Below are 72089 nucleotides of genomic sequence, written 5' to 3' on the forward strand. Positions count from 1 at the left end.
GCAAAAAACAAAGTAGGGAAGTTCCTGTGGGAGAATTTCAGCTGACAGTTAAGCTTGAAATGTGTCTCTTGGATGGATAAAACATTTACTTTGCTGTTGCATAGTTCGGTCCACAGAGAGAACCGCTTGGCTGGGTGGTTCAAACCATTCACATTCAGGGAGAGAAATTTGATGGTCATGGTGTCTTGAGAGGGTGAAGACGTATCAACTGAACGTACAGTGCAGGTAGCATAGACACAGGACGAGTGCGGCAGTCAACAGGTAACAGTAGACAACGTAGGTGAACGCTGGAGCAAAGAGGAGGAGGGGATAACAGGCCAAAACTGGCACAGAGCGCCTGACAAGGAGTAAAAAAAAGTCCAGGGGCAGGTACAACCTGCAACAAAAAGTGAGGGGCCATATAGGGCAAAAGACACTGCCTAGGCTGGGGACTAAGGTGGAGCAGACAAAGGTAAGTGCTCACCTCCAGGAGAGGACTTTTTGGAGTTGGACCTCTTGCGTGAGACGACTTGCCAATCGCCAGAAAGATTTTGCGGAGGCGAAGCATCCAAGGATGGGGATGGTCGGTCCGGGATGATCCCCCATCTGTGGAGCAGGGACATGCCTTCCTCCAATGTGGATATGGTCACCATAGTGCCCTGGTGTGTGATTGTCAGGAGGGCCGGATGCTTCCACTTGTGTGGGATTTGGTGGTTCCTGAGGGCTTTAGTGATGGTGGCAAGGTTCCTACGCTTTTGAAGCGTATGTCGAGATAGGTCCGGGAGAATTTGGATTTGGGGGAATTCCCCAGGCATGGCTTGGAGTTGTCTGGAGCCAGAAGCACTCTGTCTTTCACCTGAAAAAAGTGCACACGGAGTAGAACATCCCGAGGAAGGTCTTGGGCTATAAAGCCTGGTTTTGAGATCCTGTGGATCCGATCTATCTCTAGCTCAGAAGCCGATAGGGAGGGAACCAGGGCGGAGAAGAGATCAGTTGCCACTTTTCTCAGATGTTGAGACTGGACCGATTCCGGGACCCCCCTTAATTTCAAATTGTTCCTTCACGATCTGTCCTCAAGATCAGCCAGTTTATCTTTTATCCAGGCTATATCCTCAGAGTGACCATTATGTGCTGTAATCAGGGTGTTAAATGAGAGGGTGCATTTTTCCAAAGAGGACTCCACACTATCTACTCTTTCCTCGAAGTGCTGAACATCCTGCTTTGTTTGAGCCAGGCCCTGCACAACATCAGTGTGGATGGGGGACCAAAGGGGGTGAAGCATGTCCTTGAGTAATGAGGCAAAGACCGGGTGGTCCCCAGCAGGGAACGCTGCAAAGGGGTCTGTGGGCGGAATGGCTGGCGCCCTGCGAGGGGGAGAGGAGACTGCCGTTTGATCCATCATGTGGGAATGTGCGGAATCTGGAGGAGGGGATCCCCATCGGGGCTTCTGCTTTGCCGGGCTTCTAGCGGAGGGCGAGGGGGGGGTAGAGGAACTGGACGAGTTCCTGCTGTCCGGGTTGGCTACCTGTCTGGTGGATGTATCGCGGCCCTCCCGCCCGCCCACACTACCTTGTGGCTGTTTCTGCAGCCTACCGGCACCGTGTTGCCGGAGCCCGGCGGCGGTAGAAAAGGAGGAATCTGTCCAACCTGGTGGTCTGTGAGGCTCTTTTCTTGCCCCGCATGTCTCCAGGAGGCGGTAGGGGTCTGATGGAGGCGTCTAAGCCCGATGTGAGAGCTGCTGGTGGCTGATGTCCCGGATGGCCGAGCAGAGCTGAGGAGCATAATATGATTATCAATCATAGAGAAAAATGTATTATTGATCTTAAGAATATAACACGCACCCCATAGAATAGAGCTTTATGCCTGGTTGGAATGGCAGATGTTGATGAAAGTGAAATGACTATTCCACACAATGCTATACCCAAAACATAGCATTATCTCCAATACAGGAAAGAACCATCCACTGAATAGCCTCTAAAGTTTGAGAAAAACTCAAGCTTTAATTACATTTTTCCTATAATTCATATCCAACTTGCATTGTATTTTCAACCTATATAAACAAAGTAAGGGCTGGTTTTTGACAAATTTTGGGTTTCCCGCATTTTTTCTAGTACTTGTGGCAGACTTTAAAAATCTTCACAGATTACATAAAAATAATGTACAGTCTGGTGTTACCCTATGACTATGGAGATACCATATTTTAACCCAGATATACATATAGAAAAAAACATGTTTATAATGTTGACCTGTAACCTGCAGTACTGCATTTTATTTTACAATAGAATAATCAATGGGCTATTTTTTTGAAAAATTCTAGTTGAGCAGATCATTGTTTTTGTCAACTGTTTACCTAATGGAATGTATTCACATCATAAAGAACCCAACAGTCATTTAAAATGTTTAGGTATTCATTGAAAAGCATCTTACATGTAATAAGGCAAGTCTTAACTATTTTAGGGATTGGAACCAGTTTCATGCGTGTTTATGTATTGGCCCTTGAATACTCCATCATTGAATCTAAATTCTATTTGTCAAATTTAATTTTATTTCTGCCTCCCATAGTCTAAAATCTTTCTCTGTGTCATCTGGCCTAAACGACATTGATCCATAAGCCACCATTATATTGCATGCAAAATGCCAGAACATCCATAATACCCAATAATATCTTTATATTATTTTTAGTCAGTCTAGTGCAAATTGCATTCTTTAATGTAGAAGTTTAACCGGCTTCTTTGAATTGCATAGCTTGCTATTTTGTACCATATTATTAAGCTCATGCAGTCAGGCCACTGATTTTGGTTGGACTTAGGATAGCTAAAAGAAAAGAGAAATATCTCTGTTTCATCTAAAATCAGCATATAAAAGCTTTGGGAAATGTATTTGGATATCTAATAAGACAGCAAAATAAGTCCTTCATATTCAAAGGAAGGCAAAAAGTGCAGATAAGAAGGTCAGTGAACTTCTAAATGAATAATTCCAAGAAGATAACGGCAACAAAATGAAAACATTGTGGGAAGTTTCACAGAGGTTGATTCTGAGTGTTCAATCAACACAATTATCACAAAGACAAAGATGGAAATTGAAGTTCATGCCTCAAATGACTGCAATTTTCTGACTTTAAAGCAGTTTGGGTTCTATGTCCTTATCATAATAATTAAAATAATTTATTAAATATTGACAGTGGTAACCTTTTAATATATTGCCATTAAGATTGAACTACTAATTCTAGACCATTTCAAATTACAAGGTTGGATTAATGTTTAATCATATTTTTTTTGCAATTTTCTATTGTGACACAGTTGTTTCAATGTTTAGCCCCTGCCTTTTCGTAATAAAATTAGCAAAAAACAAAAACATAATAGGACTTTAAAAGAATCATGAGCCATTTGTTACATAAACCACAGTTTATTTTATATTCATTGTGCTATTCATTTGTTTTAATAAAAAAGGTTACAAAAAGACTGTTATAAGAAGCTTAGTAGTATGAACAGACTTTTGACAAAAATACAAATAAATATTTATATTAAATAATGAAACTGTGAACTTTTCATAGCCTTAAAGCAAATCTGTTCCAATCCCAGACAACAAAAACATCAACTTCTACCCCAGAGGTGCAACTAGAAGCGTCAGGGCTCCGGTGCAAGAAACCATGAAGGGCCCTCCAGACCCCTGTCCAGGGCCCTTCCCTTCAAGCCTGGGCCTCTTGCCACTGATCCTTGGGCCCTTTACTCTCATTGCGGGGCCCTTTATTAAGGTCTCACAGCGGGACCCTTTCACAAGTTCTGCAGTAGGCCCGCTTTCTGCCATCTTGGGGCCTCTCCATGGTGGTGGAATGCCAGGGCTGGTTGCAAGTGTGACCTTTGCGATCCTGGAAGTTCACCCACTGGAGTCAGTTTTTATTTTTTTGTATTTTAATTGTACTATCTTTTATCATTTTATTTTATATGTTTACAAAGTCACTGACTATGACTCTGTCCTTTCAGAAAAAGAAGGAGCTGGTAAATTTACTGACCCCTTCCTGGTTCTCTATTGTGACACATCCCCTGCATCAACCGGCAGGAGAGGGAGCACAGTTGTGGGGGGGGGGCAGGGGAGCACACAGGGGCCCAGAGAAAGCAGAACACAAGTAAACTGGATAGGAGGAGTGGAGGGGACAGCATACAGAGGAACCAATCTCCTCCATTTTCCTCCTGCAGCTACAGGAGGAAAAAAGAGGACAGTGATTTCTCTACATGCTGTCCCCACCACCCCTCCTATCCATAGTTACATAGTTACATAGTAGATGAGGTTGAATAAAGACAATAGTCCATCCAGTTCAACCTGTGTAGGTGTGTGGCTGTAATCATCTCACACAGCCCTGAATGTTCTGATCCTTGAGATGTACGTCTAAGAGTCTTTTGAAAGCCACCATACTTCCCGCAGAAACCACCTCTTGTGGTAGAGAATTCCACAATCTTGTAGCCCTCACAGTAAAGAACCCCCCATGTTGCCTGAGGTTAAAACGCTTCTCCTCTAATCGCATTGTATGCCCTCGAGTCCTCGTGCAATCCCTTTGACTGAACAGCTTTTTTTCTAAGCTGAGATCCCCATTGAGATATTTGTAAATTGCTATCATGTCCCCCCTCAGGCGTCTCTTCTCCAGGGAGAATAAATCAAGCGATTGCAGACGCTCTTCATAATTAAGGTCCTCCAATCCTATAATCAGTTTAGTTGCCCTTCTCTGGACTCTCTCCAGCTCCAACACATCCCTCCTGAGGACTGGCGACCAGAACTGGACAGAATACTCCAGATGCGGTCGGACCAGAGTTTTATAAAGTGGAAGGATTATAGTCTTATCTCTGGAATACATCCCCTTCTTTATGCATGCTAATATTCTGCTGGCTTTGGCAGCTGCCGCTTGACATTGCATGCTATTGCCTAATCTATCATCAACCAAGACTCCCAGATCTTTCTCCATTTTTGATTCCCCCAAGGGTTCCCCTCCTAACGTGTATTGTGATTTTATGTTTTTAGTCCCCAAGTGCAAAACCTTACACTTCTCCACATTAAACCTCATTTGCCATGTCATTGCCCACTCCGTTATTTTGTCCAGGTCATTCTGTAGAATATCTGCTTCATGCTGTGAAGTTATTGCCCTGGCCAATTTTGTGTCATCTGCAAAAACTGATATCGAACTACTGACCCCGACCTCAATGCTGTTTATGAATAAATTGAACAAGGTTGGTCCCAGGACTGAGCCTTGGGGGACCCCGCTTACTACCTCAGACCAGTCTGAGTATGCGCTGTTTATTACCATCCTTTGGACACGCCCTTTTAGCCAGTTCCGTATCCAAGAGCAAACCCTGCTGTCGATACCTGCAGACCTTATTTTATAAATTAAGCGCTTGTGGGGAACTGTATCAAATGCCTTTGCGAAATCCAGGTACACCACATCCACTGGTCTGCCTCTATCTAGCTCACAGCTCACCTCCTCGTAGAATGTTAAGAGATTGGTTTGACAAGAACACCCATTTGTAAACCCATGCTGATTACTGCTGATGATGTTGTTGTCTTTAGCAAACTGTACGATATAGTCCCTTATCATCCCCTCCAGAAGTTTACATACTATTGATGTCAAACTGACAGGCCTAAAATTTCCCGGGATATGCCTCTGCCCCTTTTTGAATATCGGAATCACGTTGGCTTTCCTCCAATCCCCTGGTACATCTCCTGTCCTAATACTGTCAGCAAAGATCAGGAACAGTGGTCTAGATATAACCTTACTGAGTTCCTTGAGTACTCTCGGATGTACGCCATCCGGGCCTGGTGATTTTTTTGTGTTAAGTTTATCCAGCCTTTCCCTGATTACACCCACTGTAAGCCATAGTGACAAGTCCTGTGTATTACTACTAACCATACAGTCATGGTCAGTGTACCCCTCCTTTTCCTGTGTAAAGACTGACGAGAAAAAAGCATTCAGTACCTTTGCTTTTTCAGTGTCCTCTGTAACCATCCTCCCATCATCGTTGATTATGTGTGCAATATGCTCTGCCCTAGTTTTTTTGCTGTTGATATATTTAAAGAATTTTTTGGGTTTTTTTTTTACTATCCTCCGCTATTTGTCTCTCAAAGTTGATTTTAGCCATCTTGATTTCGTGTTTACTTTTCTTATTTGCCTCCTTGTATTGTATGAAAGCCGATACTGTGCCCTTTCTTATATTTCTTGAAGGCCAATTTTTTTCCCCTAATTAGTTTTTTAACGCTAGGGTTTAGCCAGCCAGGTTTGGCTTTGTCTCTTCTAAATTTATTTCCCATAGGAATGCACTGCAAGATGCATTTGCTTAATGTGGTCCTAAAGCATTCCCATTTTTCCTCTGTGGTCAGGGATCCCAGGGTTTGGTCCCAGTTTACCCTTTCCATCAATGAGTACAATTTTGGAAAGTTTGCCCTTCTGAAGTTTAGGGTTCTTATGTTCCCCACTTGCCTTGTTATATTGTTATTTACACTAAATGTGATCATCCTGTGATCGCTAGAGCCCAGGTTGTCCTGGACTCCTACCTCCGAGATTAGGTCTGGGTCATTAGTGATCAATAGATCCAGGATTGCTTTTTCTCTAGTCGGAGAATCCACCAACTGAGACATGTAATTATCCTGTAAGGTTTCCGTGAATAGACGGGCCTTCTGTGAGTGTGTAGTCCCCTCTTCCCAGTCAATGTCGGGATAATTGAAGTCTCCCAATATGATGACTGATCCCAGTTTTGCCACTTTACCCATTAGTGCTAAAAATTCCAGCTCTACCTCCTCCCCTTGTTTAGGTGGCCTATAGCAAACCCCCACAATTACTTTTCCCTTTTCTCCTTCCCTATGGAGTTCTACCCACACAGATTCTAACTCCATACTCATCCCTTCCGTAATGTCACTCCTCTCTATCACCTTTATATTGTTCTTGACATATCCAGGTGTACAGGGGAGCCACATGGGGCCCGGTTGCAATTGCAACCCCTCCAACCCCTGTAGTTACGTCCCTGTTCTACCCCTATTATTGGAATAAAATCCCTAATGATAGTAGCTATTGCTCAAAAAGTTTTTCTTTTGGGGCTCTGCAGAGGGCTGTTCCAGCACTGTGGCACCACCATCTTGGAACCAAGGATGGGTGATAAATGTTAACGTCTGTTAGATCTGGGTTTGAATTGCAGTCTGTTTCGTGAATCATGCTCAAAATTTGTAAAAATAAAATGTTATCTTAAACACCAATAAAGCACCGTGACACACTGACAGTATAGTTGTTGTGAGCTCACTCATTTTTAGTAAAGGTAACGGGCTAATCAATCTTTCAGAATTTTGGATCTTGTGACTATGGGTTGTTTTTTTCTGGTGTGAACTTCATACTTATTGACCAATAGTTAAGGATTTGGCACACTTGAACCTTATCCCCAACCACTGTTCACACGCTTTAGATTGTGTCCCTATATTTTTAATGGTTCCCCTAAGAAGGTACGTTATGTGGTGATGTGATCTCCCTGTAGCACTTGTCATTGAACTTGCATATGAGTACATTTTTAATAACAAAAAATATAACTGCGCTAAACACTAAAAAACTATATGAAAAGCTGCAGCTAGAAGTGGGAAAACACCAAAAATACAGATACAATAATAAAGCTGCCCTACTGATGATCTATGCTTAGTGAAACATAAGAATATTGTGTGATATAAATATAGTGTCAATACACAACGTGTAAAATATGCTCACAACCTTGAAGGAGATGTACAGTAAACCATGTAAATATTATGTGATATAAATAAAGTATCAGTGACAATGTGCAAAAATATATGCTCACAACCTTGAGGGAGATGTTGTGTGCAAACAAACAAAGGGGAAAGAAAGTCCCAAAAAAATCTAAAAAAGGGAATAATTGGATGTCAAAAGAAAAGTTGAAGTCCTCCACCACAATTAAGTATAATCTTCCTCCGCAGTGTCTCTGTGTCAAAGACAAACTAATGCGCTTACCAGATGGGGTAAGAATTAAAGCCTTTCAAGATAATCCCTGTAGGGTCAAGATATCAAGCCAGCTCAGATGGATATAACTCGAATCTCCACACTGTGCCAAGAAAGCACTAGATACCGTGGCTTTCAAGGATAGCTCAGATGGTACAGCAATATCCCCCGCAGTATCACCATATAAGAAAAGGAGCCGCCATAGTGAAGTACGTAACAAACATTTTATTTAAAAAACAAAGTAGAACACTCACATTTAAAATGAAGGAACAGCGCTGTAAAAAACGATAAAAGACACAGCCGCCCGACTTCCGGGTATCACGTGGGATAGGCGTGCTGATGTTTACTGTACATCTCCTTCAAGGTTGTGAGCATATTTTGCACGTTGTGTATTGACACTATATTTATATCACACAATATTCTTATGTTTCACTAAACATAGATCATCAGTAGCGCAGCTTTATTATTATATATGAGTACATTTGTTGAACTATATCTAAACCCAGCAGCAAAAATGCAATATATTGCAGTGTAGATGTAGTAGCTCCATGTATTTCTCTTTTGCCCTGTAATGTCCTTGAAGCCACATCCAGCAAATGAAATGGTTTAATAGCAGTAGCTTGCCATGGCAAAATTAGCATAATAGTGCAATGGTTTGAAAATTGAGATAGTTGAAGGGCATTGAATTAAAAAAACATAGGCCTCTAACTAAGATCATTGACTTGACAATACATGTAGGTAAAAACACGAAAATCTAAGCAATACATGAACAACAAATGGGCTATTGCAGTTTTTTTTTTTCAATAAATACATTTTTATTGAATTTAAAACATATAAAAAGTACACAACAAAATGCAAGCACTGTATAGTGCAAACCCCATAGCTCTGGAATGATAAACATACACTGTTAGAGTATACAAAAGAACATAGTTTGAACTTTACAGGAGTTAAACAGGGTAAAAAGGTTGTCTGTTAACCCATATGTTCCATGATTTAGATAATTCAGAATATTTAAGGGCATTATTGCTAAGAGAGGCTCAAAGGTGTCTTTGGAGTTGACCAGATTTACTATTTATGAAACGTTAGTGAATATATTTGATTTCCAGGGTCTAAAGATAGTCATGTTGAAAAAATAAGGTGCGCTGATAGGGGTAAAGCTGCTACCTGAACTTAAACCAAGTGAAATGAATGTTGAAAAATATAGGTGCGCTAAACAAGGTGTTAAAATGAATGACCAAAATAACACATATAAATCACAATAGAATAATCGTGCAATCACATCAAGGTGCATATATTCAGTGAACCAAAAGTGAACGTGGTCCCGTGCAAAGATTGAATAAAATCAAACAAGTGCAAAAACCAATAATAGTCCACAAAGTCCAAATTGTATAATCTTCACCATACTGTGTAGTATAAATATTAAAAAATCAACTTCCAGTGATGTATCTGTGATGTAAATAGTGATTCCCACCACCGACAGGATTTCCTCCTTACCAAAAGTAAATTAGGTGGGTGCAGAACCAGATTGAATAGCCCAATGGGGAGGAGGAAAACTTCCACTGCAATACCACTCTGTGCGATGATACAAATGTGCCTCTTACCAGATGGTGTGTATCAAAGCGCGGAGAAAATGCTCCTGAATGAATCTCCCCTCTCCTGGGTCGGATATCCGTGGTCTCCTCCGCAAACTATGTGTGTCCTGCTGGTTTGGTACTCCCCGAGATGGTATATGAGGGCAAAAGACCAAAGGCAGACAATAGTGTGATACCCCCGATAAAAATTTATTGAGAAAGGTAATGCACTTACATGCGATATGCAGGGAAAGTTGCGAGAGTATCCAATGTGTTGCCTATGCCCGGCTGCAGATCGGGCGATAGGTGACGTACGTGGCGGCGCGACACGCCTCCTCTCTGACGTGTTTCCTCTGACAAGGCTTCTGCTGAGACAGTATGGTGAAGATTATACAATTTGGACTTTGTGGACTATTATTGGTTTTTGCACTTGTTTGATTTTATTCAATCTTTGCACGGGACCACGTTCACTTTTAGTTCACTGAATATATGCACCTTGATGTGATTGCACGATTATTCTATTCTAAGGATAGTCAGCCTAGCTGCTACCAGAATATGGGTGACAACTAGAGTTGAGCGGACACCTGGATGTCCGTGTTCGGCGGGTTCGGCCAAACTTGAAAAAAAAGTCCGGGTCCGTGTCCCGGACTTTTTCCGAACTTTACCCGGACACCGAACCCCATTGAAGTCAATGGGGACCCGAACTTTCAGGCACTAAAATGGCTCTAAAAAACCAATGGAAAGGGCTAGAGTGCTGCAAATGGCAGCAAAATGTAGTTAAGAGCATGGCAATTGCTCTGCAAACAAATGTGGATAGGGAAATAACTTAACCCTCCTCTTATGTTAGAATTCCGTTACTATCCATGATGTTAGGGTCAGTTTTGACCCGTGTTTTAAATCAGCCATAAAATACCCTCTGAATAATTATTTATCATCAAATTTGTTTCTTACCTCTTGGTTACCTTGATAGGCTTCATTATCCTTGAAAAGATTGGTTTTAATATTTTTGGTGTGAACCCTAGACCTTTCTTTTGATAGCATACCTCTCATTGTCAAATTTAAAAAATGGTAAAATAAAGTCAGCAACTCTGAAATGAATTTGTCCTATGTTTCTTCACTTTATTTAGAGAAGCAGACAAGCAGGAAAAGAGATATGCCCCTCCCTAACTACAGCTCACAGGGTTGAGAGGGGATTGGCTGTCACTTTTACTAAGCAGAGAGAGTGTTTATGATTTCAGTTTTGGCACTTATTAGTGTCCTAAAATCCTATATTATAACTGGGTCAGAATTGACCCTAACACCATGAACGTCTTAATTTTCACCACAGTATTTTATAATTTAGTGAAAAGGATTATTTTTCTATTACATTGTTTAAATAGAGGTTCCTGACAAAGTAAAAAAATCTTGATGCAATAAACAAATTTATATGATACTTATAGACATTCAAAACCTGAAAACGGGTCAGTTTTGACCCTAACACAAGAGGAGGGTTAAAACAACAAAAAAAACAGAAAAATAAAACAATTTTCTTTATCTGTGAAGGACGAGGCCCATATGGAGTAGGAGGGAGGTTGAGGTGGCAGTGGATGTGGGGGTGTAGGTGGAAGCGGCGGTGGAGGGGGACGAGGTAGCCAACACTGCTTTTTTTTTTAGTAATTTTAAATTAGGGTACACCCCAAAAGAGTGAGAAAGATCAAAAATATAACAATGGCTGGGTAAGGTCGGTATCCATCTCTATTCTGCACAAGGTACGGAAAAGTCCTGTGGGATCCATGCCTGGTTCATTTTAATGAACGTGAGCTTGTCCACATTGTCTCTGGACAGGCGGCTGCGCTTGTCTGTGATAACGCCCCCAGCCGTGCTAAATACACGTTCAGATAATACACTGGCTGCAGGGCATGCCAGCACCTCCAAGGCGTAAAGGGCAAGCTCAGGCCATGATCCCAATTTGGAGACCCAGAAGTTGAAGGGGGCAGAACCGTCATTCACTACATGTAGGCGTGTGCACACATACTGCTCCACCATGTTGGTGAAATGCTGTCTCCTGCTAAGACGTTCCATATGAGCTGCTGGTGCTGCTGTTTGTTGTGGCATGCTGACAAAGCTTTTCCACATTTCGGCCATGCTAACCCTGCCTTCTGAGGTGCTGGAGGTGCCCTGGTTGCGTTGGCGACCTCTTCCTCCTCCTACTCCTCCTCCTCCTCTGCCTTGGCCTTGTGCTTCCAATGTGGCCCCGCTGTCAGGTGGGAATCTTGCGATCACGCTCCAGTGAGTGAATTAAGGATAGTACGTTGTCCTTGTAACGGGGATCCAGCCGCGTGGCCACCCAGTAATCAGCACAAGTTAGAATGTGGGAAACTCGGCGGTCGTTGTGGAGACACTGCAGCATGTAATCGCTCATGTGTGCCAGGCTGCCCAGAGGCAACGAAAGGCTGTCCTCTGTGGGAGGTGTATCGTCTGTGTCCTCTGTATCCCCCCAGCCATGCACCATTGATGGCCATGAGCTGGCCTGGGTGCCACCCTGCTGTGAACATGGTTCCATCTCCTCCTCCATCTCCTCCTCCTCATCCTCCTCATCCTCCAGAACTGTGCCCCTGCTGGACAATTGTGTACCTGGCGTTTGTGGGTGCAGGAACCCACCCTCGGAGCCACTTGTGAATGACTGCCCTGAAAGCCTTGGAAATTATCCCTCTTCCTCCTCCTCCTCCTCCTCCTCCTGTGCCACATCCTCTTCCATCATCGCCCGAATCGTTTTTTCAAGGAGGCATAGAAGTGGGATAGTTAAGCTGACAACGGCGTCATCGGCACTGGCCATGTTGGTGGAGTACTCAAAACAGCGCAACAAGGCACACAGGTCTCGCATGGAGGCCCAGTTATTGGTGGTAAAGTGGTGCTGTTCCGCAGAGCGACTCATGCGTGCGTGCTGCAGCTGAAACTCAACTATGGCCTGCTGCTGCTCGCACAGTCTTTCCAGCATGTGCAAGGTGGAGTTCCACCTTGTGGGCACATCACATATGAGGCGGTGAGCGGGAAGGCCGAAGTTACGCTGCAGCGCTGACAGGTGAGCAGCAGCAGGGTGAGAATGCCGAAAGTGCACACAGACGGCCCGCACTTTCTGCAGCAGCTCTGACATATCAGGGTAATTTTTAAGGAATGTCTGCACCACCAAATTCAGCACATGCGCCAGGCAAGGGATGTGCGTCAAACCGGCTAGGCCCAGAGCTGCTATGAGATTTCGCCCGTTATCGCACACCACCAGGCTGGGCTTGAGGCTTGCTGGCAGCAACCACTCATTGGTCTGCTGTTCCATGCTCCTCCACATCTCTTGTGCGGTGTGTGGTTTTTCCCCCAAACAGGCAAGTTTTAAAACTGCCTGCTGTCGTTTACCCCTGGCTGTGCTGAAGTTGGTGGTGAAGGTTTTACGCTGACCGGATGAGGAGGTGGAAGAGGGTGAGGAAGCGGAGTAGGAGGAGTTAGGTATAGGAGGCAAACTGAAGCGCCCTGCAATCCTCGGTGGTGGAAGGACATGCGCCACATTGCTATCCGCCTCAGGCCCATCCGCCACTGCATTTACCCAGTGTGCCATTAGGGAGATATAACGCCCCTGACCGTGCTTACTGGTCCACGTATCGGTAGTTAGGTGGACCTTGCCACAGATGGCGTTGCGCAGTGCACACCTGATTTTTTCCCCCACTTGGTTGTGCAGGGAAGGGATGGCTTGCCTGGAAAAGTAGTGGCAGCTGGGCACGACGTACTGTGGGACAGCCACCAACATAAGGCTTTTAAAACTGTGCGTCTCCACCAGACAGAATGACAGCATTTCAAAGGCCAAGAATTTTGAAATGCTTGCATTCAGGGCCAAGGATGGCGGGTGGGTAGGGGGGTACTTCCTCTTCCTCTGAAGTGTTTAGGAGATGGAAAGCTGAACGCTTCCACGGGACATTGTGGAGATGGTTGGTGACCCAGGTGGTGGTGTTGCTGACAGATCGTCTGTTTGTGGGGTGGCAGGTGCCGGTATCACTACAGAGGTGGATGAAGAGGCCGAGACTGCAGCAGAAGAGGAAGCAGGAGGAGCCAGATACCTTTCTTGGTTTTGAAGGTGTCTACTCCACCGCAGCTCGTGCTTTGCCTGATCATGCAGGTTGTGCTCAGGTTGAGAAGGTTAATGCCTCGCTTCAGGCTCTGATTGCACAGGGTGCAAACCACTCGTGTCCTGTCATCAGCACATTGTCTGAAGAACTTCCACGCTAGAGAACTCCTTTCAGCTGGCTTTGGTGCGCTCGGTCCCTTGCTGCGTTGGGCAGTAGCAGGCGTAGTGTCTAGGGCACGGCCGCTCCGCTTCTGCACCCTGCTCCCTCTTCTGCTGTGCTGGTGGCTCTGTGCGACCACCGCCTCTTCCTCCAAACTACTCAAGTCACCTGCAAGACCTTCATTCCATGTGGGGTCGGGGACCTCATCGTCCTCCACATCATCTTCCACCCAGTATTCACCCCTGCCCTCTTTGTCGGTCTCCACAATTCTGAGTGCCGCAGCAGTTGGCACCTGCGTTTCGTCATCATCGGAGACGTGCTGCGATGGTCCTTCCATGTACTCATCTTGAGAAATAAATGGTTGGGCATCGCTGCACTCAATCTCTTCCTCTTCTTGGGCAGGGCTAGGTGGATGGCCCTGGGAAACCCTGCTGACAGAGTCATCAAAAAGAAGAAGAGACTGCTGCATGACTTGGGGCTCAGACTGCTTGCCTGATTTGCAAGGGGGTGAGGTGAAAGACGGTTGGACATTGGCTGCAGGTGCCAACTCTGACCTTTCTGCAGTAGATTGGGTGGGAGACAATGTGAAGGAACTGGAGGCACTGTCAGCAAACCAATCTACTATCGCCTCTACTTGTTCTTGCCTCAACACTTGTAGAGGCGCATGATGCCCTACCAAATACTGCTGCAGGTTCTGTCGCCTACTCACACTTGAGGAAGGTATTTCACTTGTGCGTGTAGCTGGCACAGATCGACCACGTCCTCTCCTTGCAACAGGAGCTCTACCAGCAGCACCACGACTCAGGCCACGGCCCCTATTTGACGTTCTCCTCATATTTCTGTAATTTATGATCTTGCCCTAGAAAGGTGTTTATTGAATAGCGGAACAAAACAACAACAGTATCGCACGGGTGTATCTCACAGTCAAATATGCAAACTATGCCGCAATTTAATTTTTTTTACCCCAAAAGGGTGTTTATTAAATAGCGGAATAGAAAAACAGTATGCAAATACAACGGGTGTATCTCACAGTCAAATATGCAAAGTATGCCGCAATTTATTTTTTTTTACCCCTAAAAGGGTGTTTATTAAATGGCGGAATAGAAAAACAGTATACAAATACAACGGGTGTATCTCACAGTCAAATATGCAAAGTATGCTGCAATTTATTTTTTTTTACCCCAAAAGGGTGTAGATTGAATAGCGGAATAGAAAATAGTATATAAAAGGTGTATCTCACACGTACAAACCCAGACTAGGCCCCGATTACAATTTTTTGTACCCTAAAGGCAGGATGAGGATGAGGAGTAGGAGGAGTTCGGAACAGGAGGCAAACTGAAGCACCCTGCAATCCTCGGTGGTGGAAGATGCGCCCAAAAAATTGGAAAGGTGTATCTCACACGTATCGATACAGACTATGCCGCAATTTAATTTTTTTCACCCCAAAAGGGTGTATATTGAATAGCGGAATAGAAAAAAAGTATATAAAATTGGTGATTTTTTAATAGCACATGTGAACACAGCAGTGTCTTATGTTTTATGTCACGGTCAGCAGCAGGCTATGAAGGGAAAAAAAAAAATTCCCCTTTAAATTTGTAATTTTTAAATAGCAGATTAGTACAGACTATGCCGCAATTTAATTTTTTTTACCCCAAAAGGGTGTATATTGAATAGCGGAATAGAAAAAAGTATCTAAAATTGGTGATTTTTCAATAGCACATGTGGACACAGCAGTGTCTTATGTTTTATGTCACGGTCAGCAGCAGGCTATGAAGGGAAAAAAAAATTCCCCTTTAAATTTGTAATTTTCAAATAGCAGATTAGTACAGACTATGCCACAATTTATTTTTTTTTTACCCCAAAAGGGTGTATATTGAATAGCGGAACTGTAATTTTAACTGTAATTTTTAAATAGCAGATTAGAACAGTATTCTGTAGTAAAATATAGCTGAACGCTGCACACAACAGACTGATAAAAATATATTTTTTTCTCCCTCCTCCTCCTCCTCAGTGGGCTCAAGTGAGGGCAAAAAGATTGTTCACTGCACCACCCCCCACACAGCAAAATCGATGTAGATCACTAATGTACGATTGTTCTGTCCTGTGTCTCCTATCTGTCCCTGCCTACTCTCTCCAGCCTGTCCCTAAAATGCTCAAATATCTTTCCCTGCCTACTCTCCGACCTGTCCCTGCATTCTTTTCGGGCACAATGTTGTTTTTCCCTGTCTGTCCCTAATCAGCAGCAGCCAGCACCGTTCTGTGTGCTCTCTCCCTACACTACAGCAGACTGACGCACCGCGCTGTGTCTCTCGAGCCTATAAAGACCTGGGTCACATGCTTCAGCTGGCCAATCACAGCTACTAATACATTAGTAGGCATGGCTGGGATGGCTTCTAAGGCACACCAGTTAAACGCTTGTTGATTGGCTGTTGAAAGCCCGCCATTGAAAGCGCGCCATTACATACAAAACAGGAAATAAAATTACCGAACACGGATTTTAAACCCAAACATACAATAAAGTTTTCGGGTCTGTGTCCGGGTAGCAAAAATCCAATTATCCGGTACGGACCCGAATAATACAGTCTGTGTTCACTCAACACTAGTGAACAACTGGTCTTTAAGCAGGAGGGTAGAGGTCAATACCTATATTGAGTAAGGCTAGGGCAGGGTGAGGTTTGGATAGTATACCAGTGCAAGTGACTAGCAATTGGAATGACCGGAACCAAAGGCTGATAAGGCTGGAGCAGCTCCACAGGACATGCATAAGGTTGCCTACTTGCCCACATTCCCACCATCAAAGTGGGGAGATTGAGGGGGAAAACTTGGCTAGCTTGAACAGGGTGTAGTACCACCTAAAGGTAATTTTGATTGTCACTTTGTGGTGACTAGAAGAGTGGGAGGCCTTAGTGATGGAGCTAAAAGCACCGTGCAACTGTGCATCAGAAAAGAAGGTGCCAAGATCCAATTTTTTGATTTATTGTTGATCGTCAACAGAATATAAACTACAATAACAAGATAAGATGCCCTCTAGACCCAATAAATATCTGTTGCTTCCAAGTTTGATGAAAGATTAGGCAACTGATAGCCATGTATACATTTTTTTATGGAGAGTGGTACTCTCATACAGCACCTGGACAGCATTGCCTGACTACACAAGTTATATTATTTACAGGCTCTACCATGTCAGGCTTATCACTTGGCAAATCCATTTCAAAAGATTGGGTCTTCCACTGTAAGGGGTGTTTGTACAAGTTGAAGTAACTCATAGGCACACAAGGGAATCAAGAAATACAGCACGTGCATATAAATAGTAATATCTGTAACTCTAGTAGCCAGATGACATTGTTGTGGGCTGCCTGGTCCTTTGGCACATTCACTGGTTTATAGCTTTTATTTTCCTTAATCGGTTGACAATACTTGTTTTACGTGTTGTACTTGAACATCTTGAGTAATGAGAAAACACAGAATTGCCTCCTAGTCAGCAAACCCTGATGAAATTCTTGAACATAATCTGACACCTAATTGTGTGTCTATTGTGTAAATGTTAATAGGTGGGGATTAGCAGCATACATTTCCCTGCATAGTAAGCCAACAGATGTTTTCTCCAACAAATGACAAGGTTGATCAGTTACTGTAATGGATTCAGGGAAGGTGATTTAATGCCACTGTTTAAATCTGGTGGTAAGAAAATGTTGACTGTCTACATTCAGTTCTCTTAAATCTACTTCTGGGTAGCCGCATGCTTAAAGTAATATATCATCTTTGAAAGCTGTTCTGATAATGTATTACTGCAAAAAATGAAGTTGTCTCAGAATAATGTCTTGGAAAGTATTTTCAGCAATGTGTGTAAAAATTGCTAGATTCTGAAATGTTGCTTTCTCATCCAGATTTTTTTTTTTTGCAAAAGGAAGTTCTTATGTACCTATTTATTTTCAGGTCTAGCTAGCAGAATAAAAATATTAACCAACTTAAAAACAGATAAGCATAACTATATAATGAATTTTACCTCCATTTTTCTTGCATCTGTTACTAAGTAGTTTGCATAATTAAAAAAAAACTTTCAAGTCTTTAGAGAAATATCATTTACAGGCATGGGTGTAATTTTAAACACTGTTGGCACATTTCAATTAAACTGAAATCAAATATACATTTTAAGCTTGTTGTCACAGATTAGAGTCAAATTAAAATTTGTAATAATTGGAAGTCTGCACATCAAGTAAACATTAGGTAAGATAGAATTTAAATAGAACATCATTTTCTATATGTAACATAAGAGAAACAAGAAATATTGATAGCAGATACAGACCAATTTGTCTACCTGGTCTGGTAATTTCCCTTTTTACAGCCTTTGTATAAAAAGGACCATTCATGTGCTGATAATTATTAATGAAATGTTTTTTTAAACATCATTTGCTGAAACTTGATCTGTACAGTCACCACTGGCTTTTCTGTCATGAGCTTGACAACCATTTTATTTCCTTGAATAGTTTTTATTAAATATTACTGTAATACATTGCAGTGGCATAAAGGCAAACAGGTGAATCAGATATGACAAATGGTACATCAAGTACAGACAATTTTAAAGAGATAATAGGACAGGGTGAGCACAATGCCTTGTTAAAGCAAACAAAAAAGGAAAATATTAACATTAAAAACAATGGATGCCATAGTTGCCCAAATCTATCTGTTTTTTTCAGAACGTATCGATAATGTTCTTTCATATTCATATGCGAGATTAACAAAAACAACAACGTCAGATAGATTGGGAGCTTTGTCTGATTTCAATGTCTAGTAATATTTTGTCTAGCTGTTAGAAAAATATGAGCAACTACTAGTCTAAACTGGGGCTGGGAATTTTCAATATCAAGATTGAGTAATGCCAGGGTGAGGAAATTAGGATAAGGCCTCATGCACACAGGGCGTTTTTCCAGCTGCTGTTAATAGCCTCAGGCGTTTTTTTTTTTTTTTGAAGCTTAAATACGCCTCTCCATGTTATTCTATGGCCTCAAGCACACACAGACGTTTGTGAGCTGTAAGTGGCTTAGGCGTTTTTAAGCTGCAAGAAGAACCCATGGACTGCGCGTTCTGAGGACCAGCGTTACAGCTGTAAAAAAGTCTGACGCTGTTAAAGGCTGAATAATGTTTCTATAACGTTGCTTAATGTGCGTTAAGCCACGTTATATGTTTTTTTCTTCCATTCAAAATCAATGGTTCCCTATGGGAGCCTATTGATTTGAATGGAAGGCACACCGCAAGTCGGATCAGGATGATCCGACTTGCGCTGTGAGAATCTTGAGGGGGAACTCCATGCCAAAATGGGAAAAAAACACATGGGGGTCCCCCCAGGTTCCAAACCAAGCCCTTCGGGTCTGGTATGGAATTTGAGGGTTGCCCCACCCTGAAAAAACGGCGTGGGGTCCCCCCAAAATCCATACCAAACCCTTATCCGAGCATGCAGCCCGGCAGACCAGGAAAGGGGAGGGGACGAGTGAGCGGCCCCACCCCCTGTACCATACCAGGCCACACACCCTCAAAATGGGGGGTGTGGGTGGTTTGGGGCAGGGGGGGCTCTGCACCCCCCACCCCAAAGCACCTTGCCCCCATGTTGATGAGGACAAGGTCCTCATCCCCACAACCCTGGCCGGTGGTTGTGGGGGTCTGCGGGCGGGGGGCTCATTGGAATCTGGAAGCCCCTTTAACAAGGGGGCCCCCCAGATCCCGGACCCCCTCGCTATGTGAATGGGTATGGGGTACATTGTACCCTTACCCATTCACCCCATAAAAGGCAGTGTATGTAAATAATGACAGGAGACATTTTGAAAAAGTTTATTAAAAATCTTCATCCGGTCTTCCCTGCTCTGGTCTTCTCCTCTACGCTCTTCTGGTCTTCTGCCCTCCGCTCTTCTGGTCTTCTGCCCTCCGCTCTACTGCTCTTTTGCCCTTCTGCTCTTTTGCCTCCTCTAGTCTTCTTCTTTCTCCGGTCCTCCTCCGACGCTGTCCCCAGTGATTATGCCGGTCTCTGGTCTCTGCAGCTTATTATATAGCCATTAGGGGCGTGGCCTCCCGATGACGTAACCGGGAGGACCCGCCCCCCCCCATGTCACAGACGACGACGTCTGTGACATAAGGGGGCGTGGTCCCCTGATGACGTCACTGGGTGGCCACGCCCACAACGGCTATATAACAAGCTGCAGAGACCGGAGACCGGCATAATCACCGGAGACATCATCTCAGGAGGACCGGAGAAACAAGAAGAGCCAAGGGCAAAAGAGCAGAAGAGTGGACAGCAAAAGAGAAGAAGACCAGAAGAGCGGAGGGGGAGAAGACTAGAGTGGAGAAAACCAGAGTGGAGAAGACCGGATGAAGATTTTTAATAAACGTTCCAAAACGTCTCCTGTCCTTATTTACATACACAGCCTTTTATGGGGTGAATGGGTAGGGGTACAGTGTACCCCATACCCATTCACATAGGGAGGGGGTCTGGGATCTGGGGGGCCCCCTTGTTAAAGGGGGCTTCCAGATACCGAGAAGCCCCCTGCCCGCAGACCCCCACAACCACCGGCCAGGGTTGTGGGGATGAGGCCCTTGTCCTCATCAACATGGGGGCAAGGTGCTTTGGGGTGGGGGGGGGTGCAGAGCCCCCCCCTGCCCCAAAGCACCCACACCCCCATGTTGAGGGTGTGTGGCCTGGTATGGTACAGGGGGGGTGGGGCCGCTCGCTCGTTCCCTCCCCTTTCCTGGCCTGCCGGGCTGCATGCTCGGATAAGGGTTTGGTATGGATTTTGGGGGGATCCCACGCCGAAACGGCTTCCAAATTCTGTGGAAAGGGCCTGGTTTGGAACCTAGAGGGACCCCCACGCCGTTTTTTCCCATTTTGGCGTGGAGTTCCCCCTCAAGATTCTCAAAGCGCAAGTCGGATCATCCTGATTCGACGTGCGATGCGCCCTCCATTCAAATCAATAGGCTTCCATAGGGAACAATTGATTATGAATGGAGGCAGAAAAAAAACGCTGCTAAAAGCAAAGGTGGCCAAACGTGCAATAACGCAAATGGAAAAAGCTACTGAAAGCACGTTTTTACGGTTGCTTTTTCCCGGCATCAGAACTAGCTTTGCAGCACGCTTTTTCTAACGCCCCGTGTGCATGAGGCATAAATATTTGTTACCAATAACTTGTTAAACGTTTGCAGGGCCAGAATAGGGTAAGGTGTAAGGTACCATTGAGATACTATTTTTTTGCATTATTTCCCAGTGGTTGATTCATTGTGATATGCTATGAGTAAATCTAAATGCCTGGAGCCATTGTTCTGGAGTAAATACCTTCTGCAAGTCTTTCCCCCAACATAGGAGAGGGCCAGTCTTAGAGAATATAATTTCACTCTGGAGGGTATTTTAAAAGAGAGATATACCTCCAGGGTCAAGGGAGGGAGTGTTATAGTATTTAGCAACCTGGAGAGGGACTCCAATTACAGGGACAAGGTAATTTTTTGGAAATTTGATCATATGGATAAAAGGATACAGAAGCAGGAAGCTCATAAAGAGAGTGTAGTGTAGAGAAAGGTGTGGGCTCATCATTGGTCAAAATGTCATCTACCCAATGAATATTTCTTTCACTCCAGTTGTTCACAGATAAGTAGGGGATTAGGATTTTGAATGCTGCGAGAGGCATACGTAGCTGTTGTGTTTTGGAGGGGCCTCCGGGATATGCCAATAAAGCTCTCTGCACTTTAGGAGATGCTTGTGCTGTTATCGTTAAGGAAGTTAATTGGAGTGGTTTCCAACAGTCAGTAATAGGGTTGATAGTTTGTGAGTAGAGTTGATCGAACATCTGGATGTCCGGGTTCGGCGAGTCCGGCCAAACTTGAAAAAAAAGTCTGTGTTCGTGACCCAGACTTAACCCGAACTTTACCCCGATCCCGAACCCCATTGAAGTCAATGGTGACCCGAACTTTTAAGCACTAAAATGGCTCTAAAACAAACATGGAAAGGGCTAGAGGGCTGCAAATGACAGCAAAATCACCTTAAGAGCATGGCAAGTGCTCTGCAAACAAATGTGGATAGGGAAATAACTTAAATTAACATAAAAAGCAGAAAAATACAAAATAATAATCTTGAATGATGTAGGAGGAGGACGAGGCCCATATGGAGTAGGAGGTTGAGGTGGCGGTTGAAGTGGCAGTGGATGTGGCGGTGTAGGTGGAAGTGGCGGTGGAGGAGAACGAGGTAGCCAACACTGGTTTTTGCTTTTAATGTTATTTCTTTTTAAATTAGGGTACACCCCAAAAGAGTTACAGTGCCTTGCGAAAGTATTCGGCCCCCTTGAACTTTGCGACCTTTTGCCACATTTCAGGCTTTAAACATAAAGATATAAAACTGTAATTTTTTGTGAAGAATCAACAACAAGTGGGACACAATCATGAAGTGGAACAAATTTTTTTGGATATTTCAAACTTTGTTAACAAATAAAAAACTGAAAAATTGGGCGTGCAAAAATATTCAGCCCCTTTACTTTCAGTGCAGCAAACTCTCTCCAGAAGTTCAGTGAGGATCTCTGAATGATCCAATGTTGACCTAAATGACTAATGATGATAAATAAAATCCACCTGCACGTAATCAAGTCTCCGTATAAATGCACCTGCACTGTAATAGTTTCAGAGGTCCGATAAAGCGCAGAGAACATCACGAAGAACAAGGAACACACCAGGCAGGTCCAAGATACTGTTGTGGAGAAGTTTAAAGCCGGATTTGGATACAAAAAGATTTCCCAAGCTTTAAACATCCCAAGGAGCACTGTGCAAGCGATAATATTGAAATGGAAGGAGTATCAGACCACTGCAAATCTACGAAGACCTGGCCGTCCCTCTAAACTTTCAGCTCATACAAGGAGAAGACTGATCAGAGATGCAGCCAAGAGGCCCATGATCACTCGGGATGAACTGCAGAGATCTACAGCTCTGTCCATAGGACAACAATCAGTGGTATACTGCACAAATCTGGCCTTTATGGAAGAGTGGCAAGAAGAAAGCCATTTCTTAAAGATATCCATAAAAAGTGTTATTAAAAGTTTGCCACAAGCCACCTGAGAGACACACCAAACATGTGGAAGAAGGTGCTCTGGTCAGATGAAACCAAAATCAAACTTTTTGGCAACAATGCAAAACGTTATGTTTGGCGTAAAAGCAACACAGCTCATCACCCTGAACACACCACCCCCACTGTCAAACATGGTGGTGGCAGCATCATGGTTTGAGCCTGCTTTTCTTCAGCAGGGGCAGGGAAGATGGTTACAATTTATGGGAAGATGGATGGAGCCAAATACAGGACCATTCTGGAAGAAAACCTGATGGAGTCTGCAAAAGACCTGAGACTGGGATGGATATTTGTCTTCCAACAAGACAATGATCCAAAACATAAAGCAAAATCTACAATGGAATGGTTCACAAATAAACATATCCAGGTGTTAGAATGGCCAAGTCAAAGTCCAGACCTGAATCCAATCTAGAATCTGTGGAAAGAACTGAAAACTGCTGTTCACAAACGCTCTCCATCCAACCTCACTGAGCTCGAGCTGTTTTGCAAGGAGGAATGGGCAAAAATGTCAGTCTCTTGACGTGCAAAACTGATAGAGACATACCCCATGCGACTTACAGCTGTAATCGCATCAAAAGGTGACACTACAAAGTATTAACTTAAGGGGGCTGAATAATTTTGCACGCCCAATTTTTCAGTTTTTTATTTGTTAAAAAAGGTTGAAATATCCAATAAATTTCGTTCCACTTCATGATTGTGTCCTACTTGTTGTTGATTCTTCACAAAAAATTACAGTTTTATATCTTTATGTTTGAAGCCTGAAATGTGGCAAAAGGTCGAAAAGTTCAAGGGGGCCGAATACTTTCACAAGGCACTGTAGAAAGATCGAATACAACAATGGCTGGGTAAGGCCAGTATACATGTCTATTCTGCACAAGGTACGGACAAGTCCTGTGGGATCCATGCCTGGTTCATTTTAATGAACGTGAGCTTGTCCACATTGGCACTGGACAGGCTGCTGCGCTTGTCTGTGATAACGCCCCCAGCCGTGTTAAATACTGTACACGTTCAGATAATACAGCATTCAGCAGCTCAAAGGCATAAAGGACAAGCTCAGGCCATGTGCCCAATTTGGAGACCCAGAAGTTGAAGGGGGCAGACCCGTCATTCAGTACGTCTAGGTGTGTGCACACATACTGCTCCACCATGTTAGTGCTTGATCGTGGTGCTGTTGGTGGAGCTCCTGTTGCAAGGAGAGGACGTGGTCAATCTGTGCCAGCTACATGCACAAGTGAAACACCTTTATCAGCTGCGAGTAGGCGACAGAAACTAACAAAAGTATTTGGCAGGGCCTAATGCGCCTCTACAAATGTTGAGGCTAGAACAAGTACAGGCGATAGTAGATTGGGTTGCTGAATGTGCCTCCAGTTCCTTCACATTGTCTCCCACCCAGTCTTTTGCTGAAAGGTCAGAGTTGGCACCTGCTGCCGATGTCCATCAATCTTTCACCTCACCCCCTTGCAAATCAGCCAAGCAGTCTGAGCCCCAAGTCATGCAGCAGTCTCTTCTTCTTTTTGATGACTCTGTCAGCATGGTTTCCCAGGGCCATCCACCTTTCCTTGCCCCAGAAGTGGAAGAGATTGAGTGCACCAATGCCCAACCACTTATGTCTCAAGATGGGTACATGGGAGGACCATCGCAGCACGTCTCGGATGATGACGAAACACAGGTGACAACTGCTGCGGAATTCCGAATTGTGGAGACTGACAAGAAGGGCAGAGGTGACGACTGGGTAGAAGATGATGGAGGACGATGAGGTCCTCGACCCCACATGGAATGAACATCACGCAGGTGACCTGAGTAGTTTGGAGGAAGAGGCGGTGGTTGTACAGAGCCACCAGCACAGCAGAAGAGGGAGCAGGGTGCAAAAGCGGAGCGGCCATGCCCTAGACACTACGCCTGCTACTGCCCAACACAGCAAGGGACCGAGCGCATAAAAGCCAACTATAAGGAGTTCTCTAGCGGGGCAGTTCTTCAGACAATGTGCTGATGACAGGACACGAGTGGTTTGCACGCTGTGCAATCAGAGCCTGAAACGAGGCATAAACCTTCTCAACCTGAGCACAACCTGCATGACCAGGCATCTAAGTGCAAAGCACGAGCTGCAGTGGAGTACACACCTCAAAAACCAAGAAAGGTCTCTGGCTCCTCCTGCTTCCTCTTCTGCCGCAGTCTCGGCCTCTTCATCCACCTCTTTAGTTACAGTGACACCTGCCACCCCGCAAACAGAGCATCTGCCAGCAACACCACCACCTGGGTCACCAACAACCATCTCCACAATGTCCCGTTGAACCTTTTAGCTTTCTATCTCCCAAACACTGGAGCGGAAGAGGAAGTACCCCCACTACCCACCCGCGATCCCTGGCCCTGAATGCCAGCATATCAAAATTCCTGGCCTTTGAAATGCTGTCATTCTGTCTGGTGGAGACGCAGAGTTTTAAAAGCCTTATGGCGTTGGCTGTCCTACAGTACGTTGTGCCCAGCCGCCGTTACTTTTCCAGGCAAGCCATCCCTTCCCTGCACAAGCAAGTGGGTGACAAAATCAGGTGTGCACTGCGCAACAACATTTGTGGCAAGGTCCACCTAACTACGGATACGTGGAGCAGTAAGCATGGTCAGGGACGTTATATCTCCCTAACAGACACACTGGGTAAATGCAGTGGAGGCTGGGCCTGAGGCGGATAGCAGTTTGGCGCATGTCCTTCCACCACCGAGGATTGCAGTGCGCTTCAGTTTGCCTCCTGTTCCTAACTCCTCCTACTCTGCATCCTCATCCTCTACCACCTCCTCATCCGGTCAGCATAACACCTTCACCACCAACTTCAGCACAGCCAGGGGTAAACTACAGCAGGCAGTTTTAAAACTTGCCTGTTTGGGGGAAAAACCACACACCGCGCAGGAGTTGTGGAGGGGCATTCAACAGCAGACTGATGAGCGGTTGCTGCCAGTGAGCCTCAAGCCCGGCCTGGTGGTGTGCGATAATGGGCGAAATCTCATAGCAGCTCTGGGCCTAGCCGGTTTGACACACATCCCTTGCCTGGGGCATGTGCTGAATTTGGTGGTGCAGAGGTTCCTTAGAAATTACCCGGATATGTCAGAGCTCCTGCAGAATGTGCGGGTGTAAGATTCTGGTACCTTCGGTACCCTTCCAGCCCATTTCTTCCGCATTGCGTTCCACCATTTAGGTAGGTGGAACGCATATAGCTACCTGTCCCTTTAATTCTCATGACGTCATCACTAGGCGCCGCTCTGAGCGGCTATTTCAATCGCCGGCTTTCACTCACAAGGTGTTCGTGCAAACCGCTTGTTATACAGCCTTGTCTGACGCTGCCGAAGCCTCCAGCTATTTCCCCAGTATCTGGATAGACCGGAGTCTCGCTACTTGATCCTGTATCTCGCTACTGATCCTGTATCTCGCTACCTGATCCTTATCTCATTACCGGACCCCTCATCTCTCTAAACCAACTAGTGATAAGTACCCCACAGGGGATTCCTTCCTATCAACTTACACTATCTACTCTTGCATACTAAAGACTGTTGCTATCTATGCATTACTATTTCTATCATCTGCACTGTTACATAGATTGCTAGCTCTTGAGTCTACTACCATCTATATCTTTGCACTGAGATAGCAATTCCTGTACACTTCATCTGCTGTCCCCTACCACCTGTTATTTGTACATGATTGCTAACCTATCTGCATACTATCTATCACCATCTGCTAACACTCCTGAACATTGCTATTGAGTGCCTATCATTGCTATCACTACTCACGCCTGTGCTTTCAGCACATCACCTCTATACTATCCTATACAACCTATCACTCCAGGAACATCTTATCTGAGTGCCTGTATATTTGTATGCTGAGGCAGGCTGGGCCACAATGATGAGTCTGGAGAGTTGGATATGGTGATTCAACACATCTCTACACGACTACTGAGTGGAAATTCTGCAGCTGCAAATCCAGTTCACTAAACAAATGCCGGAGCGTTACAGCGGGCCGTCTGTGCGCACTTTCGGCATTCTCACTCTGCTGCTGCATGCCTGTCAGCACTGCAGCGTAACTTTGGCCTTCCCGCTCACCGCCTCATATGTGACGTGCCCACAAGGTGGAACTCCACCTTGCACATGCTGGCCAGACTGTGCGAGCAGCAGCAGGCCATAGTGGAGTTTCAGCTGCTGCATGCACGCCTGAGTCGCTCTGCGGAACAGCACCACTTCACCACCAATAACTGGGCCTCCATGCGAGACCTGTGTGCCTTGTTGCGCTGTAACATATGCAGACTAGGCCGCAATTTATTTTTTTCCCCTAAATGGGTTTTTATTGATAAGCGGAATACAACAACAGTATCCAATGGGTGTATCTCACTGCAACATATGCAGACTAGGCCGCAATTTTTTTTTCCCCCTAAATGGGTGTTTATTGAATAGCGGAATAGAACAACAGTATCCAAAGGGTGTATCTCACAGTAACATATGCAGACTAGGCCGCAATTTAATATTTTTTCCCTAAATGGGTGTTTATTGAATAGCGGAATAGAACAACAGTATCCAAAGGGTGTATCTCACAGTAACATATGCAGACTAGGCAGCAATTAAATTTTTTTCCCCTAAATGGGTTTTTATTGATAAGCGGAATACAACAACAGTATCCAAAGGGTGTATCTCACAGTAACATATGCAGACTGGGCCGCAATTAAATTTTTTTCCCCTAAATGGGTTTTTATTGATAAGCTGAATACAACAACAGCATCCAATGGTTGTAGCTCACTGTAACATATGCAGACTAGGCCAAAATTACATTTTTTTCCCCTAAATGGGTTTTTATTGATAAGCGGAATACAACAACAGTATCCAATGGGTGTATCTCACTGTAACTTTTGAGTGAAAAATTTATATTTTTCCCTTTAATTGGTTGTTTTTGAAGAGCAGATTTGAACAGCAGTGTCTAAACGCTGTATGACAGTGTCACAGTAAAGTACGAATGAAAAACTAAAAAATATTTTTTTCCCCTAAATACTGAAAAATAATAATTTTTCCCTTACATTGGTGCTTTTTGAAGAGCAGATTAGAAAAAGCAGTGTCTGTCTAAACAATGTATGTCAAAGTAAAATATGAAGGAAAAAAGTTTTTTTCTTTTTTAAATGCAGATTAAGCAGACACATATGCACTGAGCTTGCATTATATGGCCGCTACACACCGCACGCCTAACAGGTTGGATACTGTTGTTGTTCTATTCCGCTATTGAATAAAAAAACATCTGAATGAAAAACTGAAAAATATTTTTTTTCCCCAAATACTGAAAAATAATCATTTTTCCCTGACATTGGTGCTTTTTGAAGAGCAGATTAGAAAAAGCAGTGTCTGTCTAAACAATGTATGTCTAAGTAAAATATGAAGGAAAAAAGTTTTTTTCTTTTTTAAATGCAGATTAAGCAGACACATATGCACTGAGATTGCATTAAATGGCCGCTACACACCGCACACTGCCCACCTAACAGACTGATAAAAGTTTTTTTTTTCTCCCTCCTCCCCACTGGGCTCAGGTCAGGGCATAAAGATCGTGCACTGCATCCCCACACAATACAATCAATGTAGATCGCTGTCTGATTAAAGAACATTCTTCCTATTCTTTCCCTCAAAGCAATCTCCAGCCTGACCCTACAATAATCTCCTATCTCTCCCTCCGGGCAAAAAGATTGTGCACTGCACCCCCACACAATAAAATCAAAGTAGATCGCTGTCTGATTAAGGAAGATTCTTCCTATTCTTTCCCTCAAAGCAATCGCCAGCCTGCTCCTACAATAATCTCCTATCTCTCCCTCAGCAGCAGCATCAGGAACCTCTCCCTAGTATAGCTTGAGCAGAGTGACGCGCGGCGCTATGTGACTCCAGCTTATATAGAGTCTGGGTCACATGCTGCACTGGCCAATCACAGCCATGCCATTAGTAGGCATGGCTGTGATGGCTTCGAAGGGCACACTAGTTAAACGCTTGCTGATTGACGGTCTTGCACCTATTGAAACCGCGCCATTAAAACCGTGCCAAAACATACCGAACAACGGACAGAAATGTTCGGGTCCGTGTCCGGGTACCGAATACCCAAAAGTACGGTACAATCCCGAACAATACAGTCCGGGTTCGCTCAACCCTATTTGTGAGTTTTTGCTATTGCTGCTTCAGCTTGGACCCAGCGAGTGTCAGGAGAGGGGGTAAACCAGTGTTTAATGTGTGTTAGCTGCGTTGCTAAGTAGTAATCTTTTAACTCTACCATGCCAAAGCCGCCAACTAGCTTATGTTTTACTAAGTGTTACTGAGCACATAGTGGGCGTTTGCCTTGCCAGATATAATGCTTAAAAAGATTGTGAAGTTTCAGTAGAAATGAGGAAGGGACAAGGTTGGGTAACGTGCAAAAAAGGGAAAGGATCTGTGGAAGGACCATCATCTTGAATGCAGCTAATCTGCCTGCCCAAGATAGTTCCTTATAGGGTGGTTGTAGTAAGATTTGGAGGTTTCTCTTAATTAAAGGTTGAAAGTTAGCTTCTGCTAGTGACCATGTAGATGGGGTTAGAGTCAAGCCTAAGTAAGGGATGCCCTCTGTTGTTCAGGTATATGGAAGTACAGCTTCAAAGAGGGTTTTGGTGTGTTTGTGTACTCCCAGGTCTAGAATCAACAATTTAGTAAAGTTGACCTTGTAATAGGACACATTGCTAAAGGCAGTCAAAGCTTGATGAGTGAAGGGAAGTGAGATTAATGGATTTGTCACAGACAAAATTACATTGTCTGCAAAGAGACTTACATCATGTGATTCTCCTCATAGCCTGAAACCTGAAATTTGTGGATGTGTACAGATGTATTTCGTAAGGGGTTCTATCATAAGGTTAAAAATTAAGGGTGACAGGGGGCACCCCTGTCTTGTCCCGATGGTGATGGAGAAAAGTTTGGAGAGCATCCCAGAGGAAAACATTTGGGTTGACAGGGTAGAGTATAATACCAAGAATGTCAATAGTATGGACCCTTGGAATCTGAATTTCTCCAATACCATCGATATATAACGCCAGTGGGCTCTCTCAAATGCCTTTTCTGCAGAAATGGATAGAAGCAGAGAAGGTGCTTTAGATGTCTCAGCATAGTGAATCAGGTTTAAGATTCTCCTGGTGGCCTCTGAAACTTGCCTTCCATTCATAAAGCCCATTTGGTCAGATTTGATTAAGGAGGGTAATACCGTGATGAGATGTCTAGCTAGTATTTTGCATAAATGTTAATGTCTAAATGTTAATGACATAAATTGTGTCTAGAAGAAAAAAAGTAAAATTCCCTTTCGTTTGTATGTAGGCATCGCCATGAGTCATAATTCTTCACTGCGTAGAAGACTGTTCAAAGAAAGAGTTCAACCTCTATGCAGTGAAGTAGTATCAAGGGAAGTATCAGGAACCATATTGAAATCACTACAGATTAACACATTACCTTTTCTTGGGGGCGTGGCTGGCCGGCGAAGCTGATGATTGTGCTGTCTTAGAGCTCCGGTGCTTCTCCAGCTACATAGCGACATACAATTCATAGGAAGGTCCTCTTTTATCCAGGCACACTGGCACAAATACTCCCACAATGAGGGGACATGCCCCGATGCTGGAAATCACCATCAAAGCTACAGAAAGTGACATACTTCTACCCTGCTCGGCCCGCTGCATTCAGCAGCGGCACTCAACAGGTGTAACGCTCCTGCGTTTTCTGAAACAAGATGGATTTGCAGCTGCAGAAAAACTCCACTCAGCAGTCATGTAGAGATACGTTGAAATACCAATTCCAACTCCCAAGACTCATCACTGTGGTCTGTCTGATTCAGCATACAAATATACACACTCAATAAGATGTTCCTGGAGTGATAGATGTATATAGCAGTATAGTGGTGATGAGCTAAAGAGACAGGTATGAACAGTGACAATACGTGAACAGCACTTGAGAGAAATGTTCATGAGAGTATAGATGGTAACAGGTAGGATGCAGATAGGTTAGCAATCATGTATGGTAGTAGGTGGTAGGACAGCAGATGACATACAGGAGAGACTAACCCAGTGCAAGGATAGATGTTAGTAGGCTCAAGAGCTAGCAATCTAAACAACAGTGCAGATGATAGTAACAGTCCTTAATATGCAGAGCTAGATAGTGTAAGCTTAGTAGGAAGGTTTATGGAGGATTCCCCTGCGGGGTACTTATCACTAATAGCAAGCAGTAGTAGAGAGGTTCGGTATGAGCGAGTGATCCGGTAGCGGGATACAGGGATCAGTAGCGAGGTTCCGACAGCGAGGTACGCTTGTAAGCATATGAGCTTCAAGGCAGGTTGAACGAACATGTGAGTGAGAACGCCGGCGGTTGAAATAGCCGCTCTGCGGCGCTCAGTGATGACAGCATCGGTCTTAAAGGTGTATGCGCACCTACCAGAAGAGAATGGTGGGACGCATACACTGAATTGGAAAGTGGAATAAGGGTACCAGAGGTACCAGAACATTACAGTACCCCCCCCTTAAGGCCGGCTCCGGAAGGCCTCTAGAACTGGTTTTTCCGGGTATTTCGCATGAAAATTGCGAATCAGCCTAGGGGCATGTATATCAGAGGTATCCAGCCAGGTGTCGTCTGGGGCCCATAGTTCTTCCATCGTACTAGATATTGGAGTCTTCTTCTGTGGATACGAGAATCCAGAATCTCCTTTATCTCATATTCTTCTCCGCCTTCAACTTGTACAGGAGGTGGAGATGGGATGGTAGGCCTCATTCTTTGGTCAGGAACATGGGGCTTCAGTAGCGACACATGGAAGATGGGATGTATCTTGAGGTCTGTTGGTAATGTGAGCTGTACTGCAGCTTTTCCAATAAGTTTCCTGATTGGGAAGGGTCCCAAGAATAGAGGCCAAAGCTTTTTGCTAGGGATCTTTAATCTTAAGTTTTTTGTTGATAGCCAAACGAGGTCCCCAATAGCATACTGAGGAGAAGGTCTTCTACGAAGGTCATAGTACTTTTTTTGTTGACTATGAGCGTGTGAGATGGTAGTATTAAGTAAACCCAGAGAGTCTTTTATTTGGGTAAGATAGTCTGAGGCTACTGGGTTACTTGATGGAAGGATGCGTGGTGGAAGAATAGTGGGATGAAACCCATAGTTCAAGTAGAACGGACTCTGTTTGGTCGTACTGTGGGTTGCGTTGTTGTAGGCAAATTCTGCCAGAGGGAGGAGATCCACCCAATCATCCTGTAGGTATGATGTGTAGCAACGTAAATATTGCTCGATGCACTGGTTGACTCTTTCAGTCTGTCCGTTGGTCTGAGGATGGTAGGGTGAAGTGAGCTTTCGCTCAATTCGTAGTATGTGACATAGTTCTTGCCAAAACTTGGAGATGAATTGTGATCCACGGTCAGACAAAAGAGTTTTTGGAATTCCATGTAACTTAAAGACATGTTTCATCAGTAGTTCCGCTGTTTGTTTGGACGAAGGTAGTCTGCGAATAGCAACGAAATGTGCCATCTTTGTCAGATGGTCCACTGACACTAAAATGGTATTAAATCCTTTGGAAGGTGGTAGTTCTACTATAAAGTCCAAGGACACAACTTCCCATGGAGTCTGGGGTATTGGTAGACTGCATAGTAGACCGGATGGTTTTGTAGTGTAAATTTTGGACCTGGCACAGACGTTGCATGAAGAGACAAATTTTTGTATAGATGTCTTCATATCAGGCCACCAAAACTGCCTGGTAAGCAAATTAAGGGTCTTTGTCATACCCATATGTCCTGCCATAGGCACATCCTGTGACAATTCCAAGATCTTGGTGCGCATAGTAGGGGGTATGTAGAGTTTGTCGTTGTAGTAGAGGAAGCCTTCTGCATCAGCACTTAGTTGTGGTGGAGGTGAATCCAAACCTATACTGTGCAGAATCTCTTCCTTCAAGGAACGGACAACCCCAATAATACGCTTGTAGGGTATTATAGGAACGGAAGGGATTTCGGAGCAATTATCTTCAGTTAATCGTGATAGCGCATCCGCTTTTTTATTCTTGTCTGCAGGTGTGTAGGTCACTAGGAAGTTAAATCTTAGGAAGAATAGTGACCATCGTACCTGCCGGTGGGAGAGGGTTTTATTAGTCTGAAGATATTGAAGATTTTTATGATCTGTATATATGAGTATTGGTAATCGGGTGCCTTCAAGTAGATGTCGCCAATTCTCCAGAGCCAGTTTTATAGCAAGCAGTTCCTTTTCACCCACTGGGTAATTCACCTCTGGGCTGCTTAGACATTTAGAGAAGAAGGCGACTGGATGGAGTGGTGAAGTATTCGTTGGTCGTTGGGAGAGTACTGCTCCTACTGCCATATTTGACGCATCTACTTCCAGAATGTATTGGAGGCATGGGTCTGGATGGCGCAGTATGGGAGCAGAGGTAAAGCTTGTTTTTAACAAGCGAAAAGCTTCATTTGCTTCATCTGACCATTTAAATGGTTTCTTAATACTTGTGAGTTGTGTGAGAGGTCTCACAATGGCAGAGAAGTTCTTGATGAACTTCCTATAGAAGTTTGAAAATCCAAGGAATCACTGTAGTGCTTTGTGGGTGGTTGGTATAGGCCAATCCTGAATACAGGATATCTTACTCATATCCATCTTGACTCCTGTTTTGGATATGATGTATCCTAGGAATAATACTTCTTCTTTATGAAATAAGCATTTTTTTTGTTTCACGTATAGATTGTGTGTGAGTAATCTGGATAACACAAGTCTTACATGTTTTATATGTTCAGACAAGGATCGTGAATAAATAAGTATATCGTCCAGATATACCACAACACAGACATCAAGTAAGTCTCTAAAGATATCGTTTATGAATCGTTGGAAGGCTGCGGGAGCGTTACATAGCCCGAATGGCATTACAAGATATTCGAACAATCCGTATCTGGTTCTGAATGCTGTCTTCCACTCATCTCCATCACGGATTCGGATTAGATTGTATGCCCCTTTCAGGTCCAATTTTGAAAAGTAGGTAGCTCCACGCACTTGTTCAATGAGTTCGGGGATAAGCGGCAAAGGATAACAATCTTTTACTGTAATGGCGTTCAATTGCCTATAGTCGATAATAGGCCTGAGACTTGAGTCTTTATTGCGGACAAAAAAAAGTCCTGCAGCTGTGGAAGAAGTGGAAGGTCTAATAAAACCTTTTGTCAAATTCTCATCAAAGTATTCCTTGAGATGGGAAAGTTCATCCTGCGAAAGAGGATAAACATGACCAAAAGTCAATTTACTATTTGGGAGTAGATCAATAGTGCAATCATAATCCCTATGGGGAGGCAGTACTTGAGCATTTTTCTCAAGAAAAACTTCGGACAGATCCTGATAGCATAGTGGTGCAATCTCATCTGACACCACAGACAGGATCTTTCCATAAGACGGGAGGTTACACGTACTCTCGCAATAGTAAGAGAGGAAGGTTAGGGTCCGTTTCTTCCAATCTATGGTTGGTTGATGTGTGTGTAACCAGGGAAGTCCCAAAACAATGGGAAAGTGGGGCGAAGATAATAGGTCGAAGGTAGTGGTCTCGGTATGAGACTCGTTAGTGGTGACTAGGAGTGCTTGTGTCTGATTAGTGATTGGGCCAGAAGATAACGGAATACCATTAATAAGACTCACAGAGACAGGCTTAGGTTTTGAAATAATAGGTACTTTATTTAAAGTAGCAAAACGTATATCGATATAATTTCCACAAGATCCTGTGTCGATCATGGCCTTAGTGGTAATCCTAGTCTGGTCCCACTGCAATGTCAAACGAACAAAAAGATAAGGGTTAGTAAATGAAGTTGTCAATCCTCCTAGGAGGACATGTGAACACTCACCCTCTTTTTTGCGGACAAGGGGACAGACGCTTATCATGTGATCCGGGGATGCGCAGTACAAGCAAAGATTACTGGATCGTCTCCTGGCTCTTTCAGTAGTTTATAAAGGTGGGCGTATGGTTCCTACCTCCATAGGAGTAGGGTCAACGGCCGAAATCTGAGAAGGACTGGACAATGGCATTCCCATTTTTTCAGCCTTTCTTTCTCGCAGCCTCCTATCTATGTTGATACTGAGTTGTATCAAAGCATCCAGGGTGTCCGGTAAATCCGCTCGGGCGAGCTCGTCTTTAACGGCTTCTGATAGGCCGAGTCTAAATTGAGTTCTCAGAGATGTATCATTCCACCCTGAATCAAGGGTCCATCTTTTGAACTCTGCTACAAAGTCTTCTACAGGTCTCCTACCTTGTTTCAAGGACCTCAATTGAATATCGGCAGTACTCTGCCTATTGGGGTCATCATATAGACTAGCGAGTTCCGCTAGGAATAAAGCATAGGAGTTGAGAAGCTGATCATTTTTCTCAAAGAGAGAGTCTGCCCAGGCCCGTGGATCACCCGTTAGGTATGAAATAATAGTACAGACTTTGATATGATCAGTAAGGTAGGTACGAGGTTTTAGCAAGAAAAGTAACTGACAGGCGTTTTTGAATTCACAAAATTTTTTGCGATCACCTGTAAACACTAGAGGAGGATTTATTTTGGGTTCAGGGGGCTGAGCAGCGGCGAGCTGTGATAGACGGGTTACCTGCTGCTTCAGAGCCTGATTGTCTTCTTTTAATTCAGTAAGAGCGTGTATTAACGCAGTCACTTGTTGTTTTAATTGTGTCACTTGAGTGGGTAAATCTGCTGAATCCATTTTGGGTTCGTTCAATCTGTAACACTCCTGCGTTTTCTGAAACAAGATGGATTTGCAGCTGCAGAAAAACTCCACTCAGCAGTCATGTAGAGATACGTTGAAATACCAATTCCAACTCCCAAGACTCATCACTGTGGTCTGTCTGATTCAGCATACAAATATACACACTCAATAAGATGTTCCTGGAGTGATAGATGTATATAGCAGTATAGTGGTGATGAGCTAAAGAGACAGGTATGAACAGTGACAATACGTGAACAGCACTTGAGAGAAATGTTCATGAGAGTATAGATGGTAACAGGTAGGATGCAGATAGGTTAGCAATCATGTATGGTAGTAGGTGGTAGGACAGCAGATGACATACAGGAGAGACTAACCCAGTGCAAGGATAGATGTTAGTAGGCTCAAGAGCTAGCAATCTAAACAACAGTGCAGATGATAGTAACAGTCCTTAATATGCAGAGCTAGATAGTGTAAGCTTAGTAGGAAGGTTTATGGAGGATTCCTCTGCGGGGTACTTATCACTAATGGCAAGCAGTAGTAGAGAGGTTCGGTATGAGCGAGTGATCCGGTAGCGGGATACAGGGATCAGTAGCGAGGTTCCGACAGTGAGGTACGCTTGTAAGCATATGAGCTTCAAGGCAGGTTGAACGAACATGTGAGTTAGAACGCCGGCGGTTGAAATAGCCGCTCTGCGGCGCTCAGTGATGACAGCATCGGTCTTAAAGGTGTATGCGCACCTACCAGAAGAGAATGGTGGGACGCATACACTGAATTGGAAAGTGGAATAAGGGTACCAGAGGTACCAGAACATTACAACAGGACGAGGTGGGAGGTCTCTTCCAACACAATCGCAGGCTCCTCTTACCTCTGTATGAAGGCGATCTGGGTGAATCATCTCCCCCTCTCTCCCCTAACACACGGAGCCCAGTAAAGTCCAAGCCTTGGATAGATGCTTCCCCCCCTGGCTCAGCTGAATCTCCCTCTCTTGTTCTCCCTTCACTCATCATGCAGTCCAGCATAGAGGCTTTCCCTGTCTCAGACCAACCTGTTTCAGAGCTGGCAATGAAAAATATGTTGCTCTCCTTGCAACAGTCATTACACTTGGATCTCTCTGCAGCAACAGCTCCTCGATTCCAAGTAATACAGAAACAAGACAACAGACTACACCATGTAGAAAAAAAGATGAGTGAGCTCTGCAAAGCCCATAATGATACCGTGGATGCTAACTCACATCATGACTCCGACATTCAACAGATTCAACTAAAACTGGCAGATTTAGAAGACCATTCTAGACGGAATAATATTAAATCTAGTGAAATCCCTGGATCTGTCACAAATAATGCCTTAGTCCCATACATCCAACAACTGATAAAACAGATTTTTCCGACTATTACAGACCTAGAACTCGCCATTGACAGGGCCCACAGACTCCCTAAACTGGGCTTGCTACCTGGTTTGATTCCTAGGGACGTGCTCGCGAGACTACATTTCTACCACGTGAAGGAAAATACGATGTCAGCCGTGAGGCTCGAACAACATCTCCCACAATCCCATGCAGGGATCAAAGTCTTTGCTGACCTGTCTAAGTTAACTCTACTTAACAGGAAAAAATTGGTCTGCATCCCTAAAGACCTGCGCAAAAACGGAATTGGTTATCAATGGGGTTTCCTGACCAAAGTCACTATAAAACGCCAAGGCAGATCCTATACAATTAGGAGTCTGGAAGGGGGCATTAACCTACTCAAAGAATGGAATATCATTCCAGATGAGGCTCCACAACCCAGACAACCCCAGCCGATGGAAGCAGAGTGGACCTGAAGATCACACACCTATCAGTTAGAGGACCTTCCCTTCTACTACGGATCCTATCCACCAACTGGAGAATTTTGGCCTTCTTTTTCTTTTTGTTGCCCACGTTCAACATTTTTAACTCCCATATTGTCCTGTTGTCAATATGGTTAACTACCCCCCACAGGTCAGTAACCCTCCTTGCTACTATTTGCACCTGCATTTTTTGCAAGTTATTTTTACTTCCCCCCCCCCTCCACTTCTACCTGCGACCCCATCCCTCCCAGTCGCACCCTTGTCAGCTGTGTACAAACGTCATAAAACATTCATGGTATACTACAATGAAAAACCACACTATACGGACCACACAGATGAAACCCACTGTTCGAGACTTTCCCCCACTATCTGTTACTCTATCGATGTTTGAAGGATTCATAATAAACATCAACCCGTCTCAAGAACGCAAACCCTCCACTCTAACATGACACTTAAAATCTTGTCTCTCAATGTTAGAGGTCTCAACTCCCCGCAAAAGAGATTGTCACTCAACAAAGAAGCCCAAACTCTCCACGCGGACATACTGTTTATCTAAGAGACTTACTTACTTACTTAGAGACCCCTTATTTAAGCTTGAAACATTTCCACAAGATCTACATGGCCTCAAACGGGAAAAAAATGAATGGAGTATTCCATTTACGAATCAATACAATTTACTGAACAATCGGAACACACAGACCCTCAAGGTCACTTCCATATCCTTGTCTGCGACATCAATCACCACAGATACACCCTTGTTAATGTCTATGGCCAAAACTCTAAACAGGTCCACTTCTGTAAGAAGCTCTTCAACCCAGGGGTGGCCCAAGACATTGTGCTGCCTAGGTCCAAGAATGAAATGCTGCACCCACCCCCCCCTCAAAAAAAAATATAAAAAATCATGCCAACCAAGAGGCCCCCCACATCCATTTTTTTATATTATGATAATTAAAACAAATATTAAATGTAGTATTAATTTTGTTACATGCAACAGCTCCTTGTCTATATGCAAAATCATATGACATATTATTATGTTTAATTCCAAACCACAAACTCCAGTTTTATTTTGTTTGTCTGAATGTCTGACGCACACCACAATCATGTGAGGGAAGTTCCCCGGAGGAGACGCTCTACCTCCTCATACTCATCAGTTTGCACTACAGGAGGCAGTATGAGATGGGGAAATGCCATCTGTAATGCACTGCAAATTGATGACATGCAAAACTGCTGGAAAAAAAATCTTGCATCTCAATTTGCTTCCCCTCTCAAAGTGCTGCCTGGGTCCAATGGACCCAGTGGGACCCATGGTAGGGCCGGCCCTGCTTCAACCGCTTCGACACATGTAAATCTGGTCGTCTGATCATAGGGGACAACTTCAACATCATTGGCCTTGACACGACATCGATCAAGAGGCTTCCCCAGCAGACTCTCAACCCCACTCTACATTCAAGGGATATGTACGACATTTGGCTCCGAAAGAGACTACTACTTTTCCCCTCCACATCTTTCCTACTCCAGGATTGACAAACAAGTGGACTCTCCAACAGGTCACGTCTTCAATGATAGGATCAATAATGTGGACCGATCATGCTCCTGTAAGTATAGTTTTAGGCATGCATCCAAGCTCATCCCTCCCAAGACTGTGGAGACTGGACTCTTCCGTGTTATCTAATCCCTCACACCGCAAAACCATAGAAGAAGCGCATTCTCTTTTCTTTGAAATGAATGCTTCTGCGGATATCTCTGCTCCCACTTTGTGGGCAACTTATAAAGCCTTTATGCGGGGCACTCTCATTAAAATACATGCCTATGTCAAGAGGCAGAGGTCGTAACAAATTGAGGAGGTTTTGCACTCCATTAAATCCAAAGAGGAGAAAAATAAACACTCTCCCTCCCCATACCTTTCTGCCTCCCTAAACCAGAATAGAAATGATCTCCGATCACTCCTGTCACACAAATATGCACATACTTGACAAAATCCAAAACCAAATTCTACTCCCTTGGAAAAAAAGCAAGCTCCCTACTGACAAAAACTGTTAGGCATCAATGCATTAAGACAAAAATTGCCTGAGTACGTCACCCAGTCACCATGTCACTCACCAAAAACCCGATTGATATTGCCAATCCCTGTACAATCTTAAAGATGATGTCCACACTCCCCAACCAACCTCTGAATCAATACAAGTTTTCCTCCAATCTCTACATCTCCCCACACTATCTCCTCCTCAACTCCATTCTCTATCTCTCCCATTCTCCCCGGCTGAAATAGAAAAAAACAATTCACACCCTCCCTTCAAATAAAGCCCTGGGAACCGACGGCTACGTGAATGAATACTACAAACAATTTGCCCCTCTTTTGTCGCCCCACTTGTCTGACCTCTTCAATCATGTCGCAACCTCTGGCTCCATACCTAAAGAAATGCTACTATCTGTGATCACTACGATCCCCAAAACAGGGAAAGACCTGTCCAGAATTACAGGCCTATATCCCTAAACCACTGACATGAAAATATATGCCAAAATTCTCGCTCACAGGTACTTGTCCTCCCAACCCTACTCCACCCTGACCAGGTGGGTTTTATTCCAGGGAGCCAGGCCCCTGATGCCACCAGAAGATTTATATCCCTTATACACAACTTTGAAACAAAGAAAATGCCTTCTCTGCTTCTGTCCTTAGACGCAGAGAAGGGGTTTGACCGTGTACACTGGGGGTTCCTCCAAGCAGTACTGCAAATATTTGGTATCACAGACTTGCTGCAGAAAGCCATCCTTTCACTCTATTCCACCCCCTCCACTAAAGTATTGGTAGACGGTGCACTTTCAAAGCCTTTTGACATCACCAACGGTACACGTCAAGGATGCCCACTTTCCCCTGTTATATTTGTACTTATCATAGAACCGCTGGCCACAAAAATGAGAGGAGACCAAGCAATCACGGGCATACCCTTCACAGGCGCTGAACATAAAACCAGTCTATATGCAGACATCCTGATGCTCTCTAACCCCACCAAATCTCTATTGGCTACTCATTTCGTCTTAACCCAATATGCCGCAGTATCCTACTACAAACAAATGAAAATAAATTGTTAATTCTCAACCTTCACACATCTACCCATACACAACTTACTAAAACACTTCCCTTCAAGTGGGCTGAATGTTAACTTCCATACCTATTAATAAACCTCACCTCTAGGGCTGCCCAACTTTTTGGTGCAAACTTCAGATTCCCTCCCTCCCCAAAGAACTAACATCCTTTAGAACAAAAGGACTATCTAAATCGGGCCGTATAGCAGTACTCAAGATGTTTATCCTTATAGGGGATACTGCCAAACCCAGATGCGCCAACCACTTAATGGCTCGCCTCCACATGATAGGGGTGCAAGCCTCCCACAAATTTGCCTATACTACCAAGCTTCTTTGGTAGACCAGCTCTACTTCTGGTGGCACCCTACCAGGGAAAAAATCTGGTCCACAATGGAAGCCTCACTTTTCAAACCTAACTCCTCACGTCACATCTTAATCCTCCACTCTTTCAACGCACCTCCCTTTGACATTAATCACCCCTGCATTAAAGCATCTCTAGCAGCCTGGACAGCCTTAGGTCCTATCAAACCCAAAAACATAGAAAAATACCACTTTCCATTGACATTTTACAGACCCTAAACAATTCTCTTAATCTTAACTCCTGGAAATGCAAAGGGATACAATTTATTAAAGACCTGTTTACTTACATGTACTTAAGAATCAAGCATTGCCTACAACATCACAACATTTCCCCTGAGAGCGACTTCCCGCTAGTACCACACCAATTTTTTACGATGAGCTCATATCCAGGCTAAGGAATATCCCTCCTTTAAGCACACCTCATCAACATCACTCTTCCAGCCGAAGCCTCGTCCCTACATGAATTGGTCAAAATACTAGAGCAGCCGATCTCTCCATTAAGCTGTCATGCTGCCTTTAAAAACTTCCCATAAAGCGTCCCACTGCACCAACTATTGGAAGAAATACCTGAAAATCCTCCATCGTTGGTATCTAACCCCTCTTAAATTATCTAAGTTATACCCCACCCATTCACAGCTTTGTTGGAGATCCTGCGGTGAAATTGGGTCCCTATTCCACACGTTATGGGCATGTAAAGCAATCATATCCCTTTGGAACAAAATCTTCACCTTAGCCTCTGAACTCTCGGGTAAAATAACCCCTCCAGACCCCAAGTTAGCGCTACGTCATATAGGGATTGATCACTATCATCCCAACTCTAAAACAGTCATTATACATCTGCCTTATGCAACAAGAATTAATATCACTAGACTATGGAAAACCGACATTACCCCCTCACTTACGAACATAATCTCAGATTATGTTACCAATTATTATTATTATTATTATGATTATTACCAATTACCAATTATTACCACATTATTATTACCAATGTGAGCTGGAAAAACATTTTGCCCTAAGATCCATGTATTTTTCCAAATTCACCAAAGCATGGGACATGTGGTTTAAAAACTCCAATGGTACGGTGAAAGTATATCTATAAACCTAGTAATGAGTTGTTTATATCTGGCACTTGATTCCCCATCAGAACACTGCTAATGAGAATGCAGCCCACCTCCCTTTCTCCCCCCCCCCTCATACACACCCACATCAACTTTCTCCCCTTGAGCTTATGATGTCAACAACACCTGTTGTGTTAAATGGTTTTACAGAGGCTATTCAACAATGTTGCTTTGTTAACTGCTTGTTTTCACTATTCTTGTTCATTTGGATTGTATATTAAAAAAGAATAGCGCACACATGCAAAAGAAATGACTATCAAATATGGAGACAATCCATAAATAAAAATATTTGATAGTCATTTCTTTTGCATGTGTGCGCTATTCTTTTTTAATATACATGTCGCTTGGTTCATAGCTGCACCGGCTTTAGATATACATGTTCAGGGTTTGCTCCCCCAATTTTTTGCTTGTTCATTTGGATTGCAAATACCTACTTTGCATCTGTTCAGGTGTTTGTAAGCTCAGTACACTGTATGCTCTACCTTGTTTAAAAATTTCAATAAAACTTTTTGGAACAACACATTACCTTTTTGCATCTTTGAGATTTGTTTAAAACATTTGCGTAAGAATCTCAATTGATGCCAATTAGGAGCATAAAGAGATACAAGCGTCAGCAATTTAGTATCAATCGCACATACTAAAATAATAAATCTACCCTTGGGGTCAAAGTAAGAGTCATGTAATTGGAAGGTAACAGTGTTTCTTATTGTCAACATGATCCCCTTCTTTTTAACAGGTGCAGCTGACAAAACATATGTGGAAAGTTCCGTTGGCAACAGATGGGGTAGCATCTTTTTGAAATTGGGTTTCCTGGATGGCAACCACATCTGTTTTGTGAGATATGGCTTCCTTCTAAATTGATTTACGCTTGGCTGGATGGTTAAGTCCATTTGCATTAAGGGATATGATAGCGAGTCCCATGCTTGGTAGTGAGGGAAATATGATCTAGAGATAATAGATGAGTATTAATAAAGACACATCTCGAATCTGTAAAGTCAGAGTCAGCGGGACACCAGTTTAGTGGCTGTGGTTGTATGAATGCCAAGAACATAGACAGTTGGTATTGTGCTAAAAAAAAATAAAAATAAAAGAAAGGTAGGAACATATGAAAAAAAAAACACAGAAGTTCCGATGGGAACTGAAGAACAAAACAGTCCCTTGGAGGGGTATAAAAAAGAAAGATTTTAGGCCTTCGGGCAGCTTCAGCTGCAACAGATGCGGGGAAAGAGTATGCTGGAGTGTATTTATGATGAGGCCCAGGGATTGCCTACATTATGATTTATTAATGTTGGTGTCAAGGTATTTCTGGAGCTGGGGTCTGGTTTCGCTGTGGGACTTTGGACAAGCTGGTAAATAGTTTGCGCTTGGGCGACGGGTCAGAGTGTGTCGGTGGTGAAGGGAGGATGTCCCAGCTTTTAAGCAAGTTGATGCTTTCTTAATCCGACAGTCTTGGATGAACCTTCATGGGTAATTATAAGACTGGCTGAATATTTCCACTTGTAACCAATGTTGTGGTTCCTTAAAGCCTTGGTGACAGTGAGCAGGTTGTTACACCTTTGCATTGTATACTGGAAGAAATCTGGAGAGATTTGAAGGTTCTTGATTTTTTCTGGGAGTGTATCTTCCCAACAGAATGTTGCAAGCAATTCTTCCTTGACTTGAAAGAAATGCACCCTGAGGAGTACATCATGTGAGATCGCAACAGGTAAATGCAGCGGTTTTTAGGTGTGGTGGATCCGATCAATTGTAAGATCCACAGAAGACAGGTTGGGGACGGCAGTGAGAAAGACATCTTGTATAAAGTGCGGTAGTTGAGATTGGGTAACTGGTTCAGGAAAACCGGGTACTTTAAGATTGTTCCCCTGTGACCTATCTTCTAAATCAGCAAACTTGGATTTGATCCAGTGAAATTAATCAGATTGTGCATCATGGGCGTCAACCATTGTATTGAATGATGAAGCAAAGTCAGACATCTACTCCTCAACTTGACCCACTCTATCCCCCAATTCCTGCACCTCAGTTCTGCAGTGGTGCAGACCAGCTAGCAGATCAGATTGCAGGGAAGCTCTAAGAGAAAGCAACATGTCCTTTAAAGTGGTGTCAGATATTGGCAGTCCATTAGTGGGGAAGGAAGCTATAGGATCAGCTTGGCTATGGTTTATATTGTGTTGTTAGTGTAGCTCACTTACTGTCAAGGTCTTACCTTGCCCTCCTGTTGGTAGAAATCTTGGACATGTGCAGACTGCTGCCTCTTATAGACGCTGATTGCATCATCATTTCTTGCTGCCTGGGCGTCACACATTGATGATGTCACACACCTGACTATATCTATAGCCTGCAGGGTTGCAATCATTGCCCTTGTGTTTGTGCTCCAAGGTGCATCTCTTCTAGCAGTCTTTTGTTCTGTGCTCCTCAGTGCATGACCTGGCTTGGCTGATGACTCTCCTGGCTCTCAACCCGGCATCGGCTGATGACCCAGCTTTGGCAGATGACCCGGCTTTGGCAGACTACCCTTTTCTGGATCCAACCCCAGCTTGGAGTACTACCCTCTCCTGGACTTGACCCCAGCTTGTTCCTGCTCTGATTTCCTCACTGTTGCTGTGCAATTATTATTATTGTTGTTCCTCCAATAAACTTCTTCATTTTACCTGCATCCCCGTGTGGTCTGGTTTCCTGGCACCCTGACACTCACCTCATGCATGTCAAAAGTAGCATCTTGATCTCCAGGGTCCCAACGCAGCTTAGATTTGTCTGGGCTCATCGTAGAGGGTGTGGGGGGTCCAGATCCAGCAGCTGCTGTGCCTTTGTCCCTGTGAGAGGCTGGGAGTGGCTGCCACTCTGGCTTCTAGAGGACCAGCTGCATCAGCATTCACTTGGCGCGGCCACCATCTTGGCAGAGACTGGAAGATGCGGCCAAGAAGCCCATTAGTTTCCACGGTTTTTGCTTCAGTGTAAATTTTTTCATGATTTTGCCACTTTTAAAAGGAGGATTGTAAGTGTTTTTTGAAGGCAGAGGAAGAATGAGAAATTACTGTTGAAAAAAGGAGGAGCTTGTCCTATTATTTTATTTATCAGAGTTTTGATTGAGTTTCATTAGGGATCAATGTTTGGTTATTCCTGACGTGAATGTAATAAAAAATACTGTGACTCCTGGCCTTAACAGAGTGGTAGAGTTATCCTAATTACTCACACCAAGAAACTGTGTATTACATGGTACAAGGCTAATCATAGCATTCCTAAACATTTGTGATATTTAACCATTTTCTGTCAGTTCCATTTATCCTTTTTTTATTTTATTTTTTTATTGTTTACCTTGTAACTATGTTTTTGCCAATAGTAACACTTTTTTGTCCTGATTAGGGCTGGAATTAGGGGCATAATAAGAGACCAATGTGACCCCAACATCCTGCAGGTGGCCCACCAGGATAAGATAGTGACCTTTAGTATCTGACATTTCAGTTGTAGGAACAAACAGGTTTGCACAGTTGAGGGCCAGAAGTATGCCACATGTCTTATCTCGAACACAGGACAAATAAACATGTGGATTAGCTGGGCTAAAGAATTTCGGTATACTACATGCTGGTAATGAGTTTCCTGCAATGCAACTATAATAGCTTGAAAGGAAGAAAAAGACAAGAAGGCCTTGACTCATTTAGCCACAGAATTTAGACCTTTAACATTAAGGGAAAGTATTTAGGGGAGCCATGACTGCATAAAATGAATAGGTTTTGGTCAGACCATCACTTTGATCAGATCACCAGAAATCCTGAGGGTAGAGTGGGGAGGTAAGAAAAGAGGATAGAAAAAAAATAGAGAAGGAAAAAAAGATTTGGGGTGAACTCTGAGTAGTAGTTGCATAAAAAATGGGAAGGACCAGGATAAACATTTGGGTTTGACTACCCAGAAGTTCCAATCCATCTCCAAAACCCAACATGATGGTTAGGAGAGGAAATCAAGTAGGGGTGTAGTTACTAGGGATGCGCCGAACACCACCCTGTTCGGTTTGCACCAGAACACTGCGAACGGGGGAAAAGTCTATTAGAACATTCAAAGTCCATGAAAATCTATGTGACTTGAACCTGAAAAATCAAAAGTCCTCATTTTAGGCTTCAATGCAAGTTATTGCCCAAAAAAGTGTATGGGGGTTCAGGTACTGCCCTGGGGGACATGTACCAGTGCAAAAAAATGTTTTTAAAATGATCATTTTTAAAGGAGCAGTGATTTTAACCACTTCTGGACCGGAGGATTTTCCCCCTTAATGACCAGGCCACTTTTTTCAATGTGGCACTGCGTGACTAACTGACAATTGCGCGAACATGCAATGCTGTACCCAAACAAAATTTACGTCCTTTTTTTTTCCACAAATAGAGCTTTCTTTTGGGGGTATTTGATCACCTCTGCTCTTTTTATTTTTGTGCGATATTAATAAAAAAATTGCAAACATTTTGAGAAAAAAAAAATTTTCTACTTTGTCTTTTAAAAAAATATCCAATATACTAAATTTTTGTCATATATTTAGGCCAAAATGTATTTAACTACATGTCTTTGACAAAAAAAATCTCAATAAGCGTATTTTTATTGGTTTTCGCAAAAGTTATAGCGTCTACAAACTATGGTGTATATACTGGAATTTACGCAGCTTTTACTTTCTGACTGCCTATCTCATTTCCTGAAGTGATAAAATGGTAGGGCAGTATAAACCCCCCCAAATTACCACTTTTTTGGAAAGTAGACATCCTAAGAGGCATGTTGAGCCCATTAAATATTACATTTTTTTGTCAGAGGTGTTTGAAAAAAGACTAAAAAAAAAAAAAATAATATATATTTTTTTTTTTACACAAAGTTGTCATTGAAATGATACATTGCTCATGCATGCCATGGGTATATGTGTAATTACACCCCAAAATACATTCTGCTGCTTCTCCTGAGTACAGGGATACCACATGTGTGAGACTTTTTGGGAGCCTAGCCGTGTACAGGACCCCAAAAACCAATCACCACCTTCAGAATTTCAAAGAGCGTAAATTGCACATTTTACTTCCTCACTGCCTATCACAGTTTTGCAGGCCCTGAAATGTCAAGATAGCACAACCCCCCCCCCCCCCCAATGACCCCATTTTGCGAAGTAGACACTCCAAGCTATTTGATGAGAGGCATGGGGAGTCCATGGAATATTTTATATTTTGCCACAAATTTGGGAAAGCTGTTATTATTATTTATTTCTTTTTTGTTACACAGAGTTGTCGTTTAATGATATATTGCTCACACATGCCATGGGTATATGTGAAATGACACCCCAAAATACATTCTGCTGCTTCTCCGGAGTATGGGGATACCACATGTGTGAGACTTTTTGGCAGTCTAGCCGCGTACAGGACCCCGAAATCCAACCACCACCTCCAGGCTTTCCAAGGGCGTAAATTGTTGATTTCACTCCTCACTACCTATCACAGTTTCGGAGGCCATGAAATGCCAAGACAGCATAAACCCCCCCTCCCCCCAAAACTGTTTGCTGAGAGGCATGTTGAGTGTTTTGCAGATCTCACTTTTTGTCACAAAGTTTTGAAATTTGAAAAAAAGGAAAAAATACATTTTCCTTTTTTTCCTTAATTTTTCAAAATAAATGAAAGCTGCAAAATACTCACCATGCATCTTAGCAAATACCCCGGGGTGTCTAATTTTCAAAAAGGGGTCATTTGGGGGGGGGGGGGTTGTGCTATCTTGGAATTTCATGGCCTTCGAAACTGTGATAGGTAGTGAGGAGTGAAATCAACAATTTGCTCCCTTAGAAAGCCTGAAGGTGGTGATTGGATTTCGGGGTCCTGTACGCAGCTAGACTGCCAAAATGTCTCACACATGTGGTATCTCCGTACTCGGGAGAAGCAGCAAAATGTATTTTGGGGTGTCATTTCAAATATGGATATGGATCAAAAGATGGAAACATATTCAGGAGTGTAGACAGGCAGGAAGAATACAAATGAAATAACCAGGTACTAAAAGGAGGGTGGGGGGATGGGAAGGGTTGTGTATGGACATAGAGCTCCATGGGAAGCAGTGAAAAGGGTGTAGGTAGGAACAGTGCTGGATATGAACCAGAAACAAAGGTGTGAGAGAAAAGAAACAGGTGAAATTAAAAAAGATATGAATGGAAACAGTGAATAGGTATCAATACGACATAGCTGTGTACCCACCATGTGGCGACTAAAAAATCCTGTCTGGTATCCACCCTGTGTTGTGAAATGTGGCCACCTATCCTGTCTATATACCTCTCCTTTTATATCTGGTGGAGCACAGCGGGTCCCGTCCCTAAGAATGCAAATAAAGTCAACAGGTGCTTGAGGGGGGAGGTGTATGAACATAAATCTCCATAGAAGCAATAAAAAAAAAAATATTAAAAGGGTGTGGGTAGGAACAATGGTGGATATAAACCAGGAGCCAACGTGTAAGAGAAGAAACAGGTGAAATAAAGAAAGACACATATAAAAGCAGTGAATAGGTATAAATGTGACATGGCTGTGTGCCCACTATGTAGCAACTGGGAAATCATGTCCAGTATCCACCCTGTGGTGTGAAATGTGCCGACATGTCCTGTCTACATCCTCTCCTTGTATATCCGGTGGAGAAAAGCGGGTCCCGCCCCTAGCATCATGTCTGGGTGTAGAAAGGCGGATGTGAGCCGCCAAACAGCACAGCAACGCTGGCTGGGGACACCAGCTGGACGCCGGCGTCCATACCCCCGGAAGTAAATCACATCGCAAAACACATCACCACGGGTGGGGCATGTGCTGTGGGAACATGACGCCGATGCCACAGGTGGCCCCGCCCGGCATACCAGGAGGAGTCAGTGGGGGAGAGAAAGGCTCCCCTGTGTGTGCATCGCAGCCCCCAGTCAGACTCAAGTCCGCCACTAAAGGGAGCACTGTTAACCAAACATGCAGAACACTGTCAGAAGCATATAACAGATTAGTCAACCATATGAACTGCAAGCACTCTGCATGTTAACCAGACTAACAATAAACATCATATAATGACCTAACCAGTGTTAAAATATCACACTAGTTGAAAACAAACCAAAATCAAGGGGGCTAGTGTGTGTCTTCCACTGGGAAACATAAAGAACAGGACATATTAGATCCACTCTGTAAATTGAGTACACCTCCATCCCAATAATTTGTACACAACATGAAAAGAGAGCCCGGTGGGACTTTAAATGAGGAGGACTCAATGTGTCATTAAAATGCAATGCGTCGCGCATGCGCGGCAGCTCCCGAGATGGCCGCTGAAGCCAGGAGCTCCGCGCCTTCCCGGCTCACTCTCCCGCCCCGGGCAGCTAAACGGCCGAACACCGCTTTCACACCCTCCGCCGGTCACGCTACATAACGGCAGCAACCACCCTAGGACCGCGGAAGTGCCGTCCCGGATCGTTCCCCAGCCCCCAGCAGCCTAACGGCCACGAACGGCCTCCGGACCCGCCGCCGGTCACGCTACACATCAGCGGCACCCGTCCTGTGACCGCGAGTCGGTCAACCCGGATTACTCACCGGCCCTGAGCAGTTACACGGCCACAAACGGCCTCCGGACCCGCCGCCAGCTACACGAAAGAGGCACCCGCCCTACGACCGAGAGTCGGTCATCCCGGCCCCTCCTTACACCCCGATCAGTGGAACTGCCACATATTGCCCCCAGACCCGCAGCTGGACACGCTACATCGGAGGGGCACCCATCCTATGACCGCAAACCGGGTCAGAAGGGACCTAAGGAGTCAATTTCAGGCATCTGTGGGGGAGATCGATACTTCCAAAATGGCGGACCCTGTGCCTCAGAGTGAGAACATGGAGGAGGGAGGACAGGCACAGACTCTGATAGCGCAGCAGATCGGGGGTCCGCAGGAAATGACCCCAAGGAACACAGTGAGTAACCCCCTTATGCTGACACCCTCCCCAGCCTCCACAGAATCCCTTCTCAGCAGAACTCTGGGGGCCTTCTCCCCTGACTATGTTTCTCCTCACATCACCTCAGGGATGCCTGCCATGGAGGGTGCAGGCAGACATGAATCACTACTATATAATGACCTGCTCATCAAAATGTCATCTCTATTAGACAGGGGCTTGAACCAAATAGCAGACAGAATTACAGCAGACATGAAAATGGACTTTCAAAATCTGGGACACAGGATGGAAGCAATAGAGGGCAAACTTGATGTGACTGTAGCTAAAACGAATCAGCACACAGGGCTCATACAGTCTCTACAGGAACAATTGGACTCTGCTTTACTTCAAGTTGAAGATCTGGAGAACCGGTCCCGCAGGTATAACTTTCGCCTGCGGGGCCTTCCTGACTCTGTCACGGACATTCCTACTGCTATTCAGGGGTTAATTAAGGACCTCATCCCAGACATTCCTGCGCATAAATTGGAGCTGGACAGGGCCCATAGAGCACTGGGGCCTCCCAGGAGAGATGGTAACCCTAAAGATGTTGTGGTTAAGCCCCACTTCTTCTCAGTAAAAGAAGAAATCATTCACAGAGCTAGAAATGCTAAGCAACTTACCTGTCAGGGTCACCCGGTTCAAATATTTACCGACCTGGCCCCATCCACGATCCAACGTCGGAGGACCCTAAAACCGTTACTGTCCATTTTATCACAGAAAGAACTGAAATACTGGTGGTCATTCCCCTTTGCACTCAAGTTTACTTACAAGAACAAGACATACTCTTTTTCAAGCTTCTCAGACGGTGAAAAACTACTTCATCACCTTCATTTGCTTCCTCAAACATCGGACCCAATCCCCTCCACTTCGAGCTCTGGATCCGCCAAACGCCCTACTCCATCTAGCCCTATTGCTCCCCTCTGGCACAAGTCGAACTTCAAGCGCTCCAAGGACGGAAAGCCTCCCTGATCATCTCTAGCTGACTCTCCTACCATTTTCATACCTGGGGTATTTTTGCCCCCATTAGTGACTTCCTCCTCATGTCCTGAGTCTGGCGAGTTGCTAAGTTAATTTTGTTGTCAACCAACTGACTGCTCTACATTTACCTTTTGAACAACACCCCCCCCCCTTTTTTTTTTTTTTTTTCGGGTTTTGAATTATATCCCCTGGATTTGACTGTTTCCCATTCACCCGATCGATGCAAACATCATACGCTCGGGCTAGGTTACCTAGTATGGTCCAATGACTCCGGTCATTTGCTTTTCAATCTTTCATTGGGAAACGGGATGTGTTACGTTATATAATGTATATGGCTGTTCTTTCATTGTTATTCTTCATTTTTGATATATAGTATGGGCGGGAGCCCAGCCGGGGTGGCCGGATGGCGCCTCCTTTGATCACGAGAGAAAATCTCGGTTCTCTCTCGCGATCTTTTCCAGCCTCCCCAATTTGGGGGGCAGGAACTGTGCGATACCATTTGCCGGGTCGCAGCAGACCTCGACCCGGCAACTGTCATCCTTTTTGGATGTAGGTCTGCCTCCTCTTTACCTTTTCTGAGTTCTATTCACCCCTTCTCCTCTTACCCTTCTACAGTTGGTCTCCAGGATCAAGCTTTTCAGACATATATTTACACGCAAGCCCCCCCAAGCAGTCCGGTCTCCCTGCAGGAATCCTCACCACGGGTTCAGGTAAGTGACATGGTGTTCCAGATGCACTCACACTCTCTGCCCCATGGCTAGTTCTAAAAGTTCAGTACCATACCTCAGGATAGCGACTCATAATGTGCAGGGTCTAAACTCTCCCATGAAGCGAAGGAAGGCACTTCAGGACTTTCACCATAGGAGGGTGGAGGTCTTGATGCTTCAGGAAACTCATTTTCCGAAATCTTACAAACCTCGGTTTTTACATGCTAAATACCCCACGTTCTATTTGGCTAACGCGGATGACAAAAAACGCGGGGTGGCTATTTTGCTTGCCAAATCCTGCCAGTTTTCTCTTCACTCTGAGCTGGGGGATTCCGGGGGCAGATTCATCTTGGTTAAGGGCACTATTGATGAGCAACTATATTCCTTCATCTCATACTATGCGCCTAATCAAAATCAAACCGCTTTCTTCCGTAAAATGTTTAAAAAGCTATTGCCACATTTGGAGGGCCATATTGTGTTTGGAGGAGATTCCAACACTGCTTTTGATTATGGATTGGACAAATCTAAACCACCAGGCTCCCGAGGGATTAAACCACCGAAACATAGCTCACAAATTGCTAAACTGATAAACCAGATGGGATTGGTAGATAGCTGGAGGGAATTACACCCAACCGCAAAAGATTATACCCATTTTTCTCATCCTCACCAGACTTTCGCCCGCATCGATCATCTGTTAGTTTCCCAGGCTTTAATCCCATCCCTGACTTCAGCGGATATCAAGGATGTGGTCTGGTCAGACCACTCATTGGTGACCGTCAGGGTGTCTCGCTTCCACGCTCCTAGGGGACCTTTCCAGTGGAGACTGAACGAATCAATACTGAGTGACCCATGCAGGGTAACTGAGCTCGAAAGTGCAATCTCGGAATACTTTTCCCTGAACGATAAGGATGAGATATCTCCCACAACACTATGGGCGGCCCATAAAACGACAATCAGAGGGAAGCTTCTCCAAATTGCGTCAAACATTAAACGAGACAGGCGATCTCATATAGACCGCCTTGAAAAACAGTTTACCAACCTGTGCTCCTGTCACAAACAGAATCCTACTGCAAGGTCTGCGAGGACTCTGGATGCAGCCAGGGCCGAACTTAATCTGGCTCTGACCAACTCGGCGGAAAAGCACCTCCGCTGGCAAAGCGCCAGGTTCTTCCACCTCAGGGACAAGACGGGCTCAATGCTGGCTCTCAACCTTAGACCTAGACCTAGACTCCAGGCTCTCCCTAAGATCTCAGTGCAAGGGGGTCGCAGGACCCAAAACCCACAACGTATTATGGAGGAGTTTTCAACTTATTTTGAAAGGCTATACAAGTCTGATTCTTCCGGGAATGCTCTTAATATGCATGACTTTTTACGGGAATTGCCCATACCTAGCATTTCCACAACACATAGGGATATCCTGGAAGCAAACTTCACTGTAGCAGAAATCAAAATGGTAATCAAGGACCTTAAGGTGGGTTCTTGCCCTGGCCCGGATGGCTTCTCTAATATTTACTATAAAACCTTCTCGGAGATGCTTTCCCCCTATCTAGCGAGGTTTTTTAATACTCTCAAAGGTGGGACTCCCATAGATAAGCAAAGCAACCTAGCCTTTATCTCCGCCATTCCAAAACCGGACAAGGACCCAGGTGAGGTGGGTAACTACAGACCTATCTCATTAATCAATAATGATTTAAAAATACTCACTAAAATTCTGGCCAATAGATTAGCGTCTTTCATCAACCATTATATTCATAAGGACCAAGTAGGCTTCATCCCGGGGAGGCAGGGTCCGGACCAGGTGCGACGCGCTATTGACATAATCTCCATATTGCAAACTGGGTGGGATGGTGGAGGTCCACAGGAAGGTATTCTTCTTTCTATAGATCTGCAAAAGGCCTTCGATTCGGTCGAATGGCCGTATTTATTCACGATCCTGGAACGCTGGGGCTTTGGGGATAACTTCATGGGAATAATTAGATCTCTATACTCCTACCCAACAGCACAAATCAGATACCAGGGCTTTTATTCGAGGGCATTCCCGATTTCGAAAGGAACAAGGCAGGGTTGTCCCCTATCCCCCCTTATATTTGCCATAGCGATAGAAACGCTGGCCCTTGCACTCCGCACCAACCCGGATATAAGAGGGGTGTTGTGCGGACCACAGGAACATAAATGTGCATTATTTGCGGATGATGTACTCATGTTTGTAACTTCCCCTTCCACCTCCCTGCCAAACATTTGCAAGGTGCTGGAAGACTTTGCGAAATTCTCTGGCCTTAAGGTTAACCTGGCAAAGTCATCGGTTCTGAATATCTCCGTTAATGCAGTGGAGGCTCAACGTTTAAAATCTTCATTTGCTTTTACCTGGAAAGACAAGCAAATTAAATACTTGGGGATTAACCTGACGGCCAAATTGGAAGATCTCCATAAAGCGAATTACACAAGTATCTACCAAGTTTTGGGTAAAGAAATGCAGGGTTGGTTGCTTCATCATTTATCATGGTTGGGTAGAATCAATGCTATAAAGATGAATCTGCTCCCGAGACTCCTTTACCTGTTCAGAGCATTACCGATCCCCCTTCTCAAAGCCCCGTTACGCTCTTTCCAAAACTCTGTCATAAAATTTATCTGGGGCGGCAAGGGATACAGATTGTCTCGCAAGACTCTGTACTGCCCAAGGAAGCAAGGAGGGCTAGGAGTCCCCAATTTGTGGCTCTATTATCAAGCCGCCAGGTTGTCTCAACTATCCATAATATACTCCCGCTACGAAAAGCCGGATTGGGTTCAAATAGAAAAACAGGCAGTACCCTCTTACACACTGGATTTCCTTCTCTGGTGCCCCCCTAAAAACAGACCTCCCATTATGTCCCCTGTCCTGTCGTCCTCCTTCGCTTTATGGGACAAACTACGATGTCTGCCATCCCTCACCTCTAGCATGTGTCCATTATCTCATCTATTCCACAATCCGGCCTTTCACCCAGGAATGGACATCACGGCGTTCCAGTGGTGGCTAGACAAGGGCCTCTATCGTATCTGACACTTTTTTACGCAAAGCGGACCCTTCTCTCTTGCACATTGTACTGACAAGCTTAAAATGCCAAAATCTGAAACATACCGTTTCTATCAAATCTCCCACTTCCTCTCATCAATCTCAGCAAAAGAGACTCCCCCCCTATCCTTTACGGAATACGAGGTATGGTGTTGCAACTCCAGGGAGCAGAGAGGGGGCATCTCTCTGATATACCTGTCACTTGCTTCCATAGGGGACAAATTGCCTTATATGAAGGCCTGGGAATTGGAGTTGGCGGAATCTTGGGATATGGAGGAATGGGGCAGGGCATGCTTTCGTTCTTTTCAAGGGATAGGCAGCGTATCTTTAATGGAAGCTAGCTTAAAAGTCATAACCCGCTGGTACTTGGTGCCAACGAGGTTGCACAGAATGTATCCTTCCTCCTCACCCCTGTGTTTCAGGGGATGTCAGCTCTCAGGGTCCATGATCCATGTATGGTGGGAATGTCCACGTATAAGAGGCACCTGGGATCGGATCTTTCATATGATCTACAAGGTCACTAACCACAGAATTCCTAAATCGGCCCAAATAGCCCTACTAAATACACTAATTCCTGGGGTGCCGAAACACACCCAAAAGCTGATTCTATACATTTTACTCGGTACTAGGCTCTCTATTGCAGGAGCTTGGAAGAAATCTACTGTCTCTATCCGGAAGATTCGCAATAAGATCACATGGGTTATGACCCAGGAGAGATTGGTGAGTGTGCTCACGGACACTGTGTCGAAATTTGAAAGAATCTGGGAACCTTGGGCCACATATGTGGGAATCTCATTGGTTCCCGGCGTGCACCCGAACTAAATGATAACCATCTGCGGCCCTGGAGACCGGCTGTTCTTTAGCGTTTCTACTGCTTTTCTTTTCCCCCTCTTCTCCTTTTCTCCATTTCCCCCTGGCCTCTTTATTTCTTCTCCTATTTTAGGCCAGTGGGCCTTTTTGCCTGACTTTATTGAGATAACTTTCACTTTTCACGATGAACCACACGACGAGGGGTTCTGTTTTTGTTGCTAGTGGAATTCCTTTTGGTATATGCTAAATACAGTTTATGGGGAAGATGGGTTTGAAGTTCCTCTCTCCCCGGGTTATCTAGTCGATATTATGTTGTGGCTGGTCCTGACCTCTCTGCCACCTAGATACTGTTAATACCTACCTTCCCAATAGGGCTATGGGGATCAGGACCAGGAAGTTATATGCCAATGAGGCTCTTTATACTGGGTTATGGATTTCACTACAGTACTCATGTTTAGTAAGGGATATGGAAACCATCTCCCTCTTCTCCTAAAGTAAGCTTTAGTTCTGCAAATGGGATGCATACGCTTCACAGCTGATTTGTACCATTCTCCCACTGTTGTAGCATCCTTCATGCTAATGTATTAAACTCCTGAGGCAGTATCTTCTTTTCTCAATAACCATTCATTGTAAGTAGATTACCATTTCCCCCGGGATGCAGTTTTTGCTCCCACTGGGGTGTCCCGGGAGGGATGGGGGAATGTCGGATACCTGTCCTGTCGTTAATTCCATGAAATGCCTGAGACGTGGATCTGCCTTACTAATTCACTAAGTCTAATGACGCCTCTCCTTGTCATTTAATCTAAAAGTGGAATGTTAAAATTAATGCTGCACTGCTGCTATTGTTTGTAACCTTTTCTTTTCCTTTGTTGAAAATTCAATAAAAACCATTGAAAGAAAAAAATGCAATGCGTCTGGTATATTGATAAAACCGTAATATGTAGAATAGTAACCATATAAATACATATCCAAGTAAAACATCATTATATGAGCATAATAATGCAAATTATCAGTAAAACATGACATGGTAATAACAGTATGCACATAAATACATTTTGAACGTTGAACTCGATGCGTTTCATGGGTCGCATTGCCCATTCATCAGGAGTATGTGTATAAAAGCAGATCTGAAAATATAATAAATGTTGTTAGTCGACATGCAGAGTACATAAATACCAAACATGACATGCTTTAAAATTCCGTACGCCCATGCAGCGGCAACAAGCTACGTACATTTTAAAAGCCTTTAAAAGTCTTTACAGGTTACCACTTTAGACTTACAGAGGAGGTCTACTGCAAGAATTACTGCCCTCAACCTGGCGTTCGTGGAAATACCTCACATGCATGCTGCATTTGCAGTTTACATATGACACTAGACCGGCGCTTGTGTACGCCTTTGCGCGCAAGCACGGGGAGACAGGGGTGGTTAATTTTTTTTTTTTTTTTGCTTATTTATGTTATTTTGACACCTTCCCTTTCATTTTTTTTTATCATTTTTATTGTTATCACAGTAAATTTAAATATCCCCTATGATAGCAATCTGTAGTGACAGGTACTCTTTTTTAAAAAAATTGGGGTCTATTAGACTCTAGATCCCTCCTCTGCCCTTAAAGCATCTGACCACACCAAGATTGGTGTGATCAGATGCTTTCCCAATTTCCCAATGGCGCTGTGTATTTCTGGCAAAACCGAAGTCATGAAATGCTCATACTTCCGGTATCTTAGGCGATAGAGATGATTGGAGCCATTCAGCAATAGAGATGATTGGAGCCATTCTCATCTCCAATCAGCTCTATGGTCAGATAATGGAACCACCGGCTGCACTCTCAGGTTAACCGGTGGAACAGGAGAGCCGAGAAAAAACGCGGAAGGCGGCGGGAGGGGGGGGGGGAGTCTCCTCCTACTGCTTGTAAAAGCAGTCTAGCGGCTAATTATCCACTAGGATTACATTTACATTAGAGCCGACCACTGGCTGTAAAATACAATACCAAGATGATGCCTAAATCTGCAGGCATGATCCTGGTATAACCACTCAAAGTCCAGCGATGTACCAGTGCATTGCTGGTCCTTGTTTGGCATATATTGTAGTTTTTTTTTTTTTTTCATGCAGCCTGTGGGCTGAATGAAAAAAAGAGAACCTAACAGATTCCTCCATTCACATTGATCGATGTGGATGAAGAAATCTCCGCCAGAAAATGTGTAGTATACCCATCAAGAGACTGCCCAAAACATCCACCCACTTCTCTGATGATGGGCATACATGATCAAAGCCATGTATGCCTTTTTTTTTAACTGTGGTGGTGAAATCACCTCCTACAGCACTGCCATCATAGATTTCCATATATGCTGAGCGCAAACGCTGTTTGTGTCACAATATATATAAATCAGTGTGGCAGTGTACCTGAAAAATAAAAAATTTTAAAAAACAGTAACAATAAAGTACAGTAAAAGTAGAAAGAGTAGAAGTAGAAGTTGAAGAGCAGAGTAAGAACAGAAAATTAACTCAGTAAAACAACAACTATTGTTGGCTTTTTTATTTAATTTTTTTTTTTACACTTTTTTTCTGTAACTGTAAAGCATTCCAGCTTATGGTCTCTCAAAATGACGATCACCATCGAACATCTTTCGAGACCCTGTGTAAGTGTGCCCTAGACTGTGCCATGTTGTATCCTACGCTAATACTCCACTAGTGTGTGATAGCGATGGAAACATTCCCCAATGCAGAGACCAGGTTGGCCAGGACAGCAGGGACAATAAGTACGGGTGTCACGCCTAAATCCGCGCTTACTACAGACACAACATCTTTGGGGGTGTGTTTGGGTAGGGGTACTCAGGATGGCATACGGAAAATGCCTCTCGTGCAGCCGGGTCACTACATCTGGTGAGGGAAGTTACAGGTAGGCTCTGATGATCTCTTCCTGGAATTGTAGGAAGGATCCACTTCATCCTGACACTTCGTATAGCACAAAAGCGTTCAGCAAAGCCAATTGAAATAAATAAACAGACACTTTTTTGTACCAGTGTCTGGCCTTATGGACATCTAAGTACGGCGCTATCATCTGGTCATTGAGGTAAACCCCTCCCATATTAAGGTTGTAGTCATGGACACAGAGGGGCTTCTCTAAAACACCAGTTGCTGTAGAAATTTTGACTGCCGTGTCTGTGTGAATGAAGGACAAAACGAACCATCAGAATAGGACACAGTCATCATCTGAAGACTGGTGCATGTCTTCAGGATTCAATGTGGGATCTGCAATCATCACTCTCACTTTACAATTCTCCTCTAAAGCAACTATTCGACATGCATTACTTTGAACCAACATATCTTTTACTTCTTGCAACTCTTTCTCAAGCGCTTCTTTCTTCTGCACCTCGCTGCAAAGTGCCTGCAAAACTAACCACCCAGTAGTGGCAGCAGCTTTCCACTCCTTCTTAGAATAACCGTCAAATCTAAACGCAAAACCTGCATGCCAAGTTCTGTACCAAGGTCTGGATAGATTGGAGCTGCATATTTAATGATTTCCTCTGCCATGGGTTTCCAGCACCTAGAACAGACCCATGTAGGAATTGCTTTGTACTTAGAAGCTGATTCCGTCCCTCCTGCTAAGGTTGGACCAAAGATTGCGTCTCCCAATGGCTTGTCTTATGGCTCCAAACCAAACAATCCCAGGTAGGGCCCATTGGGGGTCCTCCATGGAGGTGGTTTAGAGGTATGAATTGGGCCAGTCTTGAATGGGTGCCACCACAACGGACAATAGGTGGAGCCCGGAATTCTGTGGACAAAAATAATATGTATTGTATAACATGTCTGATGTCATACGAAGTTGTTAAAAATAGGTAGGCATCAAAATGTAGTATGGTAGATGGTTGAAGCTCCGGAGGGGTTAAAAATAGGAATAATGACAAAAAATATATATACTACAGAACTGCCAAGGCTAGAGTCAGCTCTGGGACTGGGCATGAAAAGTAGAAATGCTACACCAAATGTCCAATCCATGTTCAAACTAATGAATCAATAAGGGCAGCAGCTACACGCATTAACTCTAATGGGTTGCCCAATAGGAGTATATATGAGGAATAGAATGTAGTCTGGTCGACAAACGGAACCCAGACATTAACTGTCCCCAAAAACAGGGCTGAAGTATGGAGGGTGATCAGACAAAATAAATCAAAGAGAAGCCTAGGGGGTGTGGGCTTAGGTGTCTTACCTTACAACCGGTGAAGCCGCGGGTCGGGAGAGCCGCCATGACTCATCCTCCCGTGCCCGCGGCTTAAGACTGGTCCCGCCGGAAGTGACGTATGTCCGCAATCGTCACTTCCGGCGCGGGCGCCATACTATCGGATGTCCGCCACTAGAGGTCAATTGATCCCTGTGGCAGAGCACCCGCGCCGGCTATATTAGCCGGAGAGGACAAACACAAGAGCTGTCCCCTGCTTTGCGCCCAAATTCATACCTAGAGGCGAGCCAATGGACAAGCAGAGAGCGAATCCGGATCCATTACATAAATAGATACAACGTTTAAACTGCAACATTTAATTGAGTGAATTAAACAAACAGAAGAAAAATAAAACAAAAACAAAAACAACCCTTAATGGATTATAGTAAGTATGCAGCACTAGGAACCTAACAGGGACAGGCATGTCCTGCTGGTAGTTCCTATATAGACATCGAAAAGGCATCTTAAAGTATAACATGAAAAGGGGGATGAAAGATGAGAAGCAGAGAACAATAGAAACCGAGGGAGAGGCAGGGAAAGGTGGGGGAAGAGGAGAAAAGAAAATAAAATTAAAATGAAATGATGAGTAATTCACCTGTCATAGGATATAATCAGAGCTAACAAACAATTATGACAGTAGGAGCATCCCATCTTGTGAAAAAGTGGTCCCCCTGGTTCTCAAGAACGGACCCATATGAAAAATAATAAAAAAATAAAAAAAAGAAATATATATATAAATATAATAAAAATAATAGGCATAACATCCCCATACCTGTCTTCCTCCAGCATATGAGAAAGTTTAGTAGGGAACAGTAGTCCCCATTTGGAGGTTCGGTATAACCTGTATATCAGATAAGGTGATAGAAAGCATAAAACAAAAAGAAACAAGTGAGCAATGATCACTGAATGAACAAATGGGCCTCCAAAAGTGAGGCTTCCAGAAGGTAGAGCAGTGAGATGGATTTGACTGGTAGCAAGTTACAAATTATTGTGTATTGAATCATAAAATAAGTATCTACGTAGATTTATGTTAAAGATTTATTTCATGATGGGGGCCGCTGTTAGGACAACCTAGGGGGAAAGAAGTATGAAAAAATTCGAAAGTCTAAAGGAAGGACTTATACGAGACAGCAGTATTGAGTCCTGGCCAATGGGTGGCCTGTAGATTGAAAATCCACATAGCCTCTTTACGGAGGACTTTGTTATCGAAATCACCCCCCTGTGGATTGGAGGGGATGACTTTGAGAACAGCGAACCTGACATAGTCGGGATCAAAATCATGATGCACACCGACGTGCTTACAAATGGGTGTATAGATGAGACCAACCTCAAGATAGTAAGAGGTGATCCTGAATACGCTTAGAAAGTTTGCGTTTGGTCTTTCCTACGTAGAAAGCCCCACATTTGCAGAGGGCGATGTAAACCACCCCCTGTGTTTGGCAATCTGCGTAGGATCGACATTTGTGAATACCTCCCCTGGGGAGAGGGAAGGATGGACCCTCCAGGACCCATGGACAAAAGTCACATGTACCACATCTGAACGTGCCTATGGGGGGAAGCTCCCCCTGAGATTGCTCAGTGTAGTGGCTGTGAACCAGGGAATCGCGAATTGACCTAGACCGACGAAAAGTTAACTGAGGGTATGTGGATACATATTTAGAGTTGGTGTGGTCTTCCCTGAGGAAGTGCCAATTTTTGGCAAGGAGGTTACGCACCAAATGGTGGTCTGTATTGAATTTTGTCACAATTCTGGTGACCGCTTCCTTCTTACCTTTTCTTTTGTCAAAAATCAATTTGTCTCTCTCCAGTCCACAAGCTTTGTTATAGGCCCATTTAAGGACCTTGTTACTATACCCCCGGGCCAGGAGTCGTTGACGGAGGGAATCCGCCTCCCTTTTGAAATCCCCTTCCTTGGTACAGATCCTACGTATTCTCAAATACTGGGAATAGGGGATACTTTGTACCAATGGATGCGGATGGCTGCTATCAAAATGGAGTATTGTGTTACCCGCTGTGTCCTTGCGGTGTAAAGTGGTATAAATCGATCCATCGGGATCCAGTACCACTTCAGTATCCAGGAAGGCCAATCTGTCCCTGTGCCACTGCATCGTGAATGTAAGGTTGAAAGAATTAGCACCTATAAGTAGCATGAAACTTTGAAGTTCCTCCAGCGAACCCGTCCACACCATAAGCACATCGTCAATATATCTTCTCCAGAGGAGTATATGGTTGAGGAGGGGGTCGCTGGATTCCGCTCCCATCCCCCCAGGTACAGGTTGGCATACGACGGGGCACAAGAGGTCCCCATCGCTACCCCCTGCACCTGGAGGAATGTGTTGCCATTAAATGTAAAGATGTTAGAGTTAAGAATGTGTTTTAGAAGTTTCAAAAGAAAATCAGCTTTTGGCCAGAATGAGCGTCCCTGTTCCCGGAGGAAGGCAGCGACCACCTCCAACCCCTTGCTGTGGGGGATGCTGGAGTAAAGTGCCTCGATGTCGATGGCAACTAGGATGGAGTGGCAAGGGACAGATAGTCCTTCCAGGGTTTTCAAAAGTTCAATAGTATCTTTTAAATAGGACGGCAATCTCACAACATGTGGTCTCAATTGATCGTCCAGATACTTGCTGGCTGTCTCCGATACACAACCCATGCCGGAGACTATTGGACGCCCGGGGGGAGTAACAAGGTCCTTATGGACCTTAGGCAGGGCATAAAAGGTCGGAGTAATTGGCCATCTCGTTGAAAGGTAGCCTAAAAGGTCTTGGTCAATGATTCCCTGGTCAAAAGCATCACGAAGCAAAAGGTTAAATTCGTTAATTTTGTCTTGTATGCAATCCGAAGATATGGGTGCATACCAATCTGAGTTAGACAGTATTCCATTGCACATCGTGATGTATTGACCACGATCCATAACGACGACATTGCCCCCCTTGTCAGCGGGTTTGATGACAATGTCGTCGTTATGGATCAAGTGTTCAAGTGCGCACTTTTGAGACACGCTCAGATTGTGTTTGGGTACAGGGGTCGTAGATAGAGACTCAATGTCTCTCACCGACTGACGGAGAAACGCCCACACAGCAGGGCATGTTTGGAGTTTGGGGAAAGTTTTAGACTTTGCTTTGTATTTGTGTGGACTATCTTCTGGTAATGGTTCCTCGTCAGATGAGGAGGATGACGTAGAGTCACTCTCCTCCCCTCTATATTTTTCGTTTTCGCTTAAAAGTTGCATTAGGATTTTCAAGGTTTTAAAGTCATGTATTTTAAAATCCTTATACGTATCATCACTACCAGGGACCTTGTTTTTCTCCTTGTCAAAAATATATCTGAACGTCAAATTTCTGGCGAAAAGGTGCAGGTCTTTAACTAGTTCGAACTTGTCCAAACCATTGGTCGGGCAAAAGTTTAACCCCAGTGTTAAGACTTCCTTTTCAGAGGGTGATAAATCATACGAGGATAAATGAATTACATCTAAATCATAATTTATCAAGTTTGCTTGATGACATGTTGGTCCATCGGGCCTAGTTTCTTGTCGGTAACCCCTAAAGGGGGCAGAGTGTCAGGTTCAGAGGTTGTTAGCTCCCTATTTAGGTTTTTTGGCATGGCTCCCATATGTGTATATTGTGATGTGTTGCTGTTGGAGCTAAACATGGAAGTACGTGAAGGTTCGCTACTTGCGCTGAGGGTCCCCGTTGCCCCTCTACTACCGCCAGGGTTTTGTTTAGGCTTTGGTGTAATTTCGTGTGGGGATGCTCCTCTTTTGCCTGGTTTGTGGGAAGGTGTGTCATGAGTGTTATTGCCCAAACCCTTTTTGGGGGGACGGCCCCTCCCTGCTTTCCCCTTGACTGATGAGGCATTGGATCTATGGGAGGATGTAGCCGATGAGAGGGAGGTATCAGATACCGATCTTTGTAGCTCCGTCTCTTGGGCTGATCTATTTCTATTGGGTCTACCCCCACGTGGCCATGCGGGTTTTTGCCATTTGTAGGCATAACCACCCGCAAAGGCCAAGCGATCTTTGTGATATTTAAAGTCTTTTTTGACTATGAGGTTGGTATTAAAACGCTCTAAGTGTTGAATAAGATCTTGCTCCCGTCTGGTGTATTCAACATTTTGCAGTGTAGGTTTTTTATCCTGAAGGAGAGCCAATTCCTTATCTACCTCATCAAGATCGTGCCTGTACTTGTCCCTGAGTAGCTCCATCATCCTGGCCGTGCAAGCGGTTAGATTGAGTTCCCACAATGCACGAAATTGTGGATCCGTAATCTCAAAGGACGGGAAAACCTGGATTCTAAGTCCTAAGGGATTGATTTTGTCCCGAAGATACTTATCAAAGTATCGAATATGCCATCCAAGGCTCGACTTACGTTCAAGTAGTTTCTTTGTTTTTTGGAAATGAACGTCCAAATTTATATCTTGTTCAGTGTGGGAGACACACGTCTGTTCCAAAGTATCCAGGAATTTTTCCCATCCTATACCGCTTAGTTGTGCCATGGTCGTGGAGCCACCCAGGGACAGTCAGTCTGTGAGTGGTATCTGAAAAGGGGAAATCAGAGAGATATTACGACAGGAAAGATCAAGTATTCTGTGAATCCTCTATCAAGGAGTAAGAATAAAAAGAGGGGAGGGGGGGGGGAACAAAGGAAGGAAACAAGAAACAAACGAGTGCCTACAACAATGAGATTGTGCAAATGGCTGTATAGTTGTCAATATACTATAGTTTAATATTTCCTGGGTAACAAATAAAACCAGGTAATGGGTTTCTACAATTTACAAAAGGAATTTTTTTGATGGGGTCTGGGAAAAGAAAAACTACATAAGGGTCAACAGAGCTAGAGATATAGGCTGCTGAGGAGAAACGAGTTTTTCACCCTAGTATTTGGAATGAGAAAAGGTGTGAAGCAGCCTATATCTAGACAAATAGTCCTCATCCCGGTTAAGTGATATATATATATATTAAATAAAAGCTGGTATCAGTGGGGTGACACAGACGTGTTGTATACAATACACTTCAGTGGCCCCACTACAATCACAGCACTAAATTGACTGCAGTACACTGTGTAACATAATAATCAGCCCTACACTACACTGCAATGGCTGATAGATATCTATTGCTCTGGCGGATATAAACAGTAGACTTGGCTTATATATTTACTGCACTGGTGGACAAAAATCCTGCAATAACTGATAAATATATATACTGCACCATCTCCTGCAATAGCTGATAAATATATATATATATCTACTACACTGGCTGATCTATTAATATATAAAACACTCCACTAACTACCCTGTCTAATCTTCACTCCTAATACACTACACACGGCTGCCGAGTAAGCAGCCTTATATAGTATGGGGTGTGGACTTAGCCCATGAGCCATGATTGGCTTAAGGCACCCTGCCTTTGGCCAATCATGTCTCTGACATGACATTGTGCTGTGATTGGCCAAAGCATAGAGGTCAAGGTGCATGCTTTGGCCAATCACAAGCATTGCATTATGACGGATGAATTTCATGCGAATGGCCCCGTTTGTTCATTGTTCTGAGAACGAACGAATGAACACCTGATGTTCGAGTTGAACTTACGTGCGACTCGAACTTGAAGCTCATCCCTAATAAGAATTAATAGCCTCTCTTGAGGAGCATTCAGAACTGTCTGGCTTAATGGAACTCCTCAATTACCCATTAAGCCCGGCAGTTTTCCCGCTGAACAGGACAAGCACGCAGGAAATGTCCCTGCTTCCCACAATAGAGGCAGAGGCCTAGGGACCTGCGTTTACTATTTCATAACTGGACAACCACACTGCAAATATTTCCATGGGTTCTTCTACAGAAGAGACAGGAAGAAGAACAGAGGGAACAAGCGCAGGCTGTGTAGGGGGACCATGATCCACTCTGTGAGGATTATACTGCCTATTGCGCTCCCTCCCTGCTTGATGTTCAGAGAAGCGAGCATCTACCAAGATACAAAGGTTAATAAATCAAAGGTTAAGGGATCTCTCGATAAGTCAATTCATCCTTAATGCATTCAGCAAGATCCCTGGTAGCCTTAATGGCGTTATCACCCCAGGAGGTCTCTGCCGCCAATGTGCGGAATTCAATAGCATAGGACAAGACCGTGCATTTACCCTGATATAAGTCCAGGATACTAGACTCTGCCACAGACTTCCTGCCAGGTGCATTTGAAAGATCCTTTCAAAAGTCTTAGAAATGGCGGAGAAATCGTTAGGTATAGGAGACTCTCTTCAGAAGAGGTGACACTCAGGGCAAAGCTTTGCCTTTAAGTAAGGAAATTATGAATGTCACCTTAGCCTGAGCACAGGTAAAAATAGAGGGCTGGTTCCTAAAGTGCAACCACCAATGATTGAGAAAAGCCCTTCAATCAGAAGAGTTACCATTGTACTTTTCAGCAAGAGGTATCCTAGGAACCTGCAGCGTCCACCATGGCAATCTATTCCCCAGTGACAGTCCCTTAAATGATAGGAGCAGCAGGACTGGTAACATGTGCAGTAGACATTGAGGACAACATAGTCATGATGGCCACTAGTTTCTCCTCCAATGACTTTACCTGGTTAGCCTTGCACCCCCAGTAGTTGTCCTCAAAGAGAGACTGCCTGCACCAACTCGTTGAGGTCCATCTGGCCTTAGTATACTGTTAGGCCTGCCAGAGACGCCAACAGCTCCTCCGGTTTCCTGACCAGTAGTCTTGTTATCCCGGTATCAGGTGGGGGAGCGGTTTGGGTCCTGCAGCCGAAATATTGGGACCTTAAATAAAAGTACAACCAGCAAACTCAGGGAACAACAAACAAGAAAATTACTCACGGTTAGGAGTAGGTCGGGAGCCAGACCACAAGGGAGTAAAGTCCAGAAGAGTGGTCCAAAGCGAGCCTTGTTCATTAACCAAAGTCCGTACAATCCAAGGGGATGATCCGAAAAGAGGTCATGAGCGAGCCAAGTTCGATTACCAGAGTTGGTACAATCCTAAGGGCTTATCCGAAGAGTAGTCAGGGTAAGCCAAGGTCAGCAACCAGAAATAGAACATAAACAGCAGACAGGCAGGAAGCAAAACCTATACTAAGGCACCAGCAGGAAATGGAAGAGGGTATTTATGGGTCATAGGATCAGGTATCTGACAACAACTGGTCACTGGGTGGGCAGCAGGGAGACAACTCAGAACACAATTGATCACCAGATCGACTCCCAGCCAAGGCGTGACACCCACGGTTCAACAATGGTTACAGGTTGTAGATCACATCTACTGTATGGATGATTTGACTCTTGAATATAGAGATTTGTCCTCTAGATCGCATAAGACATGGGCATGTTGGTTATCCTTTATCCACTCATCTACCTGTGCTGAAGTGATGTCTCAAATCTGATAATGCTTATACCTAAGTAGACCCTATATAACGTATTGTTTTAGGAGTAGGTACCTCACTTCTCTGTCTTACTTTTTTCCTCTTTTCCCCCTCTTCTCTTTACCTACCAAACTCATATACACATTCCAATACCATGCGGTATTCATGCTAACAGATGTATATCTACTCAACCATTTAGATTTGTTATGTAAACGTGAATGACCTTTTTCTTGTATTCTGTATATACTCGGCAAACACTCTGTGAAGCTATGAGCATTTCATGAGTTTGGTTTTGGTCAGATATAAACAGCGCCATTGGGAATTTGGGAAAGCATCTGATCACACCAATCTTGGTGTAGTCAGATGCTTTAAGACCAGAGGAGAGATGTAGAGTCTAATAGACCCCAGTTTTTTTTTTTTTTTTAAAGAGTACCTGTCACTATTTATTGCTATCATAGGGGATATTTAAATTCCCTTTGATAACAATAAAAATGAAAGGAAAGGTGTCAAAAAATAAAAAAGCAAAATAAACAATAGCAAAAAGATTGTCCTTTTCCCAAAACTTGTAACAAAATATAAAATATTCCATGGACTCCACATGCCTATCAGCAAATAGCTAGGGTGTCTACTTTCAGAAAAGGGGTCATTGGGGGCGGGGGGGTTGTGCTATCTTGGCATTCATTTCATGGCCCCTGAAACTGTGATAGGTAGTGAGGAGTGAAATAAATAATTTACGCTCTTAGAAAGCCTGAAGGCGGTGATTGTTTTTTGGGGTCCTGTACGCAGCTAGACTGCCAAAAAGAGTCTAATTCCACATATTCCCATGGCATGCATGAGCAATAGTTCATTTAAATTAACACTTTGTGTAAACAAAATGTATTTATTTTTCTGTCATTTTTCAAACACCTGTGAAAAAAAATGTAATATTCAATGTGCTCGACATGTCTCTCAGAAAATTCCTTGGGGAGTTTACCTTCCAAAAAGGAGTAATTTGGGGAGGGGGGTTGTACTGCCCTGTCATTTTATCATTTCAAGAAATGAGATAGGCAGTCAGAAATTAAAAGCTGTGTAAATTCCAGTATATACACCATAGTTTGTAGACACTATAACTTTTGCGCACACCAATAAATATACACTTGAGATTTTTTTTTATCAAAGACATGTAGCTAAATACATTTTGGCCTAAATGTATGACAAAAAATTTAGTTTATTGGATATTTTTTATAAGAAAAGTAGAAAGAAAAAAAAACAATTCTCAAAATAATCAGTCTTTTTTTCATATATATCGCAAAAAATAAAAAATGTAGAGGTGATCAAATACCACCAAAAGAAAGCTCTATTTGTGGGGAAAAAAAGGACATACAGTACATTTTGTTTGGGTACAGCATTGAATGACTGTGCAATTACCAGTTAAAGTCACACAGTGCCAAATTGCAAAAAATGGCCTGGTCATTAAGGCGGTAAAACCTTCCGATCCAGAAGTGGTTAATTACCAGGCACCCATTGTTTCCACAGTGACTCACCTGGTTACCATTACCTGCCTCATTAGTTCAGCCTACAGCCAGCCCTTTTTGCTATTTAAACTGCCTTGCTCATTTTATCTGTGCTTTTGCATGGTCAACATCTCCAGTGTGTCTCTGCTGTGTTCCTGTGTATGACCTTGTATGGCTGATATCTCTTCTGATTCCTGATCCTGATTTTTGGCTTCTGACAATGCTGACTTGTGGCTTTCTGATTCCAGCTCGTCTGATTACCTGACCTGTGTCATTTTTGCTATTACATTAAAGGTGGGATTTTACCTGCATTTTCTGCCTGGTTTATGGTTCCTTACCACCCTGCTCCATCTATCTCCAACAACACACTGCAAAAGGTTCTGGTGGGAAGGAACCTTTTATAGTGTGGGATGGGACTATAAGCACTGAGCCATGACTGGGCAAAGTCATCATGTCTTGGTCCAATCATGGCTCTGACAGTGCTCTGTGCCCTGACTGGGCAAAGCCCTGCACCTGACCAGCAGTCAGGTGCATTGCTTTAGCAAATCAGGGTTCTGGAATGCACTGTGCAGAACATAGTGCATTGTGGGGCACGCAGCGGGCAAGTTTACCTGTCTGAAACCCTACACTGATGAGCAACAGATCACTTAATAAAGAAAAGTTCCATCTCTGCAACATTGTACTCTGTATACCATACCATATCTCTGCATTAACTGATTTATAACACTGTCAGTGGTGAGCACAGTTATCCTCATATTCTTTGTATACAGTACAGAGGTCTTCATCATAATATTTCCTGTTCTGGTCAAATTATTTTACCCTTTAATATTAGGCAATTTTTTCTATTTGTTGCATGATCTTTAACTTGTTTTAACAAATGTTCTTAAAGGCTTTTTTCTCTTAGGATCAAATGTTAGAGAATGTTATATTTACCCTGCAAAAGCCACCACAGAGAAACTGACATTTCAAACATATTACAAACATTACAAGTATTACTTGTGATTTTTGCATGAATGCTGAGGCAGTAGATGTAAAAACTAGAACCTAACAGATAAGATCAAAGAGGGCCAGTTGCATTGCCAGTGAAGTGGATTTTTATTACTGTTTAAAAATAGCTTAATTTCAAGGTGTTTTTTTACTGGCTAAAACAGTAATAACTTAACTGTACAGAAAACATGCTGCCATATGCTTAGTCTCATTTAAAGAACAATTGAAATTCCAATTTATCACCCAGACAACTGTTGTATCGTACACAGCCAGGTTCTACCAACAAACTGTTAGCAAGGCAAATCAGATCCTTTCCTCCAGGATAGAACATCAAGGTCATATCATCACAGACAGCAAAATTAAATTGCTCTTTTCTAAGCTTTCTAGTCTTTTATTATCAAAGTAGACCTTTTATTCAATTTTTTTTTTTTTTATTTGGGATATACAGTATATTATAACTATTTCTTGTTAGAACTTCCCTTCCCCTCCCTCCCCCATATACTATTTTTTCTGATCAGCACCTAGAAGGTTTTGTCCAGTAAAACAGATTATCAGATTAACTCCATATGCAGGTTTCAAATTATATTTGCAATATTCTACATTCTATCTATCTATTCTATCGATAATAATTTGCCTACGTACAGCAATTTAGAAACATTTGTTGGATTAAGTTAGGAATATCTGGATGTTTGTGTAAGAGGTACAAACTTGCCATGATATACATCACTGGCACTGCAGCTACAAGATTTGTAATTGGGGGGTGTGGCTGCCGGCATGGAAGATGGCTGTTTTCTAAGCTAGCTCCGCAAGGCCACCCAGGACAATCGCAGCTACAAGGGCTACCGCAGCATCTCTGACCCTCGGAATAGCTCCGTGACCCGCACGGACGCCGCCACTATGACCGGAAAGAAGAAGGAGACCGGCCAGTCAGGCAAACTGACAGGTTTCTTCATTTCTCAAACTCCCGGGCTCCACCAAAATGGCGGCGGGGATCCGAGCGGCGGGCAGCGCGGGAAGCAAGGACCTGCTCCACTGAACAAGCTCCTTTACCTCCCATCCACCCTGCCACAACGCCACATCATTGGCAACCCAGACAGCGGACAATCATCAGGATCGCCATCTCCTCCTTCTCCATCCTCCAGGAGTCCCGCCAAACACAGGCAGAGGAGAGACTCACCTCCTCCCCCACAGCACGGACCAGGTATGGACGTCACCTACCCCCACCTTGTACCTGCGGCCCTCAATCCCCCACCTGCAGACCCCTTTTCAGCATATCCCACTGGGGGGAACCCCATCTCAGAGTCTTCTATAAAGGACATGTTATTCACACTGAGAGCATCTATGCAGGCTGACATGCAGCTCCAAACAAAACAGATTACTGCAGAGATCTCTTCCCTGGGCTCCAGAATAGACCTGGTAGAGCAATCTGTTTCCACTCATGCTGAATCTATCAATCTCATTATTGATAGAACGAATGCCCAAACTGAAGAAATTATCTGGCTAAAAAATAAAGTGGCCGACCTGGAGGACCGATCCATGAGCAACAACATCAAACTGAGAGGTATTCCGGAATCGGTCTCCCCTATACAACTGCTGCAGCATGTTACGACATTGTTCAAACTACTGGTTCCCTCTATGCCAAAATCGGAGCTCCTAATTGATAGAATTCATCGGTTACCCAAACCCACATTTCTGGCGGGTGACATACCTAGGGACGTCTTAATGAGGGTACATTTCTTTCATGCCAAATACCGCATTATGCTTGCCTCTAGACAACTCAACCAGCTCCCGGGAACCGTACTGCAATGTACAGCTACTACCGGACTTGTCCAAACACACGCTACAGGCCAGGCGCAACCTTTCCACGGTTACCAAAGCTTTGCGTAACCATCAGGTGCAGCACAAATGGCGTTATCCTGCGACCCTTCTGGTCACACATGAGGGATCTACTGTGCCTATCAAATCACTGGAGGAAGGCCTCTCCATACTTAGCAGATGGAACATTCTCCCAGCTGAACAGGCTCCTTCTCCTCACTCTCCGCCTCTATGCCCTATGGACAGTGAGTGGCAAGTGGTGTCCCGTAAACGGCCCTCCAGGCCGCAATCCGTCCACTATACCCCCAGCAACGTTTGATGCAACACAGTTATTGTCCTAGGCCTCTGATAGTGAATCTATCTGGCCCCTCACCGATTTTTTTGCGAACTGTTTCGCTCTCAGACTGCCGAGACAGTCCTTTTTTTATGCTTTTTTTCCCTTTTATCCTTGACCCCCTTTTCCTTTTTCTCAACAATTTTGTATATTAAGAATGGCACACACTCCGCAACAGTGGACTTTTGTTTTGATATGCACCCGTGACTCTCAGCATCACAGCACTATGTGATTCAGTATGACCATTAAGCTGATTTCTATCAACACCAATGGACTGAACCACCCCCCGAAGAGACGTTCCCTGTGGAAGGAGGCCGTTTCACGTAAGGCCGATATACTGGCTGTACAGGAAACCCATTTCCAGGAAGGAAACCAACCTCGATGCACCCAGAGGAACTTTCCTCAGACTCTGTTTGCTTCTTGTACTGACAAGAAACGGGGTGT

Source organism: Pelophylax lessonae (genome assembly GCF_965119305.1).
Source record: "Pelophylax lessonae genome assembly, chromosome: 3".
In the NCBI taxonomy this organism is placed as follows: Eukaryota; Metazoa; Chordata; class Amphibia; order Anura; family Ranidae; genus Pelophylax; species Pelophylax lessonae.